At 37.3% G+C, this 71,309-nt stretch overlaps 7 protein-coding genes across 7 annotated transcripts; 2 read left to right on the forward strand and 5 right to left on the reverse strand.

The window, feature by feature from the left end:
- Positions 1–915: 915 nt before the first annotated feature.
- LOC110685553 (cell division control protein 2 homolog D-like) lies at positions 916–3,348 on the reverse strand. Its single transcript, XM_021862101.1, has 8 exons — positions 2,984–3,348; positions 2,434–2,575; positions 2,256–2,317; positions 2,003–2,114; positions 1,754–1,847; positions 1,600–1,669; positions 1,385–1,523; positions 916–1,297 (listed from the first exon to the last, which is right to left on the reverse strand). The coding sequence occupies exons 1-8, from the start codon at positions 3,220–3,222 to the stop codon at positions 1,205–1,207; spliced, it is 951 nt and encodes a 316-aa protein (XP_021717793.1). The 5' UTR covers positions 3,223–3,348; the 3' UTR covers positions 916–1,204.
- Positions 3,349–5,088: 1,740 nt separating this feature from the next.
- On the reverse strand, positions 5,089–8,757 carry LOC110685554 (UDP-glycosyltransferase 74E1-like). Its single transcript, XM_021862102.1, has 2 exons — positions 7,877–8,757; positions 5,089–6,028 (listed from the first exon to the last, which is right to left on the reverse strand). The coding sequence occupies exons 1-2, from the start codon at positions 8,555–8,557 to the stop codon at positions 5,306–5,308; spliced, it is 1,404 nt and encodes a 467-aa protein (XP_021717794.1). The 5' UTR covers positions 8,558–8,757; the 3' UTR covers positions 5,089–5,305.
- A 1,609-nt stretch (positions 8,758–10,366) lies between these two features.
- Positions 10,367–31,032, forward strand: LOC110685555 (protein ABC transporter 1, mitochondrial-like). The gene is given in 10 exon segments (XM_021862103.1): positions 10,367–10,693; positions 11,869–12,575; positions 12,885–13,002; positions 13,004–13,108; positions 14,073–14,225; positions 16,734–16,892; positions 18,762–18,921; positions 28,882–28,991; positions 29,629–29,745; positions 30,207–31,032. Coding segments are annotated over 9 exon segments (1,872 nt in total). The 5' UTR covers positions 10,367–10,693; positions 11,869–12,015; the 3' UTR covers positions 30,597–31,032.
- Positions 31,033–35,306: 4,274 nt separating this feature from the next.
- On the reverse strand, positions 35,307–36,236 carry LOC110685588. Its single transcript, XM_021862142.1, has one exon. The coding sequence runs from the start codon at positions 36,234–36,236 to the stop codon at positions 35,307–35,309; it is 930 nt and encodes a 309-aa protein (XP_021717834.1).
- A 3,606-nt stretch (positions 36,237–39,842) lies between these two features.
- On the reverse strand, positions 39,843–48,930 carry LOC110685556 (pyrophosphate--fructose 6-phosphate 1-phosphotransferase subunit alpha). The gene is made up of 19 exons (XM_021862104.1): positions 48,704–48,930; positions 47,469–47,641; positions 46,865–46,977; positions 45,822–45,896; positions 45,627–45,740; positions 45,473–45,540; positions 45,148–45,231; positions 44,135–44,188; positions 43,485–43,565; positions 43,273–43,366; positions 43,118–43,191; positions 42,414–42,524; positions 42,271–42,315; positions 42,126–42,182; positions 41,771–41,875; positions 41,553–41,669; positions 41,303–41,406; positions 40,794–40,959; positions 39,843–40,377 (listed from the first exon to the last, which is right to left on the reverse strand). The coding sequence occupies exons 1-19, from the start codon at positions 48,791–48,793 to the stop codon at positions 40,249–40,251; spliced, it is 1,854 nt and encodes a 617-aa protein (XP_021717796.1). The 5' UTR covers positions 48,794–48,930; the 3' UTR covers positions 39,843–40,248.
- A 348-nt stretch (positions 48,931–49,278) lies between these two features.
- On the forward strand, positions 49,279–53,363 carry LOC110685589. Its single transcript, XM_021862143.1, has 3 exons — positions 49,279–49,494; positions 50,068–52,633; positions 52,721–53,363. The coding sequence occupies exons 2-3, from the start codon at positions 50,076–50,078 to the stop codon at positions 52,755–52,757; spliced, it is 2,595 nt and encodes an 864-aa protein (XP_021717835.1). The 5' UTR covers positions 49,279–49,494; positions 50,068–50,075; the 3' UTR covers positions 52,758–53,363.
- A 4,482-nt stretch (positions 53,364–57,845) lies between these two features.
- On the reverse strand, positions 57,846–60,266 carry LOC110685557 (bZIP transcription factor 60-like). Its single transcript, XM_021862105.1, has 3 exons — positions 59,585–60,266; positions 59,056–59,273; positions 57,846–58,453 (listed from the first exon to the last, which is right to left on the reverse strand). Exons 1-3 carry the CDS (start codon positions 60,043–60,045, stop codon positions 58,197–58,199), a joined length of 936 nt encoding a protein of 311 aa, XP_021717797.1. The 5' UTR covers positions 60,046–60,266; the 3' UTR covers positions 57,846–58,196.
- Positions 60,267–71,309: the final 11,043 nt, after the last annotated feature.

Genomic DNA, 71,309 nt, shown 5'->3' on the forward strand with positions numbered 1-71,309 from the left:
CATCATTTTTTGCCCAAAGCCTTAATAAAATGAATTTATGATTTAGCGTCATTTAGGGCAAACATTTGGAGATAGAGGGAGTACAACTCAATGAAGAGTTTACTATTCTAATGTCACAAGTATCAATAATCATATAATAATGTGTAATATACACAATTACTTTTATTGTTCTTAGTACATTACTACGACTAATTCCTTATCAAAGTAGTGCATTTTGTCCAGTGAAATGAATTAGCTAATTCAAATTCTCTTGATTTGTCGAGTTAGCTTATAAACAATTGAGTTAGATTGAGTGTCTACAATTAAATGACTAGGGGTGACTGGAGACCAATTATTTAAATTAAGATGCCTTAAAATCTCTCTTATGATGATGAATTTTGGTAATTGAGGAAACCCAACTGCAATTGGTAAATCCTTCTATCCAGCATCGTTCTTCCCCACACTAAGGTCAAATAATAATGAAGGGAGCTTAGCAAATTTGTGACCAACTTCGTGAACGAAAAGCTAGTCCTTTGGTTCTCAAAATTGCTTAAGCATGCATTGTAACTTTATAGCCTTAGTATGAATCTTGCGTGAGCCAAGTCTTGCTTGGTTCATAATTGTACATGTGATAGTATTTAAATACCTCATTGGCATAGATATACAACTCTATTATTGGTTGTACACTTGAGAGGTGATGCATCTGCTGCTTGTTGGTAAGGGAGGAAAAAACAGGGATTTTATCGGTGCAGTTGGTAAGGGAGACTATAACTCTTGATGTTGGCTGCTATAATGTATTACATATCTACCTACACTAATCAAAGATAAATAAGTAGATGTTGCGGAAATCATGTCAGGCTACACAATGTAGCAAAAACTGGACTTGTTTTGTTTGAAAAGAGGCACAATCTCTGGGCAGCAGACAATCTGTAAACATTGATCGACTTCCACACAAGAACATGAATTTGTTTATCAGGAAGCAAGAACAAATACGGAATATCCTGCTATATTGCAGTCAATTGAATCCTTAAGAGTGCAGGGATTGACCTAGTTGTTGAGCATTACAGATAAACTAAGATGTTCTACAAGGTTTTTAAATCAAACCCGTTTAGTATTTAGAACTAGTTGCAAGTAGCCAAGTAGCGATGCTTGAGAGAAGCAATCTAAGACTGTCTCAGCAGGGAGCAGCTATAGCGAACAACAGAAAACCGAGAATCATATGCTCCTACAGATGGGTCTTGTCCAGATCATCAAAGTAAGGGTGTTCCATAGCTTTCTTGGCTGAGATCCTCTTGGATGGCTCATAGATCAGCATTTTCTGAAAGACAGTATCATTTTGTAAGAATCACCATCAAACATACGAGGACTAAAGCCGAAACATAGGGAGCTCGGTTTCAATACTTACAGAAAGCAGGTCGAGTCCATCTTTGTCCAATCCAGGGACAGCCGATGAAATGTCTTTGGGGTTCCATTGAGGGTATTCGTGCCAATCCTTCAATTTGGTCACTCCTGGCCATATGTGCTCATTTGGGGTACCCAACAACCTGTAATTTGCAGTTACAAGAGGATTAGCCACATACTTCTTCAGCTAAAAGTGAGAGAAGAAGGTGCACCACAGACCTGAAAATGTGAAGGAGTTGCTGCAGCTCAGAGTCTCCACAGAAGAGAGCTTGATTGTTCACGAGCTCAGCTGCGATTTATAAACATTCAACAATAAGCAGTTGGTTTTTGCAGCTAGTATAAAAGGAAAAGATTATTGGACACAAGATCATACCGAAGATACAACCAACAGACCACATGTCAACACCACAAGAGTAATGTGTAGCACCCAGGAGAACTTCCGGAGCTCGGTACCACAATGTCAAGATCTGCAATTTCGCAAAGTAAGGTTCACATTATTAATCATCTATATCAAGGTTCACATTATTAATCATCTATATCAATCTCCAAATTGTGCAACTCTTGCAAAACCAGAACACATCACAGAAATTCTGCAAGTAAACAAACATCATAAATCAAGTACCTCATGGGTGTACTTCTTGATGGGAATGACAAATGCTCGAGCAAGACCGAGATCAGCTATCTTGAGTGTCGTAGTTTTACGATCCATCAACAGATTGTGTGGCTTAAGATCCCTACACAACATGAATGACAGTCAATGAGATCATTCATACATAGAGAGAGGGGGGGGGGGGAAGATACACACTTATAGTAACATAATGACAGTAAATGAATTGTGGAACACAAAAAAAAAAAAAAAGACGACGATTGGATACCTGTGAATGACACCATGACCATGGCAGAAAGCAACACCTTTACACAGTTGGTACATCAAACTCTGCATCAACCCACATAATCCTCAATCAAAACCATAAAATTGAACAACTTCAAAACACTAGTCAATTATATTAGGCGATATATTTCTCAGAATTATTCCATGGGATAATAGTATACCTTGATGATCGGAGGAGGGACGGTATCCCCGGTATTACGGAAGCTACGGATGTATTTCTTAAGATCAGTGTCCATATACTCAAACACCAGATACAGAACAGTCTTACCCTCTTTGTTTTGCCCTTGTTTCACATCCAACAACCTATGTAACATCAACACAAAACCAGAAATCCCTTCAAAACCATATATTATCCACTGAATCCCTAATAACAATTGACGATCAAACCAGCACTTCAATAAGAATTCCAATTACAGAATACAGCAGAATCATTCAAATCAATCGAAATTCAAGCAAGTAATTTGTAAATTGGAAACCCTAAATTGAAGCAGCAGTAGTAAAAATAGAATCAAAGCCACATAATCCCCCCCCCCAACACACACACACATACACAACTCCATCAAAACATCACCAAATTAAAAAACCCTAGAAAAATTAAATGAAATCAAAACGACATGTGAAACCCTAAGAAGACCCCAATCAAAATAATCGAACAATTACAAAGTGAAAACCCAAAATTGATAATAGAAATGATTAAGAGAGAAATAAAACCTGACAACATGAGGATCGCGAGAAAGCATACGAAGCAAAGAAACTTCTCGAAGAGTAGTGGGAGGAACCCCTTCATCATCTTCATGAAGACGAGTTTTCTTAAGAGCAACAATTTTACCAGTAGCTTTCTCTCTGGCTCGATAAACTTTGCCATAAGTACCTTCTCCAACCTTCTCAAGCTTCTCAAATGCATCCATGGCGGACAATGCTATCTTCTCTCCTCCTCCTGCTGCTTCCATTTTTTTTTTTGAATTTCTCTCTCTCTTACCAGATCAGATGATCAATTTTTTGATTTCAGAAAAACAAACCCTAAACTTTGCCCCAAATTTCAGTGAGGAGCGTTGTTAGGAATATTAGATCAACTATATATAACCGTTAACCAGGTTCTTTTTTCCCCCAAAATGTAACGGCTCTATTTTCGAAATTCAAAAATGGGGGGCAGAAATGTAGGGGGGAATGAAATATTCGTTGTCATGTTGAACTGGATCCATAAAATAAGCCCATATGTTCCATACTGATGATCCATTAAGCCAAAAAAAGAATCAAATAAATTGTGTGGTTTGTCCAAAAACTAGATTAATCCCATGCGTTGTACAGTTTAAATAGATTTTATTTGTTCAGAATAGTTATCAATATTCTTTATTCAAAAATGTATAATTATAATTTTATTTATTAATTTTGAAAGAAATATTGTAATTATTTAGTTTTAGAACTTAGGAGAAAAAAAAATAGAGAAAAAAATTATGATGTCAAAAATACTTTTGGCGGGAAAAATTTTTCATGACAAATTGACAAGTGTCCTTTAATAACGTCAGCATGTATTGTTTTAGAAATAGTTAATAGAACACATCACAGAAATTCTGCAAGTAAACAAACATCATAAATCAAGTACCTCATGGGTGTACTTCGTTGATAGGAATGACAGTTTCATCAACCACGTAAACAAAAAAATGCAAATTAAATGACAGTTTCGTAACAAACTAAACAAAGATAATCATTTCATCTCATATTTTTGTAATAAAGCAATAATTAGGTTAAAATCACTTACAATGCACTGTTGTTAAATAATTTTTTATTTTATCATAATATTATAAAATATAAAGTATATAAAAGATATTATGAAATAATTCATTTGGGTATATATGAAATATGATTGTCAAACTGGAAAGAAAATACATAGCGTATAAATAGTTTACTTAACGATTTTGAAAAAAAAAAAAAAAAAAAAAGAGAGAGAGAAGCGAAAAAGGTGGGAAAATTTTTTACAAGGTAATGACAAGTGCCATGGAAGAATTTGCTTTTAGTATAGGTTAATAGATAGATAGATATATTGTGAGACCTGCATTTAATCAAAAGTTTTTTTTAAATTTTTTTTTTTAATGAAATTGCTACTTAGTCTTTGTTCATCTCGTCAATAGATGAACTTTGGATTTCGTGTCCAAAAATTGTGGTCCCGTAATTTGAGAAGAGATTGTTTTGTTCGGCATTTAGGGCATGTTTTCATTGACTGAACTCAACTGAACTGAACTGAATATTTTAAAAGTGAGGGAAATTAGGAGATGAACTGACCTGAACTTATTAGATCTGAACTGAACTGAACTAGAAATTAGGGTCTATTCTTATATGATTATTTTCAGTTTAGTTCAGTTCAATTAAGCTCTAATAAGTTCAATTCAGTTTAGTTTAGTTCAGTTCAATTCAGCTCTAATAAGTTCAGTTCAGTTCCTAATTTTTTTCTCTTATAAAATATTCATTTTAGTTCAGTTCAGTCGATGAGAACAGGCCATTAGTCAATCATCTTAAGAGATTAATTTTCTTTTTACATGGTATAAAATAAATTTAGATAGCAACACATCTTACACTTAACCTGGTCATAAGGGAAAGGTAGGCTTATTTATAAAAGACTGATCAACGGTTTTGACAATTTTACTAAATATTTAAGACAAAAGTTAAGGTGAGCTTAAATGTTAGATACTCTTACTAATATTGGGTCTCTATAAGTTTGACAATGTAAAATAGGCACAATTTGGGAGATTATTTGCTGGAGCTCTTTCTCTTAGAAATCAGATAAAAACTACAAGAGATTGCATGTTAATAATACTACATTTTTTAAAAATAATAATTACCATCATTAGATCATAATACATAATGCCCATTCCATTACTTACAATTTAACACCAACATTCTACAGCAGTTGTAGATGAAAAGTTATTAATATGTTTGAAACCTTGAATAGAAAGTCTACAAGCTAAGTCTTGGACTGTTCATACAATCAAGGAAATAAAATTGGAAATGAAGCCTATGAAAACACTAACACAACCCTTACAAGGATGCAAGCCGGTTGATGATTTCATCAATATTCTTATCTGTACTGCCCCCCTCGCTGACTGCTTCCCTAGCCAAGGCTTTCCACTTTGCTGCATTCTCCTTAATCTTCTCTGCTCTTTGTCCATGCATAATTTCCTCTAGGCCGGACTTTATTTCCTCGCAAGTAACAATATTATCCTCATTCTTCTTAGGCCTTATCCCAACACCCCAAACTTGATCAACAAAATGAGCATCAATCAGTTGGTCCATAAATTGTGGCATTGCCAACATCGGAACCCCAAAGCTCAATGCCTCAATTGTTGAATTCCAGCCACAATGGGTTACGAAACATCCCACTGCTTCGTGTGCTAGGACATCCAATTGGGCGCACCAAGATATCACCAAACCTTTATCTGATGTTTCACTAATGAAATCTTTAGGGAGCTTTTTCTGCTCACCTTCCCTTACTACCCACAGGAAACTGCTTGGGTTTTCCTTTAAGGCCTCTGCCATTTCTGCCATCTGATCTGCACTCAAACTAGCAGCACTGCCAAATGCAACATACACAACTGAGGCAGCTTGTTTGGTGTTTAGCCAATTCATACAAGCCTCATCATTTGGTTTATAGAGGCTAAAACCATAGTTAACATCATACTCAATACGTTTGTCAAGGTATGCAGATGGCAGTGTGGGTCCAATAGTCCTCACATGCCAAAGGTTTTTCATCCACTTGACAACCTGCAGTGGTAGTCATATCCAAAAAATTAGCAGCGGAATTTCACATACATTAATGACAGAACAAGATATGCTGAGAAAAGAGTGATATTAAATTGCAATCATAGGAAACTCCAAGTAAAAATAGTGACTATGCAAGCTCATGACGTTTTCTTGGAAACTTGGAGTTAAAATGACAGTAATTGCTGACTATATTTGACACCTCACGTCAGGTGACCGAAAAGTTTTTTTGATTATGAAACACACACAAATTACTAAATACAACTTGGGTCTCTAGTACAGATGGTGGAGGTGAAGGACTATTTCACATGCTATACTGATGCCAATTTTTTGAACCTTGGCTGTTTTATTCACTGAATACATTGATTATCTACTAGTGTAAAATACTGAAATGAAAACAAAACAAATATTGAAAATAATAGGCAGAACCTGCCTACTAATAAGCATTTATATCAGAGGATGCCCCAGTTTCTCATGGTGAGAAACAAATTTTGTTTCTCAAATGGCATTTTTGTAAATAAACCAACTTTATTCAATTGTGGAGCCCATAATAATGAAAAAGTTGTTGATTTATTCACGAAAATGCCATTATGAGAAACAAATTTGTTTCTCACCATGAGAAACAGGGAATTTCCCTTTATATCAGGCACACATTGACAATCAATCAATCATTACTGTTAACTCCTAACTATAAGGCAAATTAAGCATTGGCATATACATCATGCAAGGTGCAAATTCTGTATTCTATGGGGGATGCCCATTTATATACATGGTTGTGATTTGCAACATATTTTTGTTAAAAAAGAAGAGCTGATTTTTTTAGGCCACATTTTCCATTTTTCTCACACAGCTTAGAGCTCACGGTTACGTTAAATACATGCCAAAGATTCACGGAAGCATGTGGGAACAATGTTTGGCAGTGGAAATGAAGCCTTATTGCACTGCTACCCAACCTTAGAAAGACATGATAAACACTAAGGTGCCCAAAAAGGCACATTTTTGTATGAGCTGTGCCTCACTTTAATGAGTAATGTGATTTGCATTTAAACTCTATGACCCTTATCAGCAAGCTATTTCCCAAGTGTGCCTTGAGCCTTTTCTAACATTGAGTGGGAATGAGCAAAGTTTGTTACCCGAACAGTCTTGGTGGGAATATTCTCAATGCATATAACATTGTTATCCTGACAGTAAAGTCTCAGAGTATTATGCAACTAAACCCATCTAAAGCAACAATAGCCAAAACATCATATCATAGCCATATAATTCCTACTTGCAAGGGATGTCTCCTAACCATAAAAAAAATACGAAGTATATTAAAACTATCGGCTATTAAAACCCTGTACCGGGAGATGCAGGACTCCAGCAGAGGCCCAATTGGCTCATCAGCTGAGGGAACTGAATTCCTGTAACCAATCACTCTGAGTCTGTCATGAGATTGAGCATTATGAGGCATGCAATCTTGACAAATGACAAAGATGTGGATCTCCTTGAGTTTTGGCTTTTGAGGGAATGCTAAGGGCCTAATGACTCTGAAACCTCTTCTGATGCTTATCCACTATAGTATCAAGTGTGAATCTTTGTTGCTACTTGATAGAGCCTAAATTAAAGTGGCTGATCTCCTAATGAAGTGATTGTTTCACTACACATTATTACTCCTCTTGGTCCGGATTAAGTTGTCACATCACTAATTCAAATTACACGATAGTGTTGAGTGTCGACATATCATTACTCCCCACAATCCAGATTAAGTTTTCACAATGCTAATTCAAATGAACACAATCTTCAAAGTAGCAATAAGAACAAATTATAAGTCCAACAAAACAAAAAATAAAAGGGGGGAAAAGAAGTAACCTCATCCTCAAGTTGATCAAAGGAATTGAAGAGAACCCAATCAGCAAGATGAAGATTCTCCATAGACAGAAGCACCATTTGAATGAGAAGATGAATGGGCTTTTTACCAGTATGAGCACCTGAATTATCAGAATTGGAGGAAGACGAAGACAGATATTGCAGGCCAGGCAGGCCTTTCAGCAGCTCTTCCTCCGACAGATTGGGTACAGACGAAGGAGGATCAACAAATAGATTGGCAGCAGCAACACGAGGATACTCCTGCAGAAACATGGGGTAGAAAGACGCCATATAAGCGCAGCCCTGAGTAACAAAAGCTGCAGTCAATACATTACATTTCTTGGCCACATCCAATGCCCACTCCATCGCAGCGTCGTAAACCAGCAAACATTTAGATGATCTGCTGAGAGTAGCAGTAATAAGGCGGTCGAGTTCCGCTGATGCTTCGATCTTGAACTTGTTCATTCGTGCTTGGAAGTTGAGTCCGGCTTCGTTGGAGTCATCGTAAATGGTCTCTAAACGAATGAAGTTGAAGTCACTGGTAGAGTTGGACATCTTTTGAGTGGTGGTAAGGGTGGTAGCAAGGGTGATTTTGATGTCGCTTTTGTACGCTAAACGTTTGGCGAATTGAAGCATGGTGTTCATATGACCTTGGCTGTGAAATGGCATCACTATTACCTCCATTGATTATGGCGATCTTGGTTTCTCAATTGATGGCGTTTTATCAAACTCAACTAATTTTTTTGGGATTAAATTGATTGGTGATTTTGAAGAGGATAATTGTTATTCTTATATTATATAAGTAGAAGCTGTTCTCACGAGGATCTCGTGGTACTCCCCAGTTGGCCGTGATAATATATAGTTGATGAGGGCAGCAGACTGGTGGGCTAACAACGGGGTGAATGCGGATCAAAATTTGGAATTAATTGAAGTATTTTATTGGATGATTTAAATGGGTTAGTAAGAAAACCCCAATTTATCTTTGTGACAAATAAAAAAACGTTTATCGAATGACACTTTTGTAAAAAAAATAAAAATCAAGGTATAATCTCAATTAATATAGCATTTGTTAAATCAGCAATAATAGACCCATATTTAATGAAAAGTTGTTTTTTTTTTTTAATAAAAATATCATTAGATGAATGGTTTTTTTTTTTTTTTTTTTTTTTTTTAAATAATTATCATGAAGATAAATTTGTATTTTCTTCATGGTGGCATGGCCGAGAATGATGCCAAGTAGTTTATTAGGATGAATAAAGGTTTCTTTTCATTTGTTTTGTTAGTGGTGAGTTTGTGACTTTCTTAGGCTCTAGTAAGAGTTGGTTTCTTTTCATTTGTTTTGTTAGTGGTGAGTTTGTGCCTTTCTTTTCGAGGCTTGCCCCTCTCTGTCACCAGATTTTTTTTTTTTTTAAAAAAAGGTTGATAAGGATTGGGTAATTGGCTATGAAAGTTTTACTTTTGTATTCTTTTATTTTTTTTAAAGATAAGAAAAAGGACCCTACTGGCAAATCATCGCTTGAGAGTAGAGGGGGGAGGTAAGTGAATCCCCCTACTCTCAAGAATTTTGTAGTAGGTAGGGCTCGAACTCGTGATCTCAAAGTCACAACGTGAGTTTCCCACCAACTCTATCAAGCTTTGCTTGGTTTTGTATTCTTTTATTTGGGTAAGAAGAAAGGAGTGTTGGATGGGTGTAATGTGGTTGTGAATTGTGATGGAGGATGGGTGTGAGGGTAATGCTTTGACAATTTGCACACTCAAGAAATTTTGAGCATTTGATTGAATAAGACTTTAAATCAATAGGGAAAAAAAAACTTAGAGATGGAAAATGGGGCGGTGTGAATACCCCTCCCTGATATCCATATACATCTAACATTTGTATACCTATTACCTCCCCACTATCCATAATGCGTTGGATTTTGATATCCATATTGATTCACTACTCACTAAAGTCCAAGGAAGGATCTAGGATGTATACATAGGGCGGGCCGTATAAAATATGAAGTAATAGAAAGTTATTAAAAAAACAAAATATAGGACAAAAGAAAAAAAAATGCTATTTGTGGGATTAAAATCCAACGCCTACGATATCATAAGAATTATTTATATATACTGAATGTATCCAGCATAGGGCGGGCCGAGGCCTGGGTAGGCCCGCCCCTGGATCCGTTATTACTAAAGTCATATCCATACTCGTCCAACAGAGATTTATATGGTACAAAATTCACAAATTATACCCACCCGTCATCCCCAATAGTAATCCCAACTATGTTTTATCTACTTTACCTAATACTTGTACGATCAAAGTGTCATGCTTTTTAAAATACTTTCATTAGTTAGTTAATTTTTATGATTATTTTTATGGTACTATATATTTCTAAAGATGGTCTATGTAATTTTATTCATTATTCATTAATGTGCTTCAATAATAATATATGTACCTCTATTTTAAAAAGTTACTTCTACGTATAGTGTAATAATGCCCTATACGTTTGTGCTATTCTCGAGAAAAATCTTTCAAATTTCCGAACTTTAATAATACAAGTTTGTTTCTTTTTTTTCTCTCTTGAAATCGATAGGAAAGCTTGTAGTCTCTAACTACTTGATCTATCCTCACTCTAATATTACAACGCTTTTTTTTCTTCAAAAAAAAATAAAAAATAAAAAAACTCCGTATTACAACGCTTTTTTGAAGAGAAAAGAAGAGAATTGAATTTTGCATATTTTTGGGTCTGCCTACTCGTGGCTGCCTCTCAACCCCGCCTTCCCATCTCATACTCACTCCCACCGTTGTTCGTCTTCCTTCACCGGAAAAAAAAAAAGGTTAGGATCTTCGTATTCTCTCTCCTCTCCCACTCTTAATCACATTGCATTCGCATTTCCTTTAAATTTCCCTGTTTTGGAGCTCCATTTCTTCATTTACAATCAATTCCTTCGATTTTGGATTCAATAAATTTATCATATTCTAGGTTATGCTCCTATTGATTTGTGTAATTGATTATGAAATTGATATTACAATATTCTTTCATCTTGGTGGATATTAGAGATTCATTATACAATCTTCTTGCATGTATTTTATGTTATGCGTCATTTGATTTGAATTACAAGTTTTTTATTTATTTTTGACATATGATATGATGAAAGTTTGTTACATTAGTTTGAATGATTTGGGTGTTGGTTATAGAGTGAGAGTCAGCTTTTTCTGAATTATATTTTTATTCATGGTAATGAGGTTTATAGATTGTGATCTTAATGTTGTTTCTCCTTGCTTCGTTGTTGTATTCGTGGTCGAATTGGATAAGTAATACATCATACAATGACTATAAATCAGCAATGACTTCAATTTGACAGACTATGTGTTCGCTAATCTGTGCACATATAACGTGATTGTGTTTATGTGAACTTTCTACGATGTCAGTGGCACGATATTGAAATTCAAACTAGTTGCAAGTCCATTCAGTCACCATTAGGTGCAATCTGATGAATTCAATCGAAGTACAAACTTGAGCTGGAATATCAGTCCTCATGTTACTGTTCTCCATTAATTATATACATTTTTCTGGTTCTGTTCTTCAATTATTTCATAATTATATTCATAAACATCTGTTCTTGTTCTGCCTAACAATTGAACTTTATTCCAACCTGCAAACTTCATTTTATTTTGCAAAGGAGCGGTGTAGATCAAATTCACCTGTTCAAATTTTGTAAATTTGTAGCTTGTGGGTAACCTTGGAGATCACACTTCTTTGATAGCAATATGTATATATCCCTTACACCCAGTTCCCCTTTTACAAGATAGTAGGATGAAGTAAAGTAATAATTATATCCCTATTTGATTCTTGTGTAGCTATTACAATTGTGAAGAGATCCTTTTCCAGTGTTACTTTGTGCAATCATTTGTAGAATTTCTGTAGATCATCATGTAATGTTGGATTATTATGCATCATTTTCATATAAAATTACCGTCATTTTCACTGAGTACTTAAATTCATGGACAGATATTTTACCATACCAATTGGTTTGAGATTTATGTTATTATAAAGAAAGATGGTCCTCCAGTCAACATGATGATATAGGAATACCGCCAGACAAGATTCTTGCCATATGCATTATACTTTAAGCACTAAAAGGCACAAACATATTCCATGAGTTCAACAATGAGAGACATGAGTAGGGTCGCTGAGGGATTATCATTAGTAGCCAGGGAGGTTGTGAGACGTTCAGGAGCAAGCGATGGTTCAAGAGATGCACTACAATCTTTCATTAAGAAATCTGCAAGCATATTTGGCCTTACAAGAGGAAAGGTACAGGTTCACCAACGTGAACCGTTAGCAAGTAAGCCAAAGTCTTCTAAGAAAGCCGGAGACTCTATTGTTTATTTTGATAGTGGTGCTGTCTCTACTACTGGAAATAGTTCTGCCTTCAGGGAAGAGGTCATTTCAAGTTCAGAGATTGCTTCTACTGGTGATTCGATTGCTGCTTCTTCGTCTGAACAATTTGTTTCATCTCCAGCATCAGAGTCAGTGAATCAGCCTGATTTCAATGCACATGTAGGAGCCAAATCTGCGGCTGGTCAATTGATGGGTGTGGGGGAAGGTCAAACCGCCGACACTCCCATCTCTGCCTCCAGCACTACCATCCCTTTGAAGAGGCGGAAGCCTAGGGAAAGAAAAGTGCCTGCTACACCCTTCTCCAGGGCTCTTGGGTTAGTGTCTTATTTTTCTTTAGGAGTTTTGTTTTCTAAGTTTCTTTGTATGCAACCTTGCATGGCTTGCTCTTGAGAGTTGAGATTCCTATTTGATAATTTAGCACGTGTAAGCCTGTTAAGTGAGGTTGTTATTGTTATGAGTTATGGTTATTATTTGTAATTATATGTTACATTGTTACCCACTCTCCTGGGAATGTTTGTGCGTGTTGCTTGCTGAGCTTGCCTGCCATCTTTCCATGTTGCGGATTCACTCATGATCACACTAAATTTCATTAAAATGCTAAAATATACCTTTTGGATTGGCAGGTTTGCTAGTCTAGGAGCTGGTCTTGCCTGGGGAAGTGTCCAAGAATCTGCCAAGACGTTATTTTTAGGAAGGCCTGATTCACCGGATAACCAGTCTCCTTCTTCATTTTTATCTGAAAAAAAATGCAGAACGGTTAGCACTTGCTCTTTGTAGAATGCGCGGGGCAGCACTGAAGATAGGGCAGATGTTGAGTATACAAGATGAATCTCTTGTACCTGCTCCGGTACTAGCTTCCTTCTTATAATTAAGCCTTTTTTATGTCTGGTTGTTTCTATAATCTAGTAATTTACTGACGCTTTAGGTTTTGAAGTTTATTTATTTACTTTATAAATATGAAGAGCACTTTTGCTCTAGTACTGTTATGCTTTCCAATTTATTATTATAATTGTAAAAAATAAATAAATATTCTATCTCCAAAAAAATTAAATTATGCAGTTTTCCGTCAGTATTATTGTGTTCAATGATAGAAAACCTTCTTATGACATTGAACCAAGCAAAGCAACTGTAAATATTTAATGGGATATGCAAACATATAACAATGCATTTATGAGATAAGATATAAAAGAATAATTATTTGTCACAGTATCACTTGAGTGAGTTGAGTCACACTCCTTAATATTATTAAGATAAACCTAAGTGCATAAAATTGAGCCACCAAGTGACATTGAAACAAGCGAAGCAGCTGGTTAATCTCTAATGAGATGCATCTACATCTTGATATGCAACAATGAGAAGAGATATGGAATTATGGACTTGTGGAGGAATATCAAACTGTCACTTGAGTCTCACCCCTTTCCATGCTGTCAACACCGTTGCCTTGGATCCAGCTGCTGTTTCTTCTTTCACTGATCAGTGAATTTTTAGGTTCTAGATATCTTTAATTTTTTCCTCGACATTTTCATCCCTCCAAAAAACTTAATTTTCTATCAAAAGGAATAATGCTGTATTTTACTATTGTGCGATGTAATTGGCATGCAATTCTCAGGCTTGTGATGTGGAGGTTTCAATTAATTTTGTGATATAAAATTATATGTATAGAACAGAATTTCATTTGAAGTAAAATAGTAAACAATATATTAAATTTAAGCCCTATTTTCATGGACTGATTCTTTTTCAGATTAATCGTAGGAAATCAGTAAATAAAGTAATTATGGAGTTCTGATGTATTTGGTTCTCTCCATTGCTAGATCTTGGCTGCTTTGGAGATAGTCCGTCAAGGCGCTGACGTGATGCCAAGGAGCCAAATTAATCAAGTCTTGGATGCTGAATTAGGGCCTCAGTGGTCTTCAAAGTTGAGGAGTTTTAACTATGAACCCATGGCATCTGCAAGTATTGGTCAGGTATTTTGTGCAGTTACATTCATTATGTTTGAGTAGCAAGTTACTTTTGTCTTATCTTCTTAAATCTTATATGAAGTATCTAACAACTGGGTTCCTGAAGTAGCCAGAGCCATGGCCAAACTTTCTGTGTGGAAATTTTGAACCTATTGCACATAACCACCCAATTCATGCCGATTCCCTGTGTTGAACCAGATTAAGCCTGGGCATACCACGCCAGTTTGAGGTGGTTGTGCCTGAACTAGCCCACTAGCCACCTTTGCTGTAGGCTAATTGTCATTGGCACAATCCTTTTCAATGGATTTTTATTGAGTAGAAATACTATATGAACAGTGTAACTACAATGTAACTCTAGAACAAATGCTAGAGATTTAATTGACAAATGCTTTTAACAAAATCAAGGCAAATACAGTAATCTTGTGTTGATTTGGGCTATGGTGGATTATTTTTTTGATTAAGCAGTTCATGGTATATATTTTAATTGATTTTTGCAATGCAAAGATGCCAATAAAATTAGGGAAAATGCTCTTGAAGTTGTAATCTGATGCTACGAATTAGCATAGCTTAGAAATCATGAGTGGCAGAAATTAGGGAAGAAGATGCTTTTGATTAATAACCTGAATTACAGCTATTGTGAATGAGAATTCTACTTTCAAGAGGTGGAATCATTTTACTCCCTCTCGGTATATAATTACTTGTATGGTGACACTGACCAACAACTTAGAAGTTAGAATTACCTGATTTGCTTACATTCCCCATGAATCAAATTATTGTATGCAATGTGGAATTTATGTAATTGATTAGTGAACTGAATAAGAAAGCAGCAAACCAGTGCTAAAAGCTTAACCATTTACCCCTAAGAACTGGAAAGGAAGCTGACTTGCATTCCTGAAATAATTTCATCATCCACTTACTGGAATTTGCATAACTTAAGTGGCACTGCTCCAACTGTTGACTGTTTGACCAGTTCTATTATTCATGAAGCATGTAGATTAGACCTTTGAAGCCGAAGTCCTAAGAAAAAGAAACCAGTGGCATAAGAAGGAGCTGATTGGCAGATCCTTGGTCCTGTTGCACATGCCAATTAGTTTGCAGGTCTGAGATATCCTTTTAGAACATCCTTGGTTGAAGCCTTACCTTTAAATCTAAAACACTTTGTAGGAGCCCTTTACTCCCAAATGTCCTTGGGAGGGGGAAAGTGAAATCATTTTCTAAAGTAAATTTGATAGATATGAAAACTGTCACATCAGCATTACATCAATTCACCTTCAAATGTGGGAGGTAACTCCAAAACTGGGATTTGATCTAGACATTAGAAACTATCATCTCTATTTCTATTAATTATCTATACCAAAGTGTCAAATCCACTGATGGAACATCCTTAATAGAAGCAATTTTGGAAAGATTTGAATCTGGAATGTTATAGGTTAATCCACTCTTCCTCCTCACCCTCTTTCAATTATTAAGTTCAAGTATGGCCTGGATATGGTACATAATACATGCACTTCCGGTGGTTGGAACTTGGAATTAATATGTAAACAAGGATGTGATTTGCAACATATTTTTGTTAAAACTTTTCAACTTGCTCACAGAGAATGATACATTTCACGTCAATTGTGTTTTTATAATGCGTTTCAGGTTAGCAAATTAGGTAGCACTAGGATTGACCAAACATCTCTTGTCCTAGATAGGATTTAGAAGGTCTTTTTTTTTTCCTTCCCTGTGTAATAAGTGGTACTCCCTCCGTCTCCGAAAGAACGACCCTTTTGAGTTGATCACGGGTATTAAGAAAGTTAAATAAAAACAAGTAAACTTATATTGGAAAGATAAATTTACATGGGGTTTGTAAAAAAGTAGAGTGACAAAGTATTAAAAGTACATGAAAAAACCAAATTTTATATAGAGAAGCTAATTTTGCACAAATAATATTGTAAATTGGTAGGTGTTATAATGCAAATGGGTCGATCATTTTGAAACTCAAATTAAGCTAAAAGGGTCGAACTTTTGGGGACGGAGGGAGTACTTGCTAAGTTGCTTTATATTAATTGACACATTTTCTACTAGCGACTTTGCCAATGCATAACTTCAAATAATTATATCTTCATATACAACAAACAAATTTAATATTGAAAAATAGAAATTGAGACAAATCAAACAAGACCCCACTCGACTATTTTTTTTTTTCTTTAGAATAAATCACATAGTGAGGTCAAAGTAACTTATGTGAAAAGTGGAAGAAGTCAAAACGTGTCAACTAAAATGAAACGGAGGAAGTATATTACTTCTTTCATGATGCTCCTACTTGCACCACTTCGTATGTGCGAAGCAATGAGTTCTTGTCTAGTGAACTTGCATAGTTGCATGAAGTTGGCCTGTGACTTGTTTCCAAGCCTTATGGATGTTTGTTTGTGTCAATAATTTGCATCATACTCTTATAATTTAATTTTTTTGATTTCTTGAGTTTCTTATCTAAAAGCTAATAATAACTCTAATAACTGTTGAAATTTTCAGGTTCACCAAGCTGTCACACATGATGGTATGGAGGTAGCAATGAAAATACAGTACCCAGGAGTAGCAGATAGCATTGAAAGTGACATCAAGAATGTGAAATTGCTGTTGGATTATACAAACCTGATTCCTAAGGGACTTTATCTTGACCAAGCTATGAAGGTGCGTGAAAAATCTTTAAGGTTTGGATCATCTTAATTTTGTAACCTGTTTAACAATTTTTTATATAACACAATTACAAGGGATATAGAGGAATTCGGTTTGTAAGTTTATTTTGTAGCAGGGTTCATTTGATGTTTGTTATGTAAGAAAATGCTATGTCGTTTTCATGGGCAGCAATGCAGCATGTAGCATTGTCTTAGAGCATAATACAGTCATGGACCATGGCCTCCTTTGTAATAGGAAGCAACATTGTTGTTGAAGGGAAGGGGGTTAGAGTAAGGAGGTGAGGGCAAAAGGGATGGTGGAGGAGACTAAGAATAATAAAATCTCTAACAAAAATCTAAGTTTGTTATACAAAGTGTCGAAGTTACAAACTACTTCCTCCATTTCTATAATTGACTTATAGATCTTGGCACACTTTTTAAGGAAGATGGGAGAGAAAGTGTTGTGGGTAGTTTAATAACCTTTGTTAAGTAGCAAAACAATTTTGTTAATTAAACCCACTCACCCACCACACCAACAGGCACCCCACCGCAATTGCTACCGCCGGCGCCGGCCACATGTCATCACTGCCACCACCACCCCACTCCGTCATCCATATCTAATTGCTTCCACCAGGTCAAGTGCTCCTCCTCCTCCCTCTTGCTTAACTTCCATGACCACATCCCCACTGTCGCTCCTGTCTCCTACAACCTTATCTCTTTCATCCTCCTTCAGATCTGCCTTTTTTTTTTTTTTCTTTCTCTTTCTCCTTTCGTTATCTTATTCTCTCTTCAAACCATAAATAATGAGTTGGGCGAAAGTGGTGCTAGGCTATGGATCTAATGGTTAGCGGGTTTAGACTTTAAAGAGAGAGAATTTGAGCTAAGGGTGAAGGTGATGGTGCTAGGCAGTGGGTGTTTTTGGTGGTTTAAGGGGTGATTTAGTGGCCAAGGATGCAGTTCTTTTTGGTAAGGTGGGTATGTGATTTTGGTGAGTTAGGGTCATAGGGACGGAGTATAGTGCAAAGGGATGTGACTTCTGGTAATGGTGGTGGATATTGGCAGGTTAGGGTGGCAGTTTGGTGCATTGGGTAGTGATTTTTGGTGAGGGCGGCAGATTTCAGCGAGTTAGGAGTGGCGAATTGGTGTGGAGGATGGCTAGTTGGTGATTTCCAGTGAGGGTGCCAGTTTCTGATGAGTTATTGGTAATGCATCGGAGTGGGTGGTGATATCCGTTGAGGGTGGCAGTTGTACAGCAGGAAAGGTGGTGATTTTAATGTAGAAGGTGGTGGCTGTTTCATAAAAAAGTGTTGAAGGGGCTTGAGATTTGGGGTTTAGTAAGCTTAGGATTGGGGTGATTAAGGGTAAGTATGTAAGCTTGTAGTTAAAACCATTCCATTTATATTATGGGTCAAGTAATATGACATTTTCGTTTAAGGAAAGTCAAGTAAATAGAAATGGGGGAAATATATCCTAGAGTTTTAGATTATCTTTATCTTTTTTAGTGTCCCACATATTCTCCTTGCGTGTAGACCTGGAAAAACCGACCCTTAGCCGGTAATACTACCCAATTTGTACTTGAAATCACATGACCTGAATTTGATCTGATCTGATCTGATTTGGTTATGCCTGATAAACAATGTGTCTAATGATGACTATAATCACAATAGCCTATTGCAAATAGATTTAAATATGGAACTACCCAAATCAACCCAAATGATTTATGACCTGAACTTGACTCAACCCGAATTGGTTCCCTTGGGTAAACTGCTCCATCAATATGTGATATTTTAAAGAAAAATCCTCTAATTTGATTGTCATTGGACAAACTCCTGAATTCGCAATTGAATTTTATGTCTTATTTTATCGTTGATTTATGCTGTTGCAGGTTGCGAGAGAAGAGTTATCACGTGAATGTGACTATGTGCTGGAAGCCAATAACCAAAAACTATTTCGGAATCTTCTCTCTGAAAAACAGGGGTTTTATGTGCCCTTGGTTGTAGATGAGTTATCGAGTAAAAGAGTCTTGACAACCGAGCTTATCCACGGTAGTTGCTTAAACTTAATTGTGTGATGCTTTTTAACTGGAATAAAATTGTCTGTTTTTTGAATTTGCTAAGACATCTTACTCGGGCCAATCTAAGATAATATTTACATAAATTATTAATCCAATGTTTCACTGCTTATAGCGTGTTTTTCAGTTCAAGGCTTTTATAAATTCTTAGAGATTACCTTTTGCATGCATGCATTGAATTACCTTCAATTAGATTCGTTTGGACAAAGGTCTATCATGAAAACCCATTTGAATATTACTAATTTTATGTCTCTATTTGTAGATTGGTTCTTATCATATATCAGTTTATGAGGAGAAACATGTAAATAGAGATGTTGAATCTGCAAAAAAACAAAAAAAAAAATAAAAAATAAATGCTATATCGTCTTTTTTTTTTTTCCTTTGAAGGGAATGTAGAGGTAGGGAGGGAATTTGGTGGTGTGTCTTTATTTTTAAATTTGAAAGTTTTTAGATCAATTGAAAAATCTATTAATAAGAAAGGAAAAGGATGAGACGTCTACATCAAAAACTAGTGAAAGAATATTGAGTGCCAGTACTTCTATGTATATTTGAGCCTAAGCTCAAATTATTCTTTTAGATAAGTTAACAAAGAAATCAGAAACCCTACTCTGCTCTACAAACTACAGTCTCCCAACAAAAAGTACTGGTAATTTCAGTCTCGTTTTTTTCTCCAGTAGCAGGCTGATAGATACCTCACTCCCTAGCTCTCTGCCTTAGTGATGTTCTTCCTTTGTGTCCCCCAAAATTACAGACCTGCTACAGCTGCAACACTCTAAGAGAGTCTTTGAACAACTCCATCTGGACTTGATAGTTGCAAATTATATACTTCCTCCAATTTTAATTGCACCATACGCTTTGGGCACAAGAATTAAGGGGGTAAAAAGTGGGGGATACCAATAATGCCCATGTGAGTACAAACAAAAGAGAGAATAATGGTTATTATCAAATGTATATAAGGGCAAATTGTTATTTAGTAGTGTGAACACATGATAAAGCATACCATAGAAGGATGGTGCATTAAATGTATAACTTCCCAAAAAGGAAAATGGTGCGATTTTAAAAAAACGGAGGACGTATTTTACAAAAAGGAAGGTGAGCCGCATTTACCAATTCATATGACCTATGTTATATTGACTTGGGTAATAGTGTTGAACGCAGGTATGACCTATAACCCACTTCAGGAGTTCTAAGGATGAGATGTGGGCTATATGTCATACTATTAGAATCCAACCTCTTTCTTATGTATTCTTCTTTCTTTTACTTGTATTTTCCTCATGTCTTGTCTTTTAAGTCTTTCTTTTTGCTTTCTAGGCTCTAAGGTAGAATTATTGTGTTACTGTCGTTGTAACGTTCACTAGTAATTCTCCATGTATTTAATATAAAGCTCTTTAGGGAGTGATGATTAATGAATCAAAGCTCTCTACCCTTTTGCTATTGCTTTAAGACTTGTGTGTTGTTGTAAGCCTTTATAGATATTGTGTTACTGTAGTTTCATTGTTCACTTGTATTTCTCTATGCAATCGATATAAAGCTCTTTAAGGAGTGATTGGTTATTAAATCATAGCTCCTTACCCCATTGCCTTTGCTTTAAGACTTGTGTGTTGTTTAAGCCTTTATAGATATTGTGCTACCTAGTTTTAAAGCATCCCCCACCAAACTAAGAAACCTCCAAGAGACGCCTTCATCTCGTCGGTTCCGCTTGTGCCCGCTTTGAAGTACCGGCCGTCACAAGCCCCGACTCTGCACCCGTAGTTGACGTGTGCTTTCTTGAGATACCCTTGGTCCGTGTTGCTGTGTGCACACGAACCTCTCTCATTCTAGGCTTGCGTCCTTGTCGTTATTAGACAAGTGCGCGCCGCACGATCCGGTGTCAGAACTCTCGGACCGTGACAGTTGGTATCAGAGGCGAGGCTCATTCTAAAGTGGCTCAACATGGGGATGCCTGAAGTTGTGAATACGTGGGAAGAGAGAATTGCCCGGCTAGAAGGCAAATTGGAATTTTGGGCTATACTCGAAGAAAGAGTACCCAAGCTCGAAGATATAGTAATAAAACAAGCTGAGTAAAAAGAAAAGCCGGAGTCAACGGTTGATGGGTTGACGGAGCAGGTCAACTTCGTTCAAGGAGTAGCGGACGAAGCTCAAGACAAATGTGCTACCTTGATGCGTGCCCAAAGGGGACTCGAGGGAAGTGGAAGTAAGATAAAACCTCCCAAGCCTCGAACCTTAAATGGGACGAGAGACTCAAAGGAAGTTGGCAACTTCATTTTCGATATGGAACAATGCTTCCGCATATGCAAATTGGAAGATGATCTTAAGGTCGACACGACCACAATGTACTTGGTGGACGATGCGAAACTTTGGTGGCGAACTAAGTACGCTGACATTCAAGCAAAGAGGACGTTGGTAGATACTTGGATGGATCTAAAGGAGGTGATAGCTCAATTTTACACAGAGAACACGGAGTTCGTGACTCGTACAAAATTGGCCACCTTACAGCATAAGACCTTTTATTCGGGAGTATGTAAAAGAATATTCTGCGTGCATGCTTGAGATCCATGACATGTCCAAGAAGGACCGCTTGTTCAATTTTGTACGAGGCTTGAAAGATTGGGCCCAAAGAGAAATTTGGCGCCAGAAGATTGATACTTTATCGGGAGCCATCGCGGAAAGGCAAGAAACTCTCCAAACCCTCAAAAGAAACTCTGGAACAATAAATACAACAAGAGTGGGGGAGAAAACTCGGCATGGACTTCTTACAGTCTAGTCTAATAAGGTTGTTCTGATGCCGCACCTTAGATCTATACTGGTGCCTTCTCCCCCACTCTTGTTGTATTTATTGTTCCAGAGTTTCTTGGAGGGTTTGGAGAGTTTCTTGCCTTTCCGCGATGGCTCCCGATAAAGTATCAATCTTCTGGCGCCAAATTTCTCTTTGGGCCCAATCTTTCAAGCCTCGTACAAAATTGAACAAGCGGTCCTTCTCGGACATGTCATGGATCTCAAGCATGCACGCAGAATATTCTTTTACATACTCCCGAATAAAAGGTCTTGTGCTGTAAGGTGGCCAATTTTGTACGAGTCACGAACTCCGTGTTCTCTGTGTAAAATTGAGCTATCACCTCCTTTAGATCCACCCAAGTATCTACCAACGTCCTCTTTGCTTGAATGTCAGCGTACTTAGTTCGCCACCAAAGTTTCGCATCGTCCACCAAGTACATTGTGGTCGTGTCGACCTTAAGATCATCTTCCAATTTGCATATGCGGAAGCATTGTTCCATATCGAAAATGAAGTTGCCAACTTCCTTTGAGTCTCTCGTCCCATTTAAGGTTCGAGGCTTGGGAGGTTTTATCTTACTTCCACTTCCCTCGAGTCCCCTTTGGGCACGCATCAAGGTAGCACATTTGTCTTGAGCTTCGTCCGCTACTCCTTGAACGAAGTTGACCTGCTCCGTCAACCCATCAACCGTTGACTCCGGCTTTTCTTTTTACTCAGCTTGTTTTATTACTATATCTTCGAGCTTGGGTACTCTTTCTTCGAGTATAGCCCAAAATTCCAATTTGCCTTCTAGCCGGGCAATTCTCTCTTCCCACGTATTCACAACTTCAGGCATCCCCATGTTGAGCCACTTTAGAATGAGCCTCGCCTCTGATACCAACTGTCACGGTCCGAGAGTTCTGACACCGGATCGTGCGGCGCGCACTTGTCTAATAACGACAAGGACGCAAGCCTAGAATGAGAGAGGTTCGTGTGCACACAGCAACACGGACCAAGGGTATCTCAAGAAAGCACACGTCAACTACGGGTGCAGAGTCGGGGCTTGTGACGGCCGGTACTTCAAAGCGGGCACAAGCGGAACCGACGAGATGAAGGCGTCTCTTGGAGGTTTCTTAGTTTGGTGGGGGATGCTTTAAAACTAGGTAGCACAATATCTATAAAGGCTTAAACAACACACAAGTCTTAAGCAAAGGCAATGGGGTAAGGAGCTATGATTTAATAACCAATCACTCCTTAAAGAGCTTTATATCGATTGCATAGAGAAATACAAGTGAACAATGAAACTACAGTAACACAATAATACTCCCTAGAGTCTAGAAAATAAAAAGGAAAGACTTAGAACGTAAAACATAAGGAAAAAAACATGGAAAAGGAAAGGGATATAAAGAGAAAGAGGCGGATTTTAACATCCTCCCCCACTTAAGATGTCGACGACCTCGTCAACTTACAAAGAAAAACATAAAAGATTAATCTTGTGCTGCTTGTGTTGTCTTCATCCTTGTTCTGATGTTTGGCGCGGTTGCTGGTGTTGCGGTTGCTGTCTTCTTGATCTAGATGGTAGGGCTGTAGACTACTGACGTGGAAGACAGGGTGTATATTCATCCACGCTGGGGGTTCAACCTTGTATGCATTCTTCCCAATCCGTTTAGTAATGCGGATGAGGCCTTCATATTTCCTGATCAGTCTGCGATCTCTTCCACTGTTCTGTCCGGTAGGACCTTCACCATTACCATGTCCCCAACATCATACTCTTGTGGCCTCCTGTTCTGATCGGCCCATTTCTTCATTCTCTTTGCTGCCCGCTCCAGGTAAGCGCGAGCAACTTCCATGTTTTGTTGCCACTCTTTCTTGGTGTGAGGTAAAAGAGGTTGTTGGCCCATCACCAACTCGAATGAACTTCTGTTAGAAGCAGAGCTCTTTTGGGCGTTGAAGCAGAGTTCAGCGACGTCAAGGAGTTTTCAAGTATTCCTCTAAGAGCCTGTTGAATCTCTCTGTTTGCCCGTTGGGGATGGTGACTTAAAGACATGTTTAAGTTCGACCCCATTAGTTTGAACAACTCTGTCCAAAATATGCTCGTGGATCTAGTATCTCTACGATGCTTTGAGGCATCCCCCAATTCTTCACAATGTGTTTGAAAAACAGCGTCGTTGTCTCCTCAGCACCGAAGCTTTCTGCACGGGGACGAAGGTAGCATACTTCGAAAACCTGTCGATCACCACCATTACAACTGAATATTGATCCACCTTAGGTAGACCACTAATGAAATTCATAGATACACTCTCCCACGGACGTGTCGGAACGGTAAGAGGGTCTAAAAGGCCTCCCGCCTTATGACAATCAACTTTGTCTTGTTGACAAACTAGGCAAGTTCGGGTGTAGTTGATGACGTCTTCCTTCATTGCTGGCAGTAATAACCTATGGACAGCAAGCTTAAGGTCCTCTGCCACCCAGGGTGACCTGCCCATAGGGTATCGTGGCATTCTTTCAGAAGCATCCTCCGCAGGCCTCCCGCCTTTGGAATAAAGAGTTTGTTGCATTTGGTGTAGATGAGATCACCGTCCATCCAAAAGCATCTTGTCTTCCCGTTTTTGATCAATCTCTTAAGGGTGCTCGTCATGGGGTCTTTGGGCAGATGCTGCTTGACCTGCTCTTTTACTGAGGTAGAAACATTGCTGGCGACTAGAGGGGACAACATCTGCAGTTCTGCACTGTAGCCAAGTCAGCTCGTCGACTCAATGCATTCGCCACCCGATTATTGGCTCCTGTTCTATAGGTGAACTCCACATCAAAATCAGCGAGCACTTCCTGCCATCGTGCTTGCTTCCTTGTTAGCTTCGGTTGGGTAAGGAAGTGGCTTGCTGCGGTGTTGTTAGTGCGAACAAGGAACTTGGATCCGAGCAGATAGTGCCTCCACCCTCTCAAGCAGTAGTTCCTTTTCTTGAGCAGCATATCTCACATGCTAAAGTCGTATCACCCAATCAAAAGTAATTCCTAAATCCTCCAACTAATGCAGATAGGGAAGTAGGGTCGAATCCACAGGGAAACTGGTCTTTCGATTCCTAAATAATTTAAGCAATCTAAATTATTAACTAACAAATTAATAATATGGATAGGAAACTAAACTACAGAGATTAAGAGTAAAGAGAAATCAATGAATAAAGGCCTTGGGCATAGGTTCACCAATAAATAACATTCTAGGGTAAAACATAATAATCGATCATCAATGCATCAATTAATAGATTTCATTAGTGATTTACCTAAGGTGGGAGAGTGTATCTATGGATTTCATTAGTGGTCTACCTAAGGTGGATCAATATTTAGTTGAAATGGTGGTGATCGACAGGTTTTCGAAGTATGCTACCTTCGTCCCCGTGCACGGTGCTGAGAAGACAGCGGCGCTGTTTTTCAAACACATTGTGAAGTATTGGGGGATGCCTCAAAGCATCGTAGAGATACCAGATTCACGAGCATATTTTGGACAGAGTTGTTCAAACTAATGGGGTCGAACTTAAACATGTCTTCAAGTCACCACCCCTAATCTGACGGGCAAACAGAGAGATTCAACGGCCTCTTAGAGGAATATTTGAGACATTTCGTCAACGCCAATAAAAAAGACTGGGTGAAACTCCTTGACGTCGCTGAACTCTGCTTCAACGCCCAAAAGAGCTCTGCTTCTAACAGAAGTCCGTTCGAGTTGGTGATGGGCCAACAACCTCTTTTACCTTACACCATAACAACGTCAGAAAAAGGGAGAAGCCCGGAAATTCAAGAAAGAGTGGCAACAAAACATGGAAGTTGCCCGCTCCAACCTGGAGCGGGCAGCAAAGAGAATGAAGAAATGGGCCGAGAACAGGAGGCCACAAGAGTATGATATCGGCCTTCACAAGCCCCGACTCTACACCCGTGGTTGACGAGTGCTTCCTTGAGATACCCTTGGTCCGTGTTGCTGTGTGCTCACGAACCTTTTCCGCTCTAGGCTTGCGTTCTTGTCGTCAATAGACAAGTGCGCGCTGCGCGATCCGATGTCAAAACATCCGGACCGTGACATCTTCCTTCATTCATGGCTAGTAGTACCCCATCGCGAGTAGACTGTTCTCTGCCATCCTGGGTGAACCGCCCATAGAGCAACATCTTTCTCAATCCACCTGCTCTAGGGATGAAAAGTTTCGTGCCTTTGGGTGAAGATGAGGCCATTCTCCATCCAAAAGCGTCTAGTGTTCCATTCTTCTATCATCTTCATTATTGTTTTTGTCATTGGGTCATCTGCTAGATAAGCTCGTACTTGATCTTTTGGCAATGTTGCTTGCGGCCATTGGGGCTAGCTTGTACATTGCGGCAAGATCGGCACGCCTACTCAGGGCATCAGCGACTCTGTTGCTTGACCCCGTTCTATAGGTGAACTCCACATCAAAGTCGGCTAAGGTCTCTTGCCACCGAGCCTGTTCCCCGTCAGTTTGGATTGGGTGAGAAAGTGACTCGCCGCGGTGTAATCTGTGCGGACAGGGAACTTTGATCCCAACAAATAGTGTCTCCATCCTATTAGACAGTGCACAATGGCTAATAACTCCTTTTCTTGTGTCGCATACCTTCTCTCATCATTATTCCTGCTTTCGCATGTAATGGGGTGCCCTTCTTGGAGGGTTTGGTGTCGATGCACTGTTATTCAATGGGCTGCTTGAATAATACTTGCGTCACTTCGTAAGCGCTGACCAGAAAGATTGGGTGAGACTTTTGGACGTGGCACAACTTTGCTTCAACGCTCAAAGGAGCTCTTCCTCCAACAAAAGCTCTTTTAAGCTGACCAACAACTTCTCCTTCCGCACACGGTGTCAGACTGGGAGGGTGGGCGGAAGAAGTGCTCAAGCTCGAGATTTTACAAGAGAGTGGAAGCAAAACACTGACATTGCTAAAGCCTACCTGGAGAGAGTGTCTCGTCGAATGAAGAAATGGGCTGATCACAACAGAATGCCGGTGGATTTTGCAGTTGGGTACATGGATTTTGCAGAGGTAGAGATTGTCGCCTAATTCGAAAATACGAAGGCCCCATCCGCATCACTAAACGGATTGGGAGGAATGTGTACAAGGTTGAACCGCCTACGTGGATGCGGATTCGCCCCGTCTTCCATGTTAGTCGTCTCAAACCCTATCATCCAGATCCAGAAGATTGCAACCGCAACGTGAGCTACCGCGCCAACATCAGAACCAGGACAAGGCCAACCCTGCAACAGAAGACTGAAGCAGCTAGAATCTTTAAGAGTTTGCTTTGTAAGTCGACGAGGACGTCGACGGCTTAAGTGGGGGAGGATGTTAGAATCCAACCTCTTTCTTATGTATTCTTCTTTCTTTTACTTGTATTTTCCTCATGTCTTGTCTTTTAAGTCTTTCTTTTTGCTTTCTAGGCTCTAAGGTAGAATTATTGTGTTACTGTAGTTGTAACGTTCACTAGTAATTCTCCATGTATTCAATATAAAGCTCTTTAGGGAGTGATGATTAATGAATCAAAGCTCTCTACCCCTTTGCTATTGCTTTAAGACTTGTGTGTTGTTCTAAGCCTTTATAGATATTGTGCTTGCCTTGTTTCAAAGCATCCCCACCAAACCAAGAGACCCTCAAAACACGCCTTCATCTCGTCGGTTCCGCTTGTGCCCGCTTTAAAGTATCGGCCGTCACAAGTCCCAACTCCGCACCCGTAGTTGACGTGTGCTTTCTTGAGATACCCTTGGTCCGTGTTGCTGTGTGCACACGAACCTCTCTTGTTCTAGGCTTGCGTCCTTGTCGTCAATAGACAAGTGCGCGCCGCACGATCCGGTGTCAGAACTCTAACTCTCGGACCGTGACACATACCCATGATGGCCACACCACTAGAAGCATTGTGGGTCACTAGGCAACATTGTAGCATCATGGCCTAAGGGGGGATAACCATGAGCTCCTTGGCGCAGCCTTCCCCTTGCAGAGCATTATATTGGTAAGGCTAAATATTCCCACTGAACACAACATTGATAGTAACATGATAATGGGCCGTTTGGTGGACCAAACAAGCTCCGAATGGCCTAGGATTTGGGGTGTGCCATAATTTGGCTGAATGACGATAATGGTCAGGGTGAATTTATTTGGCTGAATGACGATAATGGTCAGGGTGAATTTCCAAGATAAGGTCCTATATGTTCTAAAGTGCGTTGGAAGGCACTTTTGTGTTCTTGTGTAGAAAAGTCTAGCTAGGAGCTGTGTAGAACTATCTTTTACGTATTTGTAAGAAACTTCTTTGTATGGAAAGTTCCCTTAAGAGGGGGGGGGGTGAGTTTTAGAATAGAATACTCTAGTTCCTATAGTAAGGTGGCCTATAAATAACCACCAAGGCCCATTTGTGCATCCTAGTTGATAGGCTACCAATAATAAGCTATCTTTGCAGACACATGTGTTCTCTTAACTCTCGCTTTCCTTCAACAACAGTATGAGGAAACTAAAGCACAATAGTGTCAAGTCACTGTTCGGTTTCACTAATGATTGTGACTAACTTTTGTAGTTGTGTGTTCACTTTTCTACGTGGGTCATAATTAATCAGGCAAGGTACTAAGGGATGTAGTTAGTTCACTTGAGGGGCATTGCTTAGCTCTTAGAGTTGTGCTAGCAAGAGCATTCCCAGAGGCATAAAATTAATTGTCATAAAGGAGAAGGATTGACTCAACTTAAGCAATGGGGCTTATCGAGTGGCACACGGGGCTTTGCCAGCTTTGCCGGTAGTCAAAGGATCAGCATATGACATAGGTAAATTGTGCTGTAGAAAAAAAGTAGAATATTTCCCATCAAATCTTTGATATGAAGACTTGGAAGAATAAACACTCTCTAACACAATTAATGTGGGTTTACCCAAGCCTGAATCTTGAAGATTCCACCTGTAATTGAATTTTCACAATAAAATTGTATGCTGCTGACAACACTGAAGGACCGGAGATTTTGATCATTAAATATTGCCATTGTGTAACCTTATTTAAGAGATAAAGTCATCAATTTATACAAAACTAGGAACTTGACCTTCTAGACTTCCCAAGTATGGTCTGACTCATAGTTAGCATTACTGCAAGGTAATTGTCTTTTCATGTTCTCAGAAAATTACGTCACAGCTCTATTGGATCTTTTACATTCTTGAATTAATGTTGACAGGAATTCCCATTGATAAAGTGGCATCACTGGATCAGGAGACTCGTAATGATGTTGGGAAGAAGTTGTTGGACCTGACTCTGATGGAGTTGTTTGTCTTTCGTTTCATGCAGGTATTTAAGTGTTCACTTTTAGTTTCTTTCAAGGGTATTTGTACTTTTTTTGCTCTCATGTCGAGCCCCCAATACTTCAATGATTGAACTCCGATCCACCTTGTAGCATTGAGGTGACGAGTTTGACTCTCTTGTTCCTATGAATTTTTAGGTCACGAATTGACGTTGAGCTATTGAGCTGCAAAGAAAGATATAGATTTCTGGCTGCAGTTAGTATGTGAACATAAAAGCTCTGTCTTTAGGGCATCTAAGATTCCAGGTGCCTCACTTGTTTGTGGGCAGTAAGGAGGTGGTTGACGGCCAGGGCTTTGCTCTGTCTGGGTTACCCATTAGTAGTATGGAGTAGGGGCCTAGGTATTGTACGGTTTTATGGAGTGGCAAAGTCTTTACAAAAATACGTACCAGAATAAAATCAGGATTCTGGTTTACAGTGAGCTAGTATTGATCTTTTTTAATCTTTATGGAGTTGATTATTATGGGAAATCATTCACATTTTTTATGATTTCATCTTTCACGCTCTCTAATAACTCGCTAGTTTGTGAAAGATATACTGGCAGTTTTTTTCTAGTTTTTCTATTGCAAATGACAACCTTTCTCTTTTATGATAACATTCTCATGTACCCTGTCTTCACTGCAGACTGACCCAAATTGGGGCAACTTTTTGTACAATGAAGCAACAAGAGTGATCAATTTGATTGACTTTGGAGCTGCACGACATTATCCGAAGGCCTTTGTAGATGATTATTTAAGAATGGTAATGTTTTAGTTCTTTACTCACCATCCCCAGGGGAATAGTAATATGTTATCCTTGCAGTGTATTTATCCTTGTTGCATGATACGGAGTATTGTCTGTTGTCTAGCTCTCATAAAAATGTTCACAAACACAATAGTCAGAAAGTCTCCATTAGAAAAGGGAAGAGTAATCAGAAATTTAAATTTCTGTTGCTTTTTCAGAATAATAAGGTGAATTCCTGTTGCTTTTCTCGGGAAATTGATTGTAGGGTGTTTCCTGAAATATAACTGCTTGGGACATTATAACATTTGAAACACGGTGGACATAACTGATGGGATGCGATGCAGGCCACTTGGCAAATTTATCAACTCTTTTAGACCAAACTGAACATGATAGTCTAACCTTTCTTGGATTTTACAATGTATTTATATGATCAATCCTCCAATTCCATTTCAGTTATCTGAATAAGTAAATATTTTTAGGTGGTTGCTTGTGCAAATTGCGATAGAGATGCTGTGATAGAGATGTCTCGCAGACTTGGCTTCCTTACAGGGGAGGAATCAGATATAATGTTGGATGCTCATGTTCAGGCGGGTTTTGTTGTTGGCCTGCCTTTTTCAAGACCCGGTGGTTATGATTTTCGTTCCACCAATGTTACACACAGCCTCTCAAATCTAGGGGCAACCATGCTTAAACACAGATTGTCGGCTCCGCCTGATGAGGCTTACAGTCTTCACCGTAAACTTTCTGGTGCATTTTTGGCTAACATCAAGCTAGGCGCTGTTGTACCTTGCAGAGAAATGCTGTTGGAAATATATGAGCATTACAATTTTGGAGAAGATAGTGATCAGATATCTAGTGGATCAGTTTAGTGAAGGAAATATCTAGTATATCTATCATTTATTTAATTATTGATTGGTATACATAATAATTCAAGGATGTAATTGTGCATCCTTCAACTGTACAGATTCTTTTTCGTTTTCCCCAATTTTGGACAATTTTGCATTGGTTATACGAGGGAATTATAGCATGTCTATTTTTATGGGGAAGGCTTCGTACATTTTAGGGTGGAAAATCGAGGCCTTGTCATTTCTTACATATTAGAAGCAACTAGATCGCTGGAACATTAATACACCCCATCCTAATTCATACGAGATAGCTGATGATGGGTCTTAAACTTTGTTCTTTATGTTCTCAAATAATGTAAACTACTGTAGTATTTGAGAAACTGGGGTGCTCCCATGTATAAGCTTTACAATTATCTAACTTTATGTTGTATTATACATTTGTTATGTTTTTTTTGTTTCTGTCACTTTGTTTTTGGGTATTGCACATGATAGGATTGACCGAAGAAAGGATAAAAAGACGACAAAACTAGGAACAAGAGTAAAATAAACATACTGTTAAAAATTTTACTGATAGAAAGTTTTATTTCGGAGAAATGAAGGAGTAAGAGGAGATAGAGGAACTGATAAGTATTGCTCGTTAAATTTCTCTTGCATGCCACTCTATATATAGCATGAGTATTCAACTAAGAGTACAATGATTTCATACATATAGACAATATGGGTTCACAAGGGTTGGACTCATATATGCATTGTAACATCAAATCAATTATTGGCATTCACATTGCCTTCTAACACTCCCCCTTGAATGCCCATACTTATACACAAAAAGGTATTTGTTGCCTCATTAAAAACCTTGCTAGGTAAAACCCTTATGGGGTAAATACCATAGCTAGGGAAAAAGAGTACAACGATATAGTATTATATGCTTTGGTATACTGCCTCGTTAAAAACCTTGTCAGGAAAAACCCGGTGGGATAAAAACCTGATCGAAGGGAAAAAGAGTGCAGTACATATAATACCCCCCCTGATCTCAGCATAGTTCACGAAGATGTCGCATTCCGATTTTGTGAACTAACTGTTCAAATTTCTTCGTAGGAAGTGATTTGGTGAAAAGGTCGGCAAGATTTTCACAAGACTGAATTTGCTGGATATTTATTTCCTCGTCCTTTTGCAGATCATGTGTGAAGAACAGTTTTGGGGCAATATGTTTCGTTTTATCTCCCTTAATATATCCTTCAGTTACTTGAGCGATACATGTTGTATTGTCTTCAAAGATGATGGTTGGGTCTTCTGTTATTGCGTTCATTCCACACTCCTTTTGGATATTACTGATCATCGACCTTAGCCATACACATTCCCGTCCTGCTTCGTAGAGGGCTATCAACTCTGCATGATTTGATGATGTCGCAGTCAATGTCTGCTTTGTTGATTTCCAAGATATTGCAGTGCCTCCATAAGTGAATACATATCCATTTTGTGACTTGGCATTTTGAGGATCTGATAAGTATCCAGCGTCTGCATACCCAATGAGAGCAACATCTTGTTTTGGTTGGTAATATAAACCAAGGTCTTGTGTCCCTCGTAGGTACCGGAGTAAGTGTCGAACTCCCTTCCAATGCCTATATGTTGGTGCATTGCTGTGCCTGGCTAACAAATTCACAGAGAAAGCTATGTCGGGTCTAGTATTGTTAGCTAAGTACATTAAGGCTCCAATTGCACTTAAGTATGGTACTTCTGGACCCAGAATCTCTTCATTTTCTTCTCGGGGTCTGAATGGATCATTTTTCATATTCAAAGAACGAACAACCATTGGGAAGTTGGTTGGGGTTGCTTTGTCCATGAAGAAACGTTTCAAAACTCTTTCTGTATAGTTTGATTGATGGACAAAAATGCCATGACTCAAGTGCTCAATTTGTAGTCCAAGGCAAAATTTAGTTTTCCCAAGGTCTTTCATCTCAAATTCTTTCATCAAGTATTTTGCAGTTTTCTCGAGTTCATTTGGGGTTCCGATGATATTTAAATCATCAACATAAACTGCAATGATAGCGAATCCTGATTGTGATCGCTTTATGAAAACACAGGGACTAACTTGGTTGTTTTTGAATCCTTCTCTCATAAGGTATTCACTCAGACGGTTGTACCACATCCTTCCAGATTGTTTCAATCCATAAAGTGACCTTTTTAGTTTTATGGAAAGCAGTTGTCTAGGCTTGTGGTTTTCTGGTAGTTTTAGTCCTTCGGGGACTTTCATGTAAATGTCCGTATCGAGTGACCCATACAAATACGCAGTCACTACATCCATTAATCGCATTTGCAGTCCTTTTGTGACTGTCAAACTTACCAGAAATCTTAATGTAGTTGCATCAACCACTGGAGAATATGTTTCTTCATAATCAATCCCTGGAATTTGAGAAAATCCTTGGGCTACAAGTCTTGCCTTGTATCTAACTATTTCATTTTTCTCATTACGTTTTCTTACAAATACCCATTTGTATCCAACGGGTTTTACACCTGCTGGTGTAAGGGTTATTTTTCCAAAAACTTCTCGTTTTTCAAGTGACTTTAACTCAGCCAGCATTGCCTCCTTCCACTTTGGCCAATCACTCCTACGTCGACATTCTTCTACAGTTCTTGGTTCAACATCATTTTCATCAGACACGATGTCGATTGCGATGGAATTTGCAAATGTTTCATTAACGATAACATCTTTCCTATTCCACTGAGTCTTTGTAGAGACGTAATTCATTGAAATTTCATTGTTATCGATGTTTTGAACGTCTTGTTCATTTCCCGTAGGGTTGTCTTCTTGTTCGTCCCCTCTTGGATTATCATCATTTTCTTTACTTTCATCCACATTTGGTCTTTCTTGACCTTCTGACGGGGGAACATTATTAGTCTCATTTTCTATTCCATCCAATCTTTTTAGTTTCCTTGGTTTAGAATTTTTTGAACCAAGTGGTCTTCCACGCTTTCTGCGTGCATGAGATTCACTTTCTATGGCCTTATTACCAGTTGGGATTTCAATACGTGCAGGGGCATTTTCTGCTGGTATATGTGATTTTGTCACCTTCTTTGTGTCCACAAATGCATCAGGCAATTGATTTGCAACACTTTGTAAATGAACAATTTTCTTGACTTCTTGTTCACACATATTTGTTCGTGGGTCTAACATCAACAGTTGTGTTGCATTCCAAATAAGTTCAATTTCTTTCTTACGTGGGTCCACTTTCTCTCCCCCTAAGGCTGGGAATACTGTTTCATTAAAGTGACAGTCCGCAAATCTAGCCGTAAATAAGTCACCAGTCAATGGTTCAAGATATTTAATTATAGAGGGGGATTCAAACCCGACATAAATTCCCAGCCTTCTTTGTGGACCCATTTTTGTTCGTTGGGGTGGAGCAATGGGAACATATACAGCACAACCAAAGATTTTTAGATGTGAGATACTTGGTTCTCGACCACAAACAAGTTGTAGTGGTGAGAATTTATGATAAGTTGTAGGTCTCAATCTAATTAGCGCTGTTGCATGTATTATAGCATGTCCCCAAGCAGATGATGGAAATCTTGACCTCATTAATAATGGTCTTGCAATCAATTGTAATCTCTTAATTAGTGATTCAGCTAGACCATTTTGTGTATGAACATGAGCTACTGGGTGTTCAACATCAATTCCAATTGACATACAATAATCATTAAATGTTTGGGATGTAAATTCCCCAGCATTGGCAAGTCTTATTTTCTTTATTGTATGATCTGGGAATTGTGCTCTTAATTTGATGATTTGGGCAAGTAATTTTGCAAAGGCAACATTTCTACTTGAAAGTAGACTAACATGTGACCATCGTGTAGAGGCATCAATTAAAACCATGAAATATCGAAATGGTCCACATGCTGGATTAATTGGCCCACATATGTCTCCCTGAATTCTTTCCAAGAATTTTGGAGATTCAGTAGTAATTTTGTTCATAGATGGCCTTATTATTAATTTGCCAAGTGAACATGCAGAGCATGTTAATTCATCTGATCGGGGAATTTTGACATTTCTTATTGAATGTCCAACTGAATGTGCTATTATTCTTTGCATCATCCCAGTTGCTGGATGTCCCAAACGATCATGCCATAAAGTAATCAAATGTTTGTCATCTAACTTCTGGTTAGATACCATATTGATTTCCACGGGTCGTATGTTTATACGATATAACCCCGAAGAGTATGCTGGCAATTTCTCATATATATGTTTATTGCCATGTTTTTCTGTCGTGAGGCATATATACTCTTTTTGATCTGTTGTCATTGTTTCTAGATGATAGCCATTTTGGCGTACATCTTTAAAGCTTATGAGATTTCTTCGAGATTTACTCGAATATAAAGCATTATTGATTATTAATTTTGTTCCATTTGGAAGCATTATACAAGCCTTTCCAGACCCTTCAATTAATTTAGCTGACCCGGAAATGGTGTTTACATTTGCTTGAAACAACCTTAGTTGTGAAAAATATTTTCTATCTTTTAAGATAGTATGTGTTGTTCCACTGTCCAAAAGGCATTGATATTCGGAACTAACTTCAGGCAGATCCATATCTTCATAAAATAAATTTAAGATTAGTTTAGAATAATATCATACAAACTTTTATTGATGATAAAGATTTAAAGTACATGACTAGAAATTTAAAATACATGGAACTAAGAAAATACATTAAAACATAGCATATGTTACATTAGTAGATGGGGAACCTAAGCATTGTTGTTTTCTCCAAGAATGAAATCATTTCCAATTTCAGCATTATCCATGAAATAATCAGACACATCAAGGCTGGGACAAGGAGCATTTTCCTCATTAACATAATTTGCTTCTGCATTTTTCTCTTTGCCTTTTATAGAAGCCTGGTAAAGATCTACTAAATGTTTGGTCGTACGACAAGTACGTCCCCAATGTCCTGTCATGCCACATCTGTAACATGTGTCTTTTCCTTTTGAAAGAGTTTGTTTGTGGCTTCCAGATGACTGTCCCTTCTGTTTTTCAAAATTTTTGAAATTACTGTTTCTTTGAAAATTGTTTCTACCACGTCCTCGGCCTCGTCCGCGATAATTTCCACGGCCTTTTCCACGGCCATTGTAATTTCCACGTCCACCTCTTCGTGCAGCATTTGCCTCGAGTGGATAAGAACTTGTTGCATTTGCCTCATGATGAGTGGCCAAAGACCCAGTTGGTCTGAGATTATGATTTTTCAACAAAAGATCGCTATTTTGTTCCGCAACAAGCAATACACTCATTAATTCATTAAACTTCTTAAAACCTCTTTCACGATATTGTTCTTGCAACAGTATGTTGCTTGCATGAAAGGTAGTGAGTATTTTTTCAATCATTTGTTCATCGGTGACTGGATGATCACAGTATCTCAATATAGATACTATCTCATGTATGGTTGAATTGTAATCTATTACAGATTTGAAATCCTGGAACCGTAAATTTGTCCAGTCAAATAATGCCTTAGGAAGGAGCACCCTTTTGTGGTGTCCAAATCTTTCATTAAGGCAGTCCCATAATTCTTTGGGATCTTCAACCATTATGTACTCAGTTTTAAGGCCTTCATGTAAATTATGCCTTAGTAACACTAAGGCTTTTGCCTTTTCTTGTTCGGTAATGGGTTTTTCAACCGTCATTGCAGAAGTGGTAGTATCAGTTGTTTGACCAGGGGGGACTTTTATTTTCTTTAACAGTGTGCTCCAAGCCTTGAGCTTTCAAATTCATCATTGCGTCCACTTTCCATTCCAGAAATTTCTTTCCAGATAAATCTAAGATGCTGAACTGTCTTTTCATAAGGTCTCCCATTTTAGCTACAACAAATTTCGTGATAATTAGATTATAATAACAAATTATATGTACAACTCACATGTTTAGTTCTTCCATATTTATAATTAAGTTAATAAGACACGTGATAATTAAATTTAATAATAATAAACCATAAATAATATAGTCTTTTCTCCCCCTTGGTTTATTATTGTGAGTAATTATATGATTAGACAAAAATTAATCATGTTAGTTGCAAAAAAAAAAAAAACAGCAAAACGACAACAATGACAGTAGTAACAATAATTATAATGATAACGATAATATTATACAATGATGATTAATAACAACAAACATACATAATAAAACAAAAACAAGCTTTTAATATACTAAAACGACAAAATAAGTGAGTTTTACTTATACATAATGACAAAAATTAATATTGCTACTAATAAAATTACAAGCGCCGTAATTAGAAGGAAATATTGTTTTATCTTCATTAAATCTTCCTCAAAAGTGAAGTTGTGGGTGTTTTGGGTGTTTTGGTTGCCGTCGTCGGGGAACATATCGGAGAAGAAGGGGGTGAAAAAAAAAATTTAGGTGATTTTTGGATAAAAAGTGGGAAGGGATAAGGGATTTGTGGTGAAATCGGGGAAAAATCCGCCTTTTATAGAGGTAGGTTTATCCGTTACTGTTCTGTACAACTGTAAAAATATCATATAACAATCTAATATACTGACAAAAATTATGGTCTAAATATATATATTTATAATTGTAAAAGGTTATCACACTGGGAATGCAAGCCATAGTGGTCCGAGAGCCCTAATATCTATAAAAGATCATGGGTTCGAAAACGGAAAGAAACACAAAAAATTATGTAAAAGTAAGAAAAATAATAAGTATAAAAAGGCTGCATCTTTTTGTTAATCTAGTTAATAATAATATGCATGCAAAGCTACTACTTAGCAATTAAAATAACTAAGATAAAAATTTACGTAAAATGAGTATGTAATATCAACATGGATCAAACAAAGAAACATCAACATGAATAAACAAAAGATGATAGTAGTAAATTCACAAGTAAGAGAACTTTCACCGTTGTTTTTGAGGTATATATAGTAAATGTTTGAGTTTCTGTTATAGAGGATCCCAAATATGGGCAACTATAGAGCACACTCCTCGAAACAGTTAGAAGTAGATAGTATTATTTTGTTATAAATTTTTATAAGTAGGTATAAATATACCTGACTGAAAACTGGTGCTGATAACGTGTTAAAAATTTTACTGATAGAAAGTTTTATTTCGGAGAAATGAAGGAGTAAGAGGAGATAGAGGAACTGATAAGTATTGCTCGTTAAATTTCTCTTGCATGCCACTCTATATATAGCATGAGTATTCAACTAAGAGTACAATGATTTCATACATATAGACAATATGGGTTCACAAGGGTTGGACTCATATATGCATTGTAACATCAAATCAATTATTGGCATTCACATTGCCTTCTAACACATACGAGTTATTTGGATTTTCATTTATTTTTTTGAATAGCTTTTTTTTTCATTTATTAATACAAAGTATATCAGTAGATGATTTAAGGCAAATTTCTTAAGAAAAAAAATGATTTAAGGCAAAAGTTATTCAATATGGTTATTCTAATAACCAAATAGATTTGGGATCAATAGTTATTCAAAAACCTTCATGGATGAGCACTCAATCCACTGCTCATGAGTCATGAAGAGAGAAGGCATAACTCATTCGGAGTACTGTCGAAGAGCCTCTTTAAGAGTATTTTGAGGATGTCAAAGAAACAAATCTACCAAAACATTAAGCTTCAAGATTGTTTTTACACTAATCTTGTGCAAAACACGGTTTTAGCAATAAAACTTTTGCTCTTACGTGCGTAATATAAATAATGATCTCTTTTGTTAGTTAAATATCTTAATTAACTTTAAACTCATACCATCGCTGATAAAATGAAAAAAATAAAAATAAAAAAAAAAATTCCATATAGCAATATAGGAAAGAAGGAAAACGAAAGAGACCAACCATACCTTTTTTTTTTTTTTTTTTTTTTTTGTACTTTCATAGGAAAATTTGCAATTAGTATATTTAGTCATAAAAGTTTTTAGGCTAACATACATTTTCCAAACTTGAAATGGAGAAAAAAAAATGTCTTTTAAAATTTTGGACTGAAATTTTTTAATAAGAAGCTAACACATGACAGTGATGATGTTAACGGTAATTACTTCTTGACTTTTTCTATTAGTTATTTAAAGTTAATTATATTACTATATTAATCTCCAAAATTTTGAAAAATATTTGTACAGCAAATTAGCTTGCCTAAGCTAATTTATTTAGAGTGTTTGTTTAGGGGGATAAAAAGGGAGAGATAAGGATAAGAGATGAGGATAGAAGAAAAGTAGTGTTTTTTTTAGAGGGATGGGGATTAAAAGGAGGTTGAGGATAAGGATAAGAACACCCCCTTATCCCTCCATTTCTATAACCAACGGGGGTGGAATAAAGGAAAGGGACAAAAATACTAAATTACCCTTAATGAAATTGAAAGGATAAATAAAAGAGTAGAAGTTAGTAAGGTTATTTTTATAATATTATTACTACCAACCATGGGATAAGAATTATTTATCCTTGTCCCACCTCTCAATTCTCTATCTTTATCCTCCCTCTTTATCACTCTTATTCCTATCCCACCAACCAAACGCGCCGTAATGGTCAAGCATGTAGCTATGACTTGTTGAAAATCGCAAACAAGTCCTTAACTAGAATAACTACAACCATTAGATTTGCTTAAGAGTCCTTTGGATTTGAAGTATAATACAACATGGGCCTAATAATCATACATTATTTATTTCATTTTGAAAGGAGAGATTGAGATTGAACTTCTGATTTTATCACACTACTATATAGGGAGTTTTATATACCATGTCAAAGTATTGATTCAAGCAAAAAAAAAAAAAAAAAAAAATAAATAAATAAATAATAATAATAATAATAATAATAATAATAATAAATAACTCAACTTTAATTATTGTAGAATGGGTAATTATTGAGTACTCAAAAATAATGATGGTAAGTAATAAGACTTATAAAAGCACATAATACACTATATCAATCACCAAAAATGCTATTCACAAAACAAAATTTACCAAAAAAAAAGTGTGAAATAAACAAACCATTATAATATTATATTTCATAAATTTTCAATCTCTATTATTTCCATTAAATTTCTTGTTTAGTTTTTGGAATGTTGTCAAAGAAAAGTTATTAGTGCACTAATGCCATACTAGCCATTCATATTGTAATTTTTTTTTTTTTTTTTTGAGGGGAAGCCATTCATATTGTATTTCATTCATCTTGAATTTTTTTTTTTTTTTTGAAAACACGCAAGTTCCATATTCATCTTGACATATTGTATTTAGTACCATTCATTATTCAAAATAAATTAGCATTGCAAATTCTGGCGGAAAAATCCAACTGAGCTCCCTCACAGGACAGATCTTTTATTCCCTTGACTACCAAAGACTACACAATCAATTGCAACCACAAGCCTCAAACTGAGGTAGATGAAGTATTAAGCCTAAGACCTTACAATACAAATATGCAGTCACTTTCCAAAGCACGCGTCACCTGTCGGTTCACACTAATTATTTAGTAATTCTACTCATTCCAAAACTGCAATGTGTTTTCACGCATGTACTGATTAGGAGTATCACATCTATAAAGAAAATTTTAAAGAAATTCTTAAAAAGGAAATCCTAGTGTTCATATAATCTAACATGGCAATCCTAATTCGGCACGAATGAAAAACTTGTATAGAGTTCCAACCAAGTCTTCCCAAACTGAGTAATCATCAAGTCAAGTCGATTAGAGGAACTTTTGCCCACTGTTGGAGTTTGATGACATAACAGTCAGAATATCCGTCACAGAAGACATGGAACTGAGTGCTACTTTCAAAATGTCCTGTGAACATCCAGGTTTCACAATGGATCGTACCTGGAAACAAGATTTGAAGTTAAGCAAATCGAAAGTGAGGCAAAATAGCTAATGGCAAAGTTATAGGAAATTAAGCATCTACTATGTGCAGCCTTAAATCCCTTCACAACCCCTCCTTCCCACGGACAAAAAAAGGGGTCTCAAGTAAGAATAAAAAACACTAATCGAGCAGGTAGTGGATATGAAATCCAGAACTCCTCTGGCTGCAATTGCACTGACATTAAGCATGTCTCCAAAATGATATATCAGTGTATGAAGGTAGAATTCCAACAGATTATATTCCTCAGATAGCTAAGTGTCTAGGAATACAGACAGAAGGTCATTTATACTCCAAAATTACCAACCAATGAAGTGGATACATGGCGACATAAGCATGAAACTATAAGAGTTATAAGTGGAGTGAAAGGATGATATACCTTGTCTAAATATTCTTGCAGCTGCTTGATACGGCCCATATAATCCAGGTCTTCCACACACAAGCTAACAGCCTTAGCATCAGCACCAGGGCCATCAAATTGAAGAGGACCTGGATTTCTGTAGATATCTTCCATCAAAAACCTAGAAGCATTCTGTCTCAAAAGCCTGCAAAGGACAACAAAAAAAATCAAGATCAGATCTTATCGATTTTACAACATATATAGGGTGTAGAAAATCCTATTATAACTTGGATTCCTACTATTCAATGATATCCAATGACTAAACAATTTGTCATTGATACGACATACATATTTATGCAGTAGTTAAAATTATAGAGTCCAAGTATTAATACAAGTTGATCAATTGATTAAGAAATACGAGTAATTAACCCATTTAGTCGGTACCCTTTCTTATCCTGAGGGCTAACTGTAGGAACATGTGTTCATGGAAAGTTATCACTGCAAGAACATCTGCAACAACCAAAATTACAGCCACAAGAAAGACTTACTCATAAGCTTTGCCTTTCAAATCCACTGTTGCAGGATGAATAGCAGGTTTTCCAATAGACAATGTACCAGGACCACGTGAATAACGTTTAACAGTCATCATTGCCTGGGTTCATCATAAAGCAATGAATAAGCTTTAATATTTTAATGTTACACAGTTCAAAAATAACAAAACGTTGAAAACACTATAGCTATAAGCTGAAAGAACAATTTATTCAGCAGTAAAATGAGCAGATAGGAATCAAGCCTTACTGTCAATGGAGCAGCACCGCATTTCCACTTATTCACAGGATTTTTAAGGTTGGTAAGAGTTGCCATGTAACCATTCAGGCCAGCCGCAAGGACATGGTAGCATATGTGACCAAGAACCTGTACAGATACATTCAATTGTCAGATGCATTCAATTGTAACCAAAATATAATCCTTCGCATACCACTAAAATCTGAGTCTATTTTAGAATCAGGGCGTACATATGCATAGTCACAGTCGAATTTCGATGGTAGAGATCCACGAGCTTGATATCCAAAAAAGTGACAGATGGCATTAAATTTCTTTCCCTTGTATGTGCCTTTTTTCTGCCAAAGAGGAGAGGGGCAATTAAAGACTACAGGAAACCAATTAACAAGCCTAGTAATTCAACATCCACTTGAGCATATTAATTGAAAAATGTGACTAAATAATTATAAACAGCCTGAAAGTTAGGGACAATAATAGAAGCTAGTACACTTTTTTTTTTTTTTTTTTTTTTGGCTTTAATTACATTAAGATCTAGAAAATAACATAAAATACTCCACCCATGACAGTTTCTCCAATAAGATTTCATACCAAACGCTTATTCATTTCTGTCTCCACAAGATGAGCTAGAAGCTTTTCGGTCTCAATCTGCATAAACAATTAAATTAGATCATTTTTGAATTAAAACTGCTAGTAGTGAGACCACTTAAAAGGACCAAAGGCTTCAAGCCAGCACCTGTGACAACTGAGCAGAATCATCTGATTCAGGGTGGAGGAGCAACTGCAAAATAAGAAACCCAGTATAAAGAAACGAAACATGACTCAATACTATAGACAGAAATCTCCAATCAAAAAGTGACGTATGTAAGAGTTTGGTACCTGTTTCTTAATAAAAGGTGGCAAAAACTCCAGCAAGGCAGATGCCCAGGGAGAAAGCTGAGAAGAAATATTGTCAATAGATACACCTCCTCGATAAAGACCATGAATTTCCTGCATGGCATCATGGAAAACATGCATAAGGGACCTTATGTAATAGACCGGCTTTAGGGGGGGGGGGGGTCAGCCACATATACGGGTCTACGCTAAAAGAGTCAAACACGGGTATCAACAACACAAACCACAAAGAGCAAGGGACAAAATCAATTAAGAAGAGGAGAAGGAAAGGAAGCAACCTTAGTCCTAGGATGTTTATTTATGTTTTTCTATATTAGCTAAGTTTCACATGTTAAGCCTTAAGGTCATCCTTGACCATCTTAGTATAAGTAGTATGGCTAGTGTTAGTGGAAAAGGCAGGCAGAAATTAGTGAGGAAAATTTGGAGAGTTGCAACCTCAAGTTGCTAGGAGATTTGTAGCCTCAAGCTACTATGTATCCCTTCCACTAATCAGTTCAATGAAAAATTAGTCCTTCTCTTACTAATGAGTATTATCGAGTGAATCAGCCTTAGTCTATAACACCTTAACATATATAAAACAAGATAAAGATATCCAAAGTTCCAAACTCAATACTTTGCTCTTTAAACCAAAGCAAAGAAAGGCATTTATAGAAGATAAGGTTTCAACCATGCACCCTCTACTTTTATACCTGCAGGAGGGCATAAATTTCAGGAATGCTTTCAATAAGCCCTTCTGGAAGCAGGATAACCCCATGGTTCTTGTCTGCAATACAAAAATAACAACAAAAGAATCAGAAAGCAGCAAATCTATCAACGTAATTGAGTGAGAGGGGAAACACTGGACCTTTTTCTGCTCTGGCTTGGACTGCATCACAGATTTGTGTTGTCAGATCGAATAAAGTTAGTTTTGACGCAGCCACCTCCTCACCAAGAATAACCTAAATAAAACACCGAGATACACCCTTATTGCTTTACATCTAACAGGCAATTTTCCCCCATTTATGATAGAAATGAGAAAAATAGGACTGTATTAGTAGTGCAGACAAAGAAACTGACCATATTGGGATGTGACTGGAGAGTGCATTCCAAAGCAACATGTGACGCCTTTCTGCCCATCAGCCGAATAAAATAATAATACTGGAAATTTGGAAAAGAAATCACATTGATGAGCCTTTCAGACAATAATAAATATCCTTGAGTGTAAAGGGTTTAATTTTAGGATTAGTAAAAATACAAAGCTTTTGAAGTACGTGTTCATATGCTGTATAAGTTACTTATAGAGAACCACAAAATAATAAGTCAGCTACTATTAAGAAACACCCAACACAAAGCAAATTGATTGAAGCAGACTTCCAAAGAAGACATAATTCTGAGCAATAAGCATGCATCCAATTAAGAGAGATTCCTAAGCCCCAAACTCGCTGAACCTCCAGCAAATTCAATTAAAATCAATCGCAAAACAGAACATTCCAAATTTTTACAAAACCTCACCCCAAACAAAAATTCCAGTACCCCAAAAACTATTTAAAAGCTGCTGGATTATAAATGTCATTAGCCTACCAGCACTATAGTATAGGTGGTACATACACCAACAATATCACCCTATTTGACTTATCAGAATTTGCAAGATATCTCATTTTGAAAACAATATTATTATTTCTAAACAACTTACTGATAGTAGAAAATCAACATGTAGAAAAAATTACCTTCTCAGCAGACAACGCATCTGTGCAAACATTGCTAATGAGCTGAGAGTTAACCTAAAAAAAGCAAGAACAATGAGATAAATTAACAGTAAAGGTCAAAAATATTAAACAAGAACAATTCTAGATAATGATAGTTCAAATCCAAATAAAATGAATCACTGCAATGGAAATGACAACACAAAAAGGCACAAGCCTACTGCCTTCATCTATAACTCAGTGCACTCTATCTGCCCTCAACCAGGATTTTCCAAAGCTTCTACATTGGAGTTATAAGCGTGTGTGTTAACCCTAACACAACAAAACAAGAAATAGGAAAGCCACCAAAAGCGAATTTAAATTGCAGCACTAGACATGATAAAATTCATTTAGATACTCCATCCTGCATTATCAAATCACTAGCACAAATGCTCATCCACGGCTCCATAAATATTAATTTCCCTAAGTAGTAGGCCCACTTCAAGTATACAAAACTTTAGGGCCTTAAAGGAAATGAATAATAATACACCCTCCATCCATGAAAAGGCTCCATTGAAATTAATTTCCCTAAGTAGTAGCCCCAATTCTCATTTCAGTGGGATCTATCATCCACTATCTTCTTTTGTTATTGACATAAAATCAACAAAACCCCTCAAATCCCACAATATTTTCTCTCAGCTCCCCTTAAAACTCTCACTACTTTTTAGTATTCAACATTAATCAACAATTCCACTCTTAAAACCCCTTCAAAAAAAAACTAGGGGCTTTCATTAGTAATATAAAGGGAAAAAAAGAAAGAGAAAAAAATATAGATTGCATGCACTCCAACACCTCAATGGTTTAGATCACAAAGTATCAATCAACACACCAGATCAAATTAATGAAATCTGAAATGTGCATGCCTAGTTTGTTTGTGACCATGTCATTCTCTTTCATGTGTTTGGTGTAGTACACAAGTGTAAAACCATTTTTTTTATCAATGAAATTTAGCAGGAACTATATCTTAACTCATGAAATCTTAGATAGCAGATCAATACCTTGCATATGGTATCAAATCCAACATCAGCTTCAACAAACTGATTCTTTAGATCTCCATTCAAGGTAACTGGAACACCGACCACCTGCAATTCCCAAATAATATTGGATAGTTAAATTGAGATCATTAGGCACATGTATAGGAATTGGACCATGTAGGCCTTAAGAGAAAGAGTGAAGAACTGAAGACAATATTATCATAGCATCAAATTTTGTATCTGGCTAAAGTGATATAAGTGATCTACACAATTAATTATAGCATATAGCCATACGATTGACACCAGCAAAAAAATTAACAAAGGAAATGCATCGATAAAGTTGAGGCACCTTTGTTGAGCATTTTGCCTCAGCAAACGTTTCAGCAAGTTGAGCAGCATCAGTATTTGATGTTACACCTTCAAAAGAAAAAAAGAAAAATGATTACCAACAACTCCATTGAGCTGAATTTAGTCTTTTGGGGAAAACTTTCTACTAGAAGTACCTCCAATAATAACAAGACCATCCAGCTTTAAAGCCTTGCACGAAGCTAATGCAGCATTAACTTGCTCGGTTGTTCTTATTTGATCTTTAGTCCTTCCCAGCAAATCATAACCACCTTGAAAAATCAAGTAAATGTAAAGTATAAAATTCCAGTTAAGAAGGTTTCTTATGGATAAAATCCTATGAAAACACTTACCTTGGTTTTTATAGGTAGACAGGATTTCATCAGTTATTTCAAGAGTCTTTTGGGCAAATAAACCCTCTGTACCACCTGCATGAGGCAAAAGTACACTGGCTTTTAGTAAATAACATTTTTCCAGCAAGACCATAAAAACCATAACAAGGTAAATATGGCAGCATGATGCAACAACAAGACCCTACTCAATAGCGATATGAACAAACAGCTACAACTCTTAACTACATAGACTAGCCACAAGTAAAAACATCTCTCTTGTCCATGGGGCATCAAAGAAGTGCAATCTATGTCCAGCTCTAACTACAAAGACTAGTCACAAGTAAAAACATTTCTCTTGTCCATGGGGCACCAAAGTATAACAATCTATGTCCAGCACTCAGCTTCCATATAGCATATAGCTGCAAACTAATGACAGTAACAGAAATCGACCAAAAAGTAAAAGAAAAGGGATAGGATTTCTCCATTGAGAAAACATACACAGTCTACACAGTCACAGATCCATCCCTACAGATGTAACAAGCAACTGCGCTAACAAAAGACAATGAACCACAGTGAATGTAACAACCACCTTTTAGTCTTTTACAGCCCAATGTCAACACTTGGACATAGAAGGGGCCAAGCATAAGTTATCCACCACATCAAGATTCTCCAACAATATGATCAACATCAGCCATCAACATCCTATAGACCTAAATGCCCCTTGATTATACAACAGATGTGAAAAACCTCTCAAGCGAATACAGACTGCTTCACCCATCGTGAAAGGGTTGTTAAGATACCAATAAAATAAAATGAAAAATGTTTCTAGGCATCTCAGATTTCATGTTAACTTGGTAGAAAGAGTTTCTCTTGCACCATCCAATTATTTAGTTTTCCCCAAATTCTAGCAGCCAATTTAGTATGGAAATTAGATATATGGGGGATGGGATGCTGAAAAGTAAACACATTTACATCATCTTTAACAGCTGAAAGAAAACCGTGCTCCACTCAACAAGAGTCGGAAATTAATTCTTTAACAGCCCATAACTAATAGTTCCTTTTACCTAGAAATCCAAGCAAAACATTGTTTGAGTTGTGTATCTTGAGAGCGTTAAAAAGACCCCATATAACATTGTGTCCTCCTGGAGATTGTCGCCCACTGAAGACAACTCCCACCCTGCTCAAAAAAAGGATCAAAAATAGCATGATTAACAGGAACCCCAATCATAATCCGTAATATAACAATAAATAAATAAATAAATAAATAAATAAATAAATAAATAATATATACACATATATGTAATTGAGCCACTCAAATACTAATTTGGACTCATTTAAAAGAGAGGATTCCTAATTAAACTCTTATATTTGTATCTATTGCAATGTTATATGCGCAAGGAATATCAATTGCTTACATCAAATATCAAATAGCAAGTTTAAAACTGGTTGCAGGAATCAAAACGCAAGTCTAGAAAGTGATAGAAAGATAACTTACATGCAATTGGACATATAAGTTACCAGCAAGACATTGACAGTTTAGTTACATAAGATAGACTTAATCTAACAGCATTATCTTTCTAGAAAGCATTACTACTTGTTTCTGTTTCTGACAATCCCTGAAAGTAAAATCACGATACCAAGAAAGGAAGAAAGTATGAAATTACACACCTGATAGTTGGATGCTCAGTAATAATATGTGCATCTGGGACCTTAGCAGTTGCCCTGAGGAAATGAGCCAAGGGTTGACCAAATGTGTGAGGATAATACCGGCTGATGGCGTGAGCATCAGCAGGATCTATAGCAGTGGTACGGTCACCATATTCTACCCTTACAGTAGTTCCCTGCACAATTCATGGTGAAAAAGATCAGTCAAATGAAGCACAAAGCTTAATAAATATGAATCATGGTGCAGAAAATTTTCTATACCCACTTACAAATTTTTCAGGAAAACAAGTTCCACACACTAGAATATTTAACTAGAGTAAAACTCCATTGCTTTCATTGACTTGAGTTGGACTGGATATAAGACTTCATATATCCAAATAATTTGATGAATGATTAATATAAAGATTTGCAACGCGATAACATATGATTCCATTGTTTACCTTACTTGAGGGTAATGACTAATGATTCATAAATTCCTCCCACTTGTTACCCTCATCCTCCCTCTCTCATATGATTCCATTTCATTACTCCCATCATACCAAACAAACCCTTTATATGATATATGAGATATGACATTGAGTCGTGATAACATTTTATTTTATTTTAAAAAATAAAAACTTGGGGATAGAGTTCCTTTGCCATGTAAAGGACAATTTCACAAATCAGATTTGAATTAGTCGACACTACCGCCATTTATTACTGCCTACCAAACAAGAATGTAGCAATTAAAGAAAAAAAAATAGTTGAACAAATCAGTTAAATAACATAGAATACTATATAGTAATTAAATAATATAAAAAATCTAAATCGAATGAGTGAGTATATATTTACAACGCTGAATCAACCAATCCAACATTGGATCAAACAATTTTTTTAAAAAGAACTTCAATACAAGTATTTGACGATCCATTCATTACATTGCTTGATTAAATAATCACTCAATGGAAGTGATGTATAATGAAAATAAAAATAAAAAATCAATAATCTAATCAGAAAATAAATAATCCGATCTGTAAAAGCGAGATTTATTCAAATTAGTATACATTGATCAACATTAACACTACATAATCCAATCAAAAATATTTCGGAATTAAAAATATATATGTATCAAGCGATCTACACTACTGCATCACAAATCAGAAATCAGGCTACTCAAAACCAAAAATAACTTGAAAAAAAAATCAAAATAATTTTGAAAAAATTCCGAAAAAAGCTCAGAATTAAGAGAGAGAAAAGACCTGAAGGCAAGGCGGAAGTTGAGGCTGGTAAAGAGAACGTTGTTTTTGAAGGTCAGAGAGTTCTCTGGGAATTCCGAAATCCGAATCCATAGTTTTAGTTTTGGGTTGAAGTCGACTGTTTCAGTGTGTTTTACCTAACCAATAATTATGGTGGTGCAGTGTGCTCTCTGTTTCTCTCGGCTTCGTCTTTTTATATCGGCGATACAACCCAAGTCCACTTCAACTACCTCTAACCCAAACAACCCCTTGCTTAAGAAACATATTATTATTTGACGTGTTTTGAGTTTAATAAGGATCTCTTTCCCAAATTAAGGTCAAGAAGAACCGCAATTCTCAAATTGCAGCCAAAGTTTTAAGAATTCCCAAAGTACCGTCCACGTCACCGGTTCAGGGGGAAGAAATTTTAAATCCGGTCTACAGCAAAACCGCTACCTGAAGTAGCGGTTTTTACTAATAAACCGCTACTTCAGGTAGCGGTTTCTTTTTAATAAACCGCTACTTCAAGTAGCGGTTTTTGTTTAATAAACCGCTACTTCAAGTAGCGGTTTTCTAGCAGGTATAATTTTCCGATTTCACTTTCCTCTTTCATTTTCGTCTTCTCACCAAAATCCCATCCACGCCTTCCACCAAAATCACACCTCCTTCAACGGAAGCCGGCGCAGCCAAGGAATCCACCGACGCCGCCGGAGCATTCCTCAGCAACGAAGGCCGCCGCTGTTGACGCCGAGGGTTCGACTTTAGTGGTCGGCTTCGCTAATTTCAGAAGAAACGTGCTGATCTTCTTGTTTGTGGTAAGTGCCCTAATTATTTTTTGTATTCAGTTATTGGGTTTGTTGTTGTTATTGAGTTTGTTGTTGTTATTGAGTTTCATAATTGTATGTATGTGTTGTTGTTGTTGGTTTTGGTTGTGTTGTTGTTGTTAGTGTTCTTGTTTATTGTTGTTGTTATTGAGTTTCGGTTTTGGTTGTGTTGTTGTTGTTAGTGTTCTTGTTTATTGTTGTTGTTATTGAGTTTCAGAATTGTATGTATGTTTGTGGTTGGTTTTGGTTGTTGTTGTTGATTTACTTACCTTACATATAACCCTTGTAGAATTATTAATGGTTTCGATCACATTACTCAGTTTAGGTTGCTATAATTGCTGATTTTGAAAGTGAAAATAGAGCTTCTATACACAAAGTACATGAGCTCAAAGTACATGTAGTCATGACTTATGCCCGTGTTGAGCTTCAAGAGGTATTAAGACCTTCATAGCTCAGTTTAGGTTGCTATAATTGTGTAGTTTGCTTGCTTGATGTTAGGACATTGCCACACTGTTAATGAATTTTTGCAATCTAATATCTTTGATTAATAATGGTCTTTTCTAGAATGAAACATGGAGGTTCCGAACTACCCTCTATATTGCTATTGGGGTGGAGAAATTGTCCACAAAGATAGCGATATAACGTATAGGGGTGGGAATCAAAAATTTGTGTTTGTACATTCTGCGATGACATATTCACAAGTTCTGAACAAGCTATATGAAGAATTGAGTGTTGATCCTAGAGGTGTGGAGTTGAAGGTGGTTATGCGTTATCCTATGGCTGGGGCATATGTTGCAATTCCGTTAAATGACGACAACGCTGTTAGAGCTATGTGGATTGCTGTGACTCAGAGTTCTTCTGTTGCAATGCAATTGTTCATTGAACAAGTTCCAAAGGAGCCAGTTGTGCAAACTAACACTGGTTCCTTTCCGGGGATGGATTTTTTTGGTAGTGTGGATCAACCGTTTTCCACTGGTGTTCAAAGTGTGGGCATAGGGTCATTCACAAGAATGCTTGTTGATCCACATTATGTCAATGACCATCTCTCACAGTTTAGGTCTCCGGCCTCATCGCCTAATGTTGGAACCTCGACAAGCACACAACCACAAGGCATTCTTGATTCTCTTGACCCAAACAATGTTGATGTATTTGGCGATGCAGAGATGAATGACACTGATGAAGATGATGATGAAGAGGTAATTGAAGCTCGTGATAAGGCAATTAAAGGAAGCACCCCCACTTCAGACTTCAATGAAGTGGCGCAAGTTGATCCTCGTTTGAATAACTCATGGATGTCTTGGTTAGGAAATGAGACATATAACAATGGGGGGGAATTTGAGGTTGGTCAGCAGTTTGACTCATTGCAACAACTGAAAGATGCTGTGAAATCTTACTCCATAGCTAGAAATCAAACAATTCGAGTTGTGGAGGCAGAGCCAGAGAAATATGTTGTTGAGTGCAAGAGGAAAGAACAATGTAGTTGTTCGTGGAGGCTTAGAGGAGTGAAAGATCCAACACTCTCTACGTTTAAAATTGTGAGGTACAACGGCCCTCATGCAAGTAACTGTGTTGGTGACATCGACTCGGGAGATCATAAGCTACTGACTTCCGAGTTCGTTTGCAATGCTCTTCTAGATGTCATTCGCGTTGATCCTTCATTGAAAATCAAGACAATGGTGCAACTTGTGAAAGAGAAATTTGATGGATTCCAAATAACCTACAAGAGAGCATGGCTAGCGAAACAAAAGGCAATAAAACTCATTTATGGGGGTTGGGAGGGTTCATATGAACAGTTGCCTAAGTACATGCAAGCTCTCAAGGAATCAAATCCTGGAACTGTTGTTGAGTGGAGGTTGTTAGAGTGTACGGTTCCTGGAACACATGTTTTTCAACGAGTCTTTTGGGCATTCAAGCCATGTATTGATGGATTCCGTCACTGCAGACCCCTTATCACCATTGATGGCACTCATTTATATGGCAAATACAAAGGCACTCTACTCATTGCTATGGGAACGGATGCCAATTTTCAACTATTCCCCCTTGCTTTTGCGGTTGTCGAAGGAGAGAACAATGATAGTTGGTCTTGGTTCATGGCTTGTATTCGTGCTCGAGTTACAGATAGGAAAGGGCTATGTGTGATATCTGACAGACATGCTGGTATTTTAGCAGCAATGGAAGAAGTTGGAAGTGGTTGGGAGGAGCCCAATGCCTACCACAAGTACTGTACACGACACTTAGCTTCTAATGTGAACTCAAAATTTAAAAGTGTCGTCATAAAGAACCTCTTTGGCAAAGCAGCTACTGCAAGGCAGAAGAAGAAGTTTGATTACTACATCAACAAAATTGGTGACTTGAATGTAGAGGCCCGTAGGTACTTGATGGAAATTCCGTACAGTAAGTGGTCCATTCATCATGATGGTGGTTTCAGGTTTGGTGTGAAGACTACAAACATGTCGGAAGTTTTCAACGGAGTCTTAAAGGGGGCTCGATGTCTCCCGATAACCGCTTTAGTGCAAATGACCTTTTTCCGGGTTAACTCCTATTTTGCAACTAGAAGAAGTTGGAGTAAAAGAAGACTTGAAGAGGGCCATGAGTTATCGGAAAAGGCTAAGAAGACAATAGAAGCCAACATGGAGAAAGCCGCGCACCATGAGGTTGTTGCTTTTGACTATGATGCCATCGGGTTGTATCAGGTTAGGACCGGTCGTGGAAGAAGAAAAGCTGGTAAAGGTGGTAACTCCCACACTGTGAATCTGTTGAGCAAGACATGTACTTGTGAGAAATTGAGAATATACAAGCTCCCATGCTCTCATGTACTAGCAGTTTGTCGTCATAGAAGCCTATCACATGCAGACTTTGTGGATTCTTTTTTCATGACCGCCGAATACAGGCGTTCATACGCGAAGTGTTTCGCACCAGTTCCTGATCCTTGCCACTGGTTAGCTTACAATGGTCCTACTACTATTGCCAACCCAGATTTGAAAAGAGGCCCAGGCCGACGGTCCACTAGAATTCGAAATGAAATGGATGAGCGTCCCAATCGTGTGAAGAAGGCATGCAGTGTTTGTCGGCGACCTGGGCATAACAAGAAGACATGTCCTACTCTTATTGGTGGATTTGGATCATCTGGGTAACATGATTAATTATATATTCTTGTTTAATATTTATGTTTTTTCTCGAACGCTTAACATTAATTCAATTTTTTGTTATCGTGTAGGTCCCATGGAGCCGGTGATTCGTCCAGGCCCAGTTGATCCATCTGTTCTACGCTTGCAGACTTTCCATAGGAGCCACGATGTTTGGAGTGGCGTAGCTGATAGAGTTCTCTCAGTTAGGGAGCATATGGTCAGCGTGGGACGTGAGTGGAGGGTAGATGGCGGAGTACTAGAGTACGTTAGGCTTGCTGGGTTTTACGGTGTACATAGGATTTTGGGAGGAGGGTTTTTGCTTGATCGATCTCTTCTTACGGCGTTGGTTGAGAGGTGGAGGCAGGAGACACATACTTTCCACCTAGTGGTAGGTGAGGCCACCATTACTTTACAGGATGTCTCCGTCCTGTTAGGTCTGAGAGTGCACGGCCCTCCTGTCATTGGACCTCCATTTGAGGGATGGCATGACCTAGTTGAGGAGTTGCTGGGAGTTCGACCTGGCCATGATGATAACGGTAAGCCGTTTCTGGAGGGATCTACTTTGAAGTTGACGTGGCTCAGACGTCACTTCTCACAGATGCCAGAGGGAGCTGATGACTTGACAGTTCAGCGCCATAGCCGTGCTTACATTCTCACTCTCATGGGATCTATTCTGTTCGCCGACAAGAGTGGCGATGCTGTGTCACTCTACTACTTGTCGTTCCTTCGAGACTGGGGGACAACTTCGACCTACAGCTGGGGGAGTGCGACTCTTGGTTTTTTGTATCGGCAGCTATGTCGAGGATGTCAGCGAGATTCAAGACAGATTGGAGGCCCGCTCATCCTACTACAGTTGTGGTCGTGGGAGCATATTACTATTGGCCGACCATACATTAGGAGGCCTCGAGATCCGCCACAGGAGGACCCTGAGGCTGAGGATGAGGATGACATTTTGGGGACTCAGCATCAGCGAGGTGTTGACCCTTTGGCGTGCAGGTACAATGTTTGCTTCAAGTTCATGTTCTTACAATTCTATCTTTCAAGAATTATTATTAACATGTCTTTACAGGTGGTTACGTGTCCATCTATCGTGTGCGCATACTGCTTCTGGACTACCATACTACAGAGATGCGTTTGACCATCAGCGCGAGGACCAGGTACAATCGGTGTTTCTTTTTTTTTGTGCATTGTATTTCTTCCATTATGTTAGTCATATACATGTTGACATACTTGTTTTGGGAATTAGATGATTTGGCAGCCATATACTGAGGCGGTGATGGATCGACTTCCGGAGATTTGTCGCTCAGACATGCACATTTGGCGTTCACGGGCACTCTGATATGCTTTGACGTCGTTGAGTTCCACCTCCCAGACCGAGTCCTTCGTCAGTTCGGGTTAGACCAGCCGATCCCACAGGATGTAGACACGGACGTTGCTCTACACAGGAAGGATCGAAGGGGACAGCGTAATTGGGAGATTCGGCATTCGGACCATGTACACGAGTGGAGTCGACGAGAGGCATTAGTCGTCCAGGGATACCCGTTCACTGGGACTTCTTCCCCGGCCATGACAGAGTACATGGCTTGGTACCGTCGCATCACGAGACTGGTCATTACTCCACCTTCGCAGGAGCGCCCCCCGAGTCATTACCAGCCAGCTACCTCGGACCTCCTGCTTGTATGAACTTCACTTCATTTCAATCTAGTTCTTACGTTTTTGATTTCATTTTACTAACATTAAAACTACACTTAAATGTAGGCACATGCATTTGCTGATTTGCACCTCCAGCTATCGGGAGCTACTGAGACCATCTCCCACTTGCCACCAGAGACGGCTATACCATTTGCCATACAGACGATGCAGGGTTTTACATCATTTTGTGGCCAAACCTTGTCTAGGGTGGGGCAGTCACACCTTATTCAGCAGCCTCGACCGTCCACGTCTTCATCTTCTACTGTGCACACTATGCCGATCAGACCACCACCTCATCGTGGAGGCCATTCAGCACGTGCCTTCCGTCCACCGACTCCTTCTCAGCATACTATCATGACATCTCCTCCACTAGTGCATCGCCAGTATCAGAGAAACCGACGGCGTAGCAACACTACGTCTGGGGTTGGAGTTGGCCTGGATGACATTCCAGAGGAGACAGCTGCATCATCTTCATCGTCACCTCATGGGAAGAAGCAACGCCCGAGCTAAGTGTATATTTTGGAACTAAACTAATTTTTTTGTAAATGCTTAGAATTGGATTTTGTTATATTTAATCAATTGAAAAATATTCGACTTTGCAATTTCGACTTCCTTAGATCTTCATAAACTTGTTATTTATGGTGGTTGTGTTGAAAATATGCTATATATCTCATGTTTTACAGGTACACAACTTGCAAGTTTTTTTTTTGAGTGATTATGCAAGTTTGAAAAAAAAACCAGTCCAGGGTATACCGCTACTTCAAGTAGCGGTTTCTTAGTTTAAAACCGCTACTTGAAGTAGCGGTTTTCCAAAATAAACCGCTACATTAAATAGCGGTTTTTTGTAAACAAACCGCTACTTCAAGTAGCGGTTTTAAACTAAGAAACCGCTACTTGAAGTGGCGGTTTATTGCAAAGAAACCGCTACTTGAAGTAGCGGTTTACCCTGGACCGGAAAAAAAAACCGGTTTTTTAACCAGTGCTTACGTGGACGGTAGAATGGGAAAACTTAAAACTTTGGCTGCAATTTGGGAATTGCGGTTCTTCTTGACCTTAATTTGGGAAAGAGCTCTTTAATAAGATACTCGATTTGGTTTTTCAAAAAATAAAGGACTTTAATAAAAGAAGTTATTTTTAATTTTTCCTAATTAATATTGTTAGGAAAAAAAAATATCGATTACTTCATAATAATTAACTTTATAAAGGTTAATAGTTTCTTAACGTTACAGTTACAAGTTAACTGCTACTTGTTTAATAAAATAAGGAGTAAGGGTTTATTCTCATACGTTGAAATTCAATTCAGTTCAGTTTATGTCTAATGATATTGCTAATGATATAAAGCCAAATTTCATTCTTTTAAGCTCTTATTACAACGACAATAATAATAATAATAAAATAATAATAATAATAATCCGTAGTTAAAAATCACTAATCCGTAGTTAAAAATCACTAATTACTAAGTTCAGTTCAGCTCAGCTCAGTTCAGTAACTTCAGTTCAGTTCAGCTGATTTCAGTCAATGGGAACAAGCCCTAACTAGTTTTCTAGGCTCGAGTGATGCCCTAAGTGGTCGAGTTACTATATGTATTACAATGATTGTGATTAGTATACATGATTTTAATCTTGTATCATAATAATTGTGCATAACATTCATGATTCAAAAAAGTAGTTTATTTTGCTACTAAAGACTCATATCGAGGTGTAATTCAATGGTTTAATGCGTAATGACACAGATTAATAGCCATTAGCCGATTAAAAAAAATGAAAAAAAAAAAGAAAGTCGAGAAACAGTGTCATGTGATATGTAGACTTGTGACGAAACACTTTTGATATATAGTAGTATAGATTTTGAATATGACAAATTGATAGATATACAATATTGCTGTAACATTATTTGACAAAATCAATGCTCCAAAACAAAAATAAATAAAATCCAAATTCCAATTATTCAATGACTAGCCACTAAAACATCTTACACTTCAAAGTTGCTCAAAATTTTTAGAGTAAACAATAAAACTTGTATATCATAATAAAAAAATGTAATATTATTATGAGCTCTCAAAAACAATTTATATAAATTTATAAATGTGATTATAACCACTAACAGGTAATTTAACCAATTCAATTAACCATATTTGTTTATTTTTAATGGCATAGTAAACCTATAAAAAAAACGTGTCGTTTATACCTATTAACAATTACAACTTTTCTTTTGTACACCCCTACTTCGGATTTAAGTGAGACTTAATTTGGTATTTTTTTTTATATATTAATCAATTTATTTAGGTGACGATTAAATTTTTTAATTCTAAAATAAAATACAAATCTAATTTTTAATTGGTCGAAATAAGAACTTAGTGGCACCGCAAATGCTCTTCAAAAATGCCTACTTTATTTATATATATTAGATTAGATTAGATATACCAAGTATTAGTTATTGATAAGCTTGAAAGTTATATTGTTGGCAATCTTGGCACATAATAACACATTATTTGTTTGTCATTGTGTGTTTTTTCTTCATTTTATTTACATTGTTGATGATTTTAGATTTTTTTTATTTAAATTTATTAAGAATTTAATGATATCTAATTCATTAATTAATTATTCTAAAGAAATAGTTGACAAAATTTAATAAAAAGATGTGTTATTTATATTTGTTTTTTGGATAGTACTCCGTAATATTAATTCATTAATAAAAAGCTATACTATTAATACAAAGTTATATGACATATACACAAGGATTCGATTTTAACAAATGCCTAAGAAATTTAATCAAACAAACATGTTTCCTTAAGAAACCAAGATTATGGGGGGCCTTCCACCAATTAAAAGGTTAAAATCGATCAAAATTCCTTCAACAATCGAAAATGAAGGCTAAGGATTTATTCAACAATCGACAATGGAGGTTAAGATTTATTCAACAATCGGCAATAGAAGAAAGAGGAGAGAATCAAAGATGTGCTAATTTGATAAAAGTTTTTCTTACCATAAAAATAAAAAAACAAAGGGCAATAAAGTATTTGGGAAAAAAAAAAAAAAAAAAATTGAAAAAGCAAAAATTACTCAAAAATAAAGAGAATCCTTTTGTTGGATATAGAATATCCAGAGATGACAAGAATTTTCTGAATAAAGACCCAGCTCCTGCCTCCTAGTCAAAAGATACCTATTTCACCAACCAACCAATCAACTTCCAAGTTCCAACTTCACCTAACTTTCTCAACTAAGGATCACCTAATCTTTTAAAAACTGGAACTGCTAATGCTGCTTCATTCCCTTGTTTCCAATTTCCACAATTAAGATTATAACTGAAACAATTGTCTGCCTGATAATTTTTCAATCAACACTCATTGCATTGATTTAAAATCCTATCTTCCACGCAGTACCAAGTGTCGATCTCATCGTAACGACCAAGTATTTCTTCAGCTCCATAAAAGTTTAATCAAGTATTTGCTCTAAAATCATTGGTAGACTCTACCAGACTTACCACACAGTTGCTTTCAATCTATACTTGAACTAACACATAGCCAAACAAAAGTGTTAATGACAATAATATGAATTTTGAAAATCTTATACTTAATACAAGGATAAACCGTCCTGAAATTTCACAAGAGAGCGCAGAGAAGGTCATACAGGAAGGGGAGAAAGAGAAAGAAATCAAAACAAAAAAGATAGTTTGTTACACTAGTATTAAGGTGTTACTGATATGAAACATCGGGGAACCTGAAAGAGGTTGGGGAGGGAGGGGGGAAGGAGATCACTTCCTAAACACACTTTCCAGTAGAGTACCTCTCCCTACATCCTATGTAAAAGTTAAGGCTGAGAACCAGCTTTCTCCAGCAATACCATAAAAACTGGAAGCATCGGAGAAAGGATTTCAGTTGCATAACACAGTAGTATGTTCAAAATCAGACTTCATCTTGGTCCTTGAAGCTCTGCATCTCTTACTCCTCATGAAAGAAAGGGTCACACACAGTTCAGTGACCTTCATTCTCTTTCTTTTTAGTGTTGCGCTTTCCCGTTCTTTTCTCTCCACGCTTTCGTGTGGAACTGCGTCCTGATTTTGCAGGCGCAGTTGGGGCAGCAGGCATATGTTGACCATTAACCAAACCAGGGAAACCAACAGCAGGGATTCTGTCAAACCAGCATACAAAGGTGAGGGAGCTAGAAAACCAGGAATGACAAAACAATTTCTAAAATGATATGACACATGCTCAAGCAAGGACAAAAGAAGTGGAGAGTATAAACAGTCAGTGCTGCAGAAACATAGAGAAAAAGGATCAGATGCAAGGGTGAACCTAACTTCACATATCTGTTATGGAGTACAAATGTATGGATTTTTTCAACGTCTTTCTATGCAAGTATGCAACCAAAAAAGGGAAATCAAGAAGAAGAATGTCAAGTTGAGCATTGTAGGTTAACTCAATGGGGAAGAAGAATGTCAAGTTGAGCATTGTAGGTTAACTCAATGGGGAAGAAGAATGTCAAGTTGAGCGTTGTAGGTTAACTCAATGGGGAAGAAGAATGTCAAGATGAGCAACTGAATTTCAATTATTTCGGTTGGTACATCACAAAAATCAGGGGTAAACATTAAGCAATACATATACTCTTACAAAAATTACAAGACGCTAGCCAGTCTATGATCACGGTCTTACAAGAGAAGGGAGCGAACTGCAGGAACAGGATCTGAACAGATATATATAAAGACAGGACAAGGCAAGATGAGAAATTCATACCCAACAAGAGCACAGCAGACTCCGGAATGGCCATGGACGCACCATACGCACTGCCCAAGGAAATACGCAACATCTGATTCTCGGCATAACAACACTGAAGCAACCTCCCCAATCTCCTGCATTCCGCTTCCATATAACGACTCTTTATCTCCAAATCCTTGACATACATCTTTTTCCTTTCTCTTGATCTCATCGCGGCATCTCTATTTCTCAATTGTCTGAACAACAATCATCTCACATTATTACACAATAGAACCACACAAAAAACACATGCCAATCCAATATTATGCGTCCAGGTAACATTGCTATTTCAAAGTACACTATTAATTTCACTTTAATTACATATATACAAATTTTAAAACGGAAAAATTCGACACTTTTACATAACTTAGACTGAGCAACCGCAAACTACAAATTCAACAATTAAAGAAACAGCAGACATTTAATTGTAAATGTTACTATTAAAACCATGACAATTTTATGACACAAAATTCAAAACATACTCAATTTAAGTAAATGTATAGATTACCTTTTACGTTTCTTGGAGAGGGGATCATCATGATCAGTGTCATCATCGAGGTCCAAAACATCATCCCCAGATTTATCATTCTCAGATTTCTCACCATTTGATTCAAAATTGGGGACATCACCACCACTACAATTACTATTTATCTTAGCAACATTATCCTCGGAATTCGAACAACTAGATGAATTCGAATTCGGAAGTGAAGCCGGTTCATCGGACGGCTGAGGTGTATCAAGCAGAATATCATACCATAAGATATCATTGCTTAATTCTAATTGTGCTTGATTAATATCGTGTTCTTCATCATCCTTCATCAGCAACTCCTCAACCCACGACTCGATTGTATTCTCTTTTGCGATTCCAGTTGTTGCATCATCTTCCAATGATGGAGGAACATCTGAGAAGAATTCAAATTCGCCTTCTGGAAACAAATTATCCCAGTCGATTTCATTCAATTCATCCATCTTTATCCTCAATTAAACCCTAATTTGATTCAACTAAAACTCTATTATTAACCAATAAAAGAACAAAATATTGAAAAATAAAACCTATATTTACAAAATTTTATAAAAGTAGAAGAAATTTTATTGATTGCGAGAATTTTGCATCGTTTTCTTCTTCAATCCAATTTTTAGAGGGAGAGAGAAAGAAGAAGAATTTTACTACTATTTCAGTTGACAGAAATTGGAAGGACATGATTTATACCCGATATAAAGATGACGTAATTACTAAAATACCCCTTTCAATAATCAAAGGGGATTTCCTTCGCTGAGAAGGAGGAGAAAGAGGGAGGAAAGGACGCGGTTACAGGCTTACAGCTTACAGGAAGAGAGAGAAAGTGGATGTTGCATCACTCAACCAATCAGAATGCTCCTTTGTGATGACATGGCATCATTATATTTTGTTATTAACCGTACTAGTTTCAGGGTGGGCTTTGGATTGAATTAATGTTACCATAGGCCCAAAACGTTACTCCGTATTACTAATACGGAGTAGTTTTAATACAGAGTAAAATATTTTGCAAATAAGTTAAGAGGATAAAGGCTATCGGTAATAATTTTCCGCAAATTTTCTTATGGTTCCGCACTATAAAAACGATCATTTACTATGAACAAAATGATCATTTACTAGAATAGAAATGAACATTTAATTATTTGAAGAAATTTCTAGAAATCGAGTTTCTCTCTTATGGCGATCTCAGAATCGCTCGGAGGTTATAGGTGCGACGGTGATGACACGATGACAGCGGATTATTGCGAACTTGTTCGCCAGATAGATAGTGCAGTTGGTGGTCCGAGTATTAAAGCTTATACTTCTTCTTCAATGGCGGAAGAAACGGAGGAATACAAAGAAAATCTCTAGTGGAGAAGCTGGTGATGATGACAAAAACCTTGATGGCGCTGAAAATAATGATAGTGAAAGGAATAATTTTGAGAATGTTAATGGTGAAGGTGAAGCTAAGGTCGTTAATGGTGGTGGAGCTCACGCTATGAAACCGTGATTCAGTACTCGTATTGGTAGAATTTGTTAATTAGAAAATGAACATTTATTTTATACGAATGAACATCATAATGTATGAAAATGAACATTTAATTACTAAGAAATACAAATTATTGTAAAATAAGTTAGTTAAAAAATGTTCATTTTTATCAAGATAAATGTTCATTTTTTATTGAGGGACCAACCAACTCTAGCTAGTCTCGAGACCAGCTATTAACAATTGATCCCCACTAAATCAGGCACTGGCGGATCTACATTGGAACCGGGGGCCGGGGGGCACGTGCTACCCCGAGAAAAAGAAAAAAAAATTGTACTTCCTCCGTTAACTATTATTTGCAACAAAGGGGGTATTTGCGGACTCCTAGGCAAAATTTGTTTGTAAGAGTAAAATGGAGAGAGAAAAAGTTGGGTGCATGTGATGAGAAGAGAAATAGAGAGAAATGATTACCTAAAAAGGAAAAAAAAAAAACATTTGTTACACATAATAGTTAGCATCCATTTATAATATATGTTGCAAATAACCGTTAACAAAGGTAGTATAAAAAAAAACTTCCTTCTAGAAAGTTGATAAGTATTAAACAATGCATATTTCATGAAAGTTGTATTTGCGTCAGCGGTGCAAAGCAGGAAAATAAAGCTTCCTTTTAGTAATATATGAAGAAAATTAGTAATATATGATAAATTGACTAATTTTATTTCATTGTAATACAAAATATATTTTGATAGCTAGTATGTTGTACATGCATAATTTTATCCACAATAATAACTCATAGATGGTAACATTTTATTTAACTTGATGTGTTATTACCATCTTAAATTTAGTTTGAGTTTCAAGTTCGTAGGTGTTTATTGTTATTTCGTCTTTTTTTTATTTATTTTTTTTTGAAAGAATTTCGTCCCTTTAATTTATCTAGTACGCGTTTAGTGCTACTCCTAGTGCGGAATCCTGGATCCGCCACTAAATTCGGGACGTCGGGTTGAGTCAGTAGTAATCAAGTTTAGGTTAAAATCTCATGAGTGATGAGGTAGATACTCCATACGAAGAATATAAGAAATAATACAGAACTCCGCAATTAACAGAAAAAGAGATGTTGTTGATTACAATTAATAAAAACAGCGTTACATTTTACAGTAGAGAGAGACACATAACGGATATCAAACTTAAACCGTAATTCCAATTAATGAACAGTCCGTACAAACTAATCCTGGTAAGTGCGGCATTCTTCAGTTTCAGGATGTTCCTGACAAAAACTCTGAAGAGGATCACCGGAATGCATCAATTGAAGACGAAGATGAGATTTAGCGGCGCTGATTTCTTCAACTTCATCCCACGCCACTTTACAGCCGTCGGATGTTTTGTCTTGGCTACAAACCTCTTCAGCTTCTCGAATCTTCTTCTGGATCATCTCTGTTAGCTCTTTCTCTCTCCTCCGAGTCCCTTCGAATTTTATCAGTTTTTTCTCTTCTTCTTCTTCTTCGACTCCTCCTGATGATGATGATGTTGATGATTTTGCAATTCTGAGATCTGCTCTTCTTGTAATTGGGGAAATTGCTACAGATTTCCATGGTTTTGGGTGGATAAATGATGGTTTTGGAATCCCAATTCCTACGCTCACACACGCCATGTTCATGGTTTCTGATGATCAGATCAACTTGTTTCTCTCTCTAACTTTACTAAGTTTGGTGTATAAAGTAAGCTAAACTATAACATAAATGTGATTCTTTCAATTTTTCCTTTTTAAAGATTAAATTTTTTTTCAAGAAGAATAATGTGAATTTGTGATAATGGGTCCTCTAGCCTCCTTAGCATTCATTGTTACTTGTTAGCAACAATGGACGAATGGGTCACCCTACTAAGGTTTGTTCTCTTTCGTTGAAATTCAGTTCAGTTCAGCTTAGTTCAGTTCAGGTCTTAATTTATGTCTAATAATATTGCTAATGATATAAAGCCAAATTTCATTCTTTTAAGCTATTATTACAACGACGACAATAATAATAATCTAATATATATATATAAATAAAGTATTCGGCGCGCCACATAAGCAAAGATATATTTTTGACCAATTAAAAATTAGATTTCTATTTTATTTTAGAATTAGAAAATTCACTTGCCACCTACATAAAAGCGACGAATGAGATTTAAGAAATTTTCCACGTACGTAAAAAACAACGAATAATGATTTATTAAGATTTAATTTATTTTAAAAACTAAAAATTATCTTTTTTAAAAAAATCATCTTAAGATATGGATTTATATATCTAAGATAATCTTTAGAGTGTTTATAATAAGAAATAAAAATTATTCCTTAATTATAATTAAATTAAAATTTGTGATGCCTACCACTATAAATTGACGCATCCTACAACACCAATAAAATTTCATATCAATACAAAACCAAATCAAGCGAATTTTGTGTCAGTTGTGTCAGTTTCATGTCATCAATGGTTGCGTAATTCTTAGTTTAATTTTTAAAATCCATGTTTAAATGTAAATTTGTGATTATTGCTTACATTATGTTTATTTAGAATACTTAATGATTATATGTTTATTTTTTATTTACTGAATTTTGTTTTTATATGTAGATCTAATATAATCAGATAATTAAATTCGAGCAAAAATGATTGGAAAATCAAAGTAAAAAGAGGTATTACATCTTTATATATCGTTTACATTTATTAAATTTTTTATAAACCTTTTTAGTTTTTATTAATTAATTATATGATTAAAACAAATTTTTGTGATTTAGGTAGCATAATCAAGTCATCAAATTAACTTAATTTTTATTTTTAATTACAGGGTGATTACGTTCATGCCGCAATTAAAGCCAACCTTGTACAATTTCATTAGATATTTTTCAATCGTTACAATTAAGAAGAAATATCGCAAGCATTGCCAGTGACAACAAAATAATGATTTAATTTTTTAAAATACTACTGTTCGGGCGATTGAGGACGATGAAAAAATTCCAATGCATAGATTTTATTTTTTACAATTAAAATTTTTAGATCAATTTCACAATAATTTTTCACTTCCTGGTAAATATATATATTGATTTATTTATAATATTAATTAGAATTAACAAAAAGAATTAATTTTATATAAATTTATTTTTGCTAACATGTTTTATTTATCCATTTTGATTAGATGGAAGAGATATGGGTGTGAACGAAGTTGGTGATTCTATCAAAATAGAAGATAAATAGTATACGTGTTTTTGATTATTTTTTTTATAATATTTTTATCTTTTAAAAAACAACAAATAATGATTTATTTTAAATTATTTTAAAATAAAAAATATCTTTTCACATTAAAGATTTTATCCTAATATGTAACCGATAAAATATTACATTTACAATTATTTTTTTTGAAAGATATCATATTTACAATTTAATCATATTTTTAAATCCAATTGTTATATAATTAACAACCACAATAAAGTACAAAACAACAATAAATAAAGTCGCGTTAAAAATTACATTTTAAAAAAAAAAACTTTTGTAATAGGCAATAACACTTTAATTAAAATATTATGTGTTTTTTTGTCTGAAATTATTAGATAGTAAAATAAATCAAATAATTAAAAAAAAACATAGAATCTATACAAAAATATATTTTCTTGAGATTTATATATGAAAAAACCGTGCATCGCACGGGCTTTCATCTAGTAATAATAATAATAATAATAATAATAATAATAATAGTAGTAGTAGTAGTAGTAATAATAGTAATAATAATAATCAATAAGTAATAAATAATAATAATAATAATAATAATAATCAATAAATAATCATATAACTAATATATAAAGCTAAACTTTTAGCCAGACGAAGAGATAACGACACTTGGCGTTCCAACTTTTCGCCAAGTGTTGCGCCAACTTATATAGAATTCAATTGTATGATAAAAAAATTAATTTAGAATTCTATTTTCAATCAAATTTGGATATAATTTTAGGATAAAATTGTTAATTTAGAGTTTTATTTTCGATAAAGTACCAATATTTCATATGTACAAATTAAATTATAATTTTATAAAAAAAAAAATTATTACACTCATAAATTATCATATAAATTTATTTTTTTGTATCATAGTATTTTTTTTGCAGCGAAAGAATTAGCTCATAATGCACCACATCCATTATTTATAATATATTCTAATCAATTAACTAGAGTCATTTCGGACATGGTCATTATTTTAGGTTACGGGTTAAGAAATGTTTTTCACCAATGTTATTATTAGTCATTGCATGCCTACTATATAGTTTAAATCATCACAAAAATACATCAATTCCTAACTAATTTTATATCAATGATATGTTTTAAATTTGACATATAGATTAAAAATTTATCTTAAAATTCAATAAACAACCCGGGCATCGCACGGGTACAAAACTAGTAATAATAATAATAATAACATTAAAGAGAGTGGGTTAGGGTGTTAGACTATTGGGCCGTTGCCTCTGTTAGCTTTTCTTGTTTTTTTTTTTTTAAATATTTTTTTTTTAAATTTGTTTAAATTGGTTAGATACATGTAAGTGTTTTGTGTTCTTTTGTCATAATACTATTTTATTTTTAAATTAAATAGTATATGTGTTTAAAAAGTTTAGAGGTTTCAAGTTTTTAATATATTTTCCATAAATTTTATAATTATATAGTATATTTTTCGTAAATATTTTAATATGTACATTTGTACAGTTCAGCTCAGTTCAGTACAGTTCAGTTCAGTCCAATTCAGCTGAGTTCAGTCAATCAGAACAAGCCCTAAAGGTGTTGTTTCATTTTTAGGTTTGAGTCATTTTTCATTTTATATTACTTGGGTTGGTTTTATATTTGAAGTTCAAATGCCAAACAATATTTGAGTTAAGTATAAAATTAGGGTCTAACCTTTTCATTTTTTTCACCTTTTGAGACCTCCCACTTTTTTTTTCTTCACTTTTTAGGATCTCTAGTTAACTTTCTGGTCACACCGAAGGAAAAGTGAGTCCCTTAATTGACTATTTGACCCAAAAAGTTAGTCCCTCATTAACTTTTCACAAAATAAACTAATAAAGTCGTCCATTTATAAATAATCATCAGCCATATCCCAAAAAAAAAAGTATATTCCAAATATTTTTGTAACTAGCCGTCACTACAACAAATAATCACTTGTGCCACGAATTATGCCACGAGAAAAAAAACGAATTTAAGAAGAAATTATAAAATTTATACCACGGGAAAATGTGGCAAACTTTATATTTGTGCCACGAATAGTGTTTTTCCCATGGCAAACTTTACATTTGTGCCATGAGTAACTCTTCTCCCGTGGCAAACTTTACATATGTGCCATGAATAATTTTTCCCGTTACTTTCTTTTTCTCATCATCCAAACTTAATTTTTCAATCTAGGGTTTTATCCTAATTAGTTACTCATTAAAAAAAAATAAAAAAAAAATTCAAATTGATTAGATTATAATTTAGAAATATGTAGTCGTACATAGTACTCCGTATATTATACATCGTACAATTCAATTTACTAAATTCTTCAAATTTCCACCTTCAAAATTCTCCCGGTTCATATTAGCGTAACTGCAAAATCTCACAAGTCAAATGACACTTTCGGCTACAATTTTGTCGATCGGCTAAAATTCTCACTCCATCATTGGTAAGTTTGATCTTAATTCAGTTTATTTACATGAATTTGGTCGCACTTAGCGTTTTGTTTAGTAGTTTTTGTATCTTGCCCCATTTCTTTTTATTATTCACTACTAGAAATAGGCTAAATACCGACGGATAGGTTCCGACGGACCTATTTTTTCGTCGCAAACTTCAAAAATTCCGGCGGAATATATTTCGTCGGAATTTATCGACGGATTTCTTATGTTTCGACGAATTTTCCGTCGTAATATTTCCGACGGAACTAATTTCCGTCGTGAATTCCTTTTTCCGACGGAATATTTTGTCAAAAATAATTTTGCGACGGAAAATTCCGTCGGAAGATGGAATTACAACGGAAATTAGTTCCGTCGGAAATAATCGGATTTTTTTAAAAATTTGGCAATTTCAATTTTAACCTAAAAACAAAGGGGGGGGGGAATTTTTGGAGTCGTTGCACAGAAGAAAGAGAAGGAGAGAAAGAGAGAGGGAAAGAGAAATAGGGTACCACACCGCCGCAACCTCCGCCCTCCGTCACGCATCTACCGTCGTCGATGACCAAACGGAGCCGACATTGTAAGAGAGAAAGAGGACGAGTAGGAGAAAGAAAAAGAGGACGAGAAGGAGAAAGAAAAGAGGACGAGAAGGAGAAAGAGGGCGGTTGAAGGGGCGGCTTGTTTCCGTCGAGCCTCCGGCCCGCGTTCCTAGGTCAGTTTACACTTTTTTTTTGTTTTTGTTTTGTTTTTTTTTTTTTTACATTCAAATCTGACTTTCTTTGCCCTGACCACCACAACCGCAGCCTCCGGCCTCCGGCCTCCTCCCTTCCCTCGCTGGGCTGGTTGTTGTTGCCGGCGCCGCGCCAAGGTCAGTTTCCCCCACTTTTTTTTTAATTTTTTTTTGTTTAATAATAAACCCTTATTTATTTAATTTAATTTTTTAAATATTTTGTAGGATTTGTACAATTAGATGGTTTAATTGTCAAAAAGCAGTGCAAATCTAAAGGTTAGTCACATTACAAACCCTAATATTTTGTATGTATGTTAGTTTGGTTTGGTTTTGTTTAACATAACTTAGTTTAGTTAAGTTTTTTCTAATATAATGTGTTTTAGTTTAGTTTAACAAGGAGTCAGGGGATTCAGAAGAGTCCCAATGAGTTGTACTGGGAGACGGTGGTGGGTGCAATAAGAAGGGCGTGTGAAGGGACTTGGCCAAAGTGCAGAGCTCTACTGTTTTGGGTGTTTTTGTCCCTCGGGAGAGTTACACATGAAGACTGATCCGGGGTGAGCTGTACCTGCAAAACAAACGGAGACACCAGTTGGGTGGTGCTCCGCCTCCGACGCACAAGTTAGAAACTTGAAGGGAGAAAAAAGGTGCGGAAATTAAGTGGGGATCTGCTCGGATTCCAAGCTCAGGATGTCTCTATCAAAGAGTAAAATGTGTAATAAATGGTAAAAACCGTTTTGTCAAATGAGGGAATCTCCCTATTTATAGGGTCTTTGGGAATTGTGCCCCTGATTAGGTTACTGAACCCTAATCATTGGTGGGCTGCGCCGTTTGGCGGCATTCTCGGGATTTGGGCCTGAAGGCCGCTTTTCCCTTGATTTTGGGAATGACACGTGTCGAGCAGGGATTGGTCCATTTTAGACTAATCTGGGGCTGACACGTGTCACCTTCTGATTGGGCACGTGGCAGGGTAAAATTACCCTAAACATTTGCCCTCACAGATGTGACGTGGCACGCCACGTGGCATCTGTGACACATGTCATGCTCCGGCTGGCGGTATTTTACCGTTACAGAGTAACCGTTCATCTCTGGGTAAATTACGGAAATGCCCCCAAATTTACCCTCTATATATAGCCGTTTTACCCTCATAATTTTGTACGTTTACAAAAATTTTCTAGAGAGAAAAACTTTGAGAGAGCAGAAGACATCCGTTTGAGTCAGGTGCGAGCAAGAAACTTTGTTCTTCCGCAACCCAGCCGGACCCGCCTTCCTTCAGATATCAAATCCAAAGGTACCGTCTCTGTCTCTCTCAGCTCTTTTTTCTTTTTTTCACCGTTTGTACATATTTCTTGCAATAAATGGATGCATCACCAACACACACGGCACAGTCTAGGTTAGAGTCCAGCCGGTCACCAGGGACGGCTGAGTCTAGGACTGGGAGTGCCGGCTCGGGGTGTTGGGACCACCCTTTGCCATGGATTCCGACCATTTATGTGTCTGTGCAGGATACCATGGCTCGGACAATGAAGACGGCCACTGATCCGAATTATAGAAGCGAAGGCTCAGGCGGCCAAACGCCTGAGGGAGAATCGTCTGGTCAGGGAGACCAGACAGCTCTGGAGAGATCCCCTCCACGCGCCCCTTCAACCCCTGCTGACTCTTTCTTGGAAGAGTGTGACCAAGGCGGCGACGAGGCCGCCTCTGCCCCCATGGACCAAAGCGAGGGGGAGACGGAGAGCGACATCTCCGCCTCTACCTCCGAGAGCAGCGATGACTTGCCCCCTCTTCCGGATAGCGAGGAGGAAGAAAGGAAAAAGTGGAATGAGAAGGACGATCCCTTCAACATCCACGTCTCATCCAAGGACCGAATCCAGATGGGGGAGAACTTAGAGAACTTTAAGAAAATGCACCCGCTTGGAGACGGGTATAAGATCCGGGTGCCGCCTGAGCTGGGCACCATCTCTTGGGGGATGATCAAGAGAACGCCAACATCTATTTTGTTGTTATGAGGCGGCGTTCAAAGCCGGCCTTCGTTTCCCCCTTCACTAGGCGGTGAAGGAAATTTTGAGAGGCTACGACCTTGGGGTTTGACAACTTACCCCCAACTCCTGGACCAACATTCTGGGGTATGTTGTCGCCTGCGAGTTCCAAGGGCTTAACCCCGCCTGGGATGCCTTTGCAAGCATGCATTATCTCAGCAGAAGCCCAAGCGGCTGGAGGGCGTGGTATACTCTAACCACACAGCCGCAATACATGATGACCTTGGACAAGGTCTCCAAGTTCGATGGCTGGAAGCATAGGTTCTACCTGATGTCAGCCCCAACCAGACGGGAAAATTATGAATTCCGTCTGTATAATAAGAAGCCCGACTTGTTGGGCAGGAAGTGCGCTCTTCCCCGGATCCCAGAGGAAGACTTTGACAAAATAATCGAGGCAGACTTTTTCGGCCTCACAGACACAACTCTGTCAACCGGGGAAACAATAAAAGTCCCTAAGAATTGGATTCCCAAGAGCGCCTGGTTCAGGGATGAATGTTTCCTAGCCGCCTGCGGGCTAGGGCACATGTTTAATAAACGTATGCTCCTGGGTTCACACCGTCTGTAGTATTTTTCTATCGGAATTAATTTATGATTCTGATCAATTATTTCTTTTTTGTAGAAGAAGCGCTAAACATGTTGCAGTCGGAGAAAACTCCCAAGCGGTCTTCTGCGACCATCCGCAAAGATCTTGCGGAGAAGGCTGCGGCCGAGCTCAGGCCAAGGTATTGAGCGCCTGACCCTTTCTTAAGTTTATTTTATAAACTGTCTTGCCCGGATACTAACCTTTACTTGTGTATTTTCACAGGGGGGAGAAGTTGGGAAATCGTTTGAGAAGAATCTCAAACGGGCTAGAGAGGAGGCCCCAGCCGTTCTCAATAAAATAAAAAAGTCCGCCTCTACGTCAACTCCTGGCGCCTCAGCCGGGGCTAAGACGATGCGGGTTGCGGGGCGACTCGAGAAGATAGGCGGCGGGTGGGCCTTGATCTTGTCAACCCCTTATCAGCAGCCGCGAGGTTCACCACGCCTGCAAGCGTTTCCCGCTTGGCCGGCTATTTAGGTAAGAACCCTTTTGAATCCCCGCTTGAGCTGGGGTGGCCTTTACGGGTGAAATCCCACTCCCAACAGACGTCATCCTCAGACAGTCGGCAACAGATAGGTGCTGCCTTAGTTTCTCACTCATCACGTGTTGATTGTGGTGCAGATCAATCTCCCCGCTGGCCAGACGTCCAGAAGCACGCCAAGGCCATGCTGGATGCCGTCTGGAAGAGGGATAAGGACAATATCCCTGGGATAAAGACGTTCAATCTTGAACGCATTCTATCCCTTCTGGCTGAGGTAAGAAACTTGTCAATTCAATGTTATTTTTTCAAGTAATTATCCCTCCAAGTAATTATCCCGCCTGTAATTCTTATACTGCCTGCTTTTGCAGGCCATGCTGTGAGTGGACGGGCTCAAACGTCCTTATTCCCGCAAACGGGAAGAGGTAAAAAGGGCCAAGAAGTCCGCCATAGATGCTGATAATATTGCTTTACACTCGACTATCGTAAATGAACTTGAAACTAAAGCAATAATTATGACACAAGCGTCTAAAATCCAGCAGCTGGAGCTAGATCTGAAGGCGGCCGACCAGCGGGCAACGGATGCTGAGACGGCCAAGAAGGGGGCGGAGGAGGCCCAGAAGAAGGCAGACGAGAGCGTTAAGTAGGCTGATGAGGCGCTCAAGAAGGCCCAGGCGGACCTTGGCAAACTGAAAGCCAAGGTTGAGAGGCTGGAGAAGGATGCTGCTCAAGCTCAGAAAAACTTTGCAACAACCCTGGAGGCGGAGCAAAACCGCC

This window comes from Chenopodium quinoa, unplaced genomic scaffold, assembly GCF_001683475.1.
Source record: "Chenopodium quinoa cultivar QQ74 unplaced genomic scaffold, ASM168347v1, whole genome shotgun sequence".
NCBI lineage: Eukaryota > Viridiplantae > Streptophyta > Magnoliopsida > Caryophyllales > Amaranthaceae > Chenopodium > Chenopodium quinoa.

Bases quoted from the DNA above. Each gene is read 5' to 3' on its own strand.
- LOC110685553 (XM_021862101.1), bottom strand. From the start codon at position 3,222: ATGGAAGCAGCAGGAGGAGGAGAGAAGATAGCATTGTCCGCCATGGAT. The intron at 2,318-2,433 runs GTATACTATTAT...GGGTTGATGCAG, and splicing joins TCCCTCCTCCGATCATCAAG to AGTTTGATGTACCAACTGTG. The intron at 1,298-1,384 runs GTAAGTATTGAA...ACTGTCTTTCAG, and splicing joins ATGGACTCGACCTGCTTTCT to AAAATGCTGATCTATGAGCC.
- LOC110685554 (XM_021862102.1), bottom strand. From the start codon at position 8,557: ATGGAGGTAATAGTGATGCCATTTCACAGCCAAGGTCATATGAACACC. The intron at 6,029-7,876 runs GTTACTTCTTTT...CTACCACTGCAG, and splicing joins TTGATCAACTTGAGGATGAG to GTTGTCAAGTGGATGAAAAA.
- LOC110685588 (XM_021862142.1), bottom strand. From the start codon at position 36,236: ATGACGGTTGAAAAACCCATTACCGAACAAGAAAAGGCAAAAGCCTTA.
- LOC110685556 (XM_021862104.1), bottom strand. From the start codon at position 48,793: ATGGATTCGGATTTCGGAATTCCCAGAGAACTCTCTGACCTTCAAAAA. The intron at 45,541-45,626 runs GTACTTCTAGTA...TTTCTTTTGAAG, and splicing joins TGGTCTTGTTATTATTGGAG to GTGTAACATCAAATACTGAT. The intron at 42,525-43,117 runs GTATAAAAGTAG...GATGCCATGCAG, and splicing joins AAATTTATGCCCTCCTGCAG to GAAATTCATGGTCTTTATCG.
- LOC110685589 (XM_021862143.1), top strand. From the start codon at position 50,076: ATGGAGGTTCCGAACTACCCTCTATATTGCTATTGGGGTGGAGAAATT. The intron at 52,634-52,720 runs GTAACATGATTA...GTTATCGTGTAG, and splicing joins GGTGGATTTGGATCATCTGG to GTCCCATGGAGCCGGTGATT.
- LOC110685557 (XM_021862105.1), bottom strand. From the start codon at position 60,045: ATGGATGAATTGAATGAAATCGACTGGGATAATTTGTTTCCAGAAGGC. The intron at 59,274-59,584 runs GTAATCTATACA...ATTGTTGTTCAG, and splicing joins CTCTCCAAGAAACGTAAAAG to ACAATTGAGAAATAGAGATG. The intron at 58,454-59,055 runs GTATGAATTTCT...CTGGTTTGACAG, and splicing joins GTCTGCTGTGCTCTTGTTGG to AATCCCTGCTGTTGGTTTCC.